At 38.1% G+C, this 57,464-nt stretch overlaps 3 protein-coding genes and 1 long non-coding RNA gene across 4 annotated transcripts; 2 read left to right on the forward strand and 2 right to left on the reverse strand.

Moving 5' to 3' along the window:
• The first annotated feature begins 863 nt into the window (after positions 1–863).
• On the forward strand, positions 864–1,987 carry LOC146750911 (uncharacterized). The gene is made up of 2 exons (XR_014930106.1): positions 864–1,038; positions 1,909–1,987. It is a non-coding gene; the product is annotated as an uncharacterized LOC146750911 (long non-coding RNA).
• Positions 1,988–8,063: 6,076 nt separating this feature from the next.
• Positions 8,064–11,892, forward strand: LOC102806620 (uncharacterized). Its single transcript, XM_006814368.2, has 2 exons — positions 8,064–8,360; positions 10,254–11,892. The coding sequence occupies exon 2, from the start codon at positions 10,267–10,269 to the stop codon at positions 11,080–11,082; it is 816 nt and encodes a 271-aa protein (XP_006814431.1). The 5' UTR covers positions 8,064–8,360; positions 10,254–10,266; the 3' UTR covers positions 11,083–11,892.
• A 14,806-nt stretch (positions 11,893–26,698) lies between these two features.
• On the reverse strand, positions 26,699–32,915 carry LOC100375238 (galactosylceramide sulfotransferase-like). Its single transcript, XM_002739409.4, has 2 exons — positions 32,770–32,915; positions 26,699–28,086 (listed from the first exon to the last, which is right to left on the reverse strand). Exons 1-2 carry the CDS (start codon positions 32,901–32,903, stop codon positions 26,997–26,999), a joined length of 1,224 nt encoding a protein of 407 aa, XP_002739455.2. The 5' UTR covers positions 32,904–32,915; the 3' UTR covers positions 26,699–26,996.
• Positions 32,916–40,510: 7,595 nt separating this feature from the next.
• LOC100375690 (galactosylceramide sulfotransferase-like) lies at positions 40,511–42,661 on the reverse strand. Its single transcript, XM_006822321.3, has 2 exons — positions 42,525–42,661; positions 40,511–41,587 (listed from the first exon to the last, which is right to left on the reverse strand). Exons 1-2 carry the CDS (start codon positions 42,659–42,661, stop codon positions 40,525–40,527), a joined length of 1,200 nt encoding a protein of 399 aa, XP_006822384.2. The 3' UTR covers positions 40,511–40,524.
• Between the last annotated feature and the right edge of the window lie 14,803 nt (positions 42,662–57,464).

Genomic DNA, 57,464 nt, shown 5'->3' on the forward strand with positions numbered 1-57,464 from the left:
TAGCTATATTAGAAAATGATGCAGTGTAGGTTCCGGTGCGGGGGTGGTACTTCTTGGCACGTGACAACTAGTCTAAATAATCTCGGAGTAATTGCATTATAATAACGCGGCTGACGAATTTTGTTGACCTGTTGTTACGGTCGTTTTAATGGTGGATGGGCTATTTGTACAGCTGTATTTGAAAAAAAGGTTCGGATCGCTCTCACAGACCGTGCAGCTGGCAGATGGGCTTTACAGAAGTAGTTTAATAAAGCCTCACAGCCGCCGCAACGCGCCGTGTTCGATGTGGGTCCCATGCGACGACGTAAATACATTGCTTATTTAAAACGAACTTCGAATGCGCGTCTGCGTGACGATTATGGTAACCTGGGCAATAGCAGGACGGCCATAACAATTCACAAAACAGGATGAGGTGATAGATTTGAAGTTTGATTTAGAGGTTCCTCGGTTCTCTGACTTAGTTCTGTTCTTCAGACGATTGGTGATGAAAGAGTTGAAGATCAAGCGGAAATTTCTGAACGGCATTTTTTTTTTTCATTTTTGACAATTGAATAACTACTACTTTATGCCTCATGCCAGATGTGCTTGCACGAATTTATTGTACTGTTGCCTTTGTTAAATTTCTTCGAATCCTAGGACTGGAAATTCGCATGACTGAGTTCAAAAATATTTGAAAAAGGAAGTGATCACCAAGCAAAATGCTTTAGACTTTCGTGTAAACTAAAATTGCGCTGTAACTAGAATAAAATTCACGTATAACGCGTCGACCAGCCCCGCGACCACCGCCCTTTAATTTTAATAATATCAACCATTTTAGAACTACGTGTATTTTACGCAATATTGTGTTCATTGGTCTTTCAGTTAGCCAGCCAAAGCCTCATTAACATAATTTATACAGTATTCTAATTCGAAATTCCAGACCAGTACATTTGTATCACTCTGTTCCCGGCAAATTTCTGCTGTGACTTGTGGTCATATTGAAACCGTGATTTAAGCAAAACCGGCCAACGCAGCTTCCTGATTTTTGCTACACAACAGGTTAGTATCTCATCCTTGCCGAATATGTAATTTTTTAGAGTGGTTTCAATGAAATATTTTCGTAAATTAGAAAATAGGAACCGCTGTGGTAAAATACGCTCACGATTTCGCCCCAACTTTAAAAGTGACACCTACCATAACGCAAGAATTTTGATTTATAACAAATATATGGGGACTAAGCAAAGGGTATAGGCAATTATTCCCTGAAGTTTCAAGTTTTCAAAATTTCTGTAGAATATTTGGCGATTTTCTGAAAACGAGCAATTTCTCCCACTATACCGCGTTGGCGCCATTATATAAATTAGGTCAATTGAGGTCAACTTTAGTCAGGTCAATGTGGGGCCTGAGACGGTGCGGTTAACTTACGTGTTAAGTTTGTTTTTTAGGTGTTATATATATTCATAAGTACACTTTCTATAGCAACTAGTGATTTTATGTAATAAAAATTGACATGCCCCAAAGTAGCAAGCCGTTCTAGTTCAAGTATACATATATGGGGAGGGGCTTCAATATTTATACCTTGGTAACTACAAAATGAATTTCCATAATTTTACAAATAAGTACAAATATTAAAATTCCAGTTGATAAAAAATACAAAGTTTGATATTTAACATCTCATCACCTCACATAAAATTGTTATACTCCCAATATTATATTAAAATGTACATACACATTACATAGAATAGTTAAAAGGGTGGTAATTACCACACAAATTCTACAATATTGGATTTGAAGGAGATTATTGATAAATACCGTAAACTGGTTGCTATGGGCTACAATGATCCTTCCCAATTTCTGTTTTTTTCGTTTCAAATTGTGGAATGTGTTTACAAATTATTTATTCATATTTTTTTTTATTTTATCTTGCAGAATACCAAGTGTGCCACTACTGATGTTGTTTTGTTATATTATAAATTATTGAGGATTACAGAAGTTTATATTACACTCATCTTTTTTGTCTGGAGTTTATTTTTATATAGGGGTGTACTCAATGTATTCACTGGAGAAGTTGCAGAGAAATTAGTCCAGCAAGATTTATTGTCTTGTCGGGAAATAAGCAAACAGGATTTTCTTGCATATGTCAGAGTTCGTATCATGTTTCAGCCAAGTACTGGAGCTCCAGTTCGTAAACGCCATTTGAAAACCTTTTCCGGTAAAGTAAAACAAATAGTCAAGTCAAAAAAAGGAGATAATGACCATAGAATGGTCACTGCCTGCTTAAAAAAACAGATAGCACATTCAAAAAAAAACAGGCGAACCAGTAAAGACACTTGAACAGTTTGTTACTTTTCCCAGGGCAATTTCATTATCTGATGGGTTGCCATATAAAAGTCAAAAGAGCAATACAACAAAAATTCTTAAGACCAGATACAGTGATATTATGAAAGAGAGTTTACCCCCTGAATGGAGAGCAAAGTTTATGATATATGATGGAATGTTTCTAATCAATAAGGCCCCTCTTGCTTCACATCGAACCTTTGCCCATTATGCTGAGTTTTTTGTTCGGAGATGGATTGTTCCCCATTACAATAGGTTTTGTTTTGAAGTCCATTTAATATTTGACGATCCTCAGCATTTGGGTGTCAGTCCTAAGGACATTGAAAGACAAAGACGGGACAAGAATGTTAATACAGACGTGGAAATTGATTTAGTTCAGAGAGAAACCCCAGTGCCCACTAATTGGAGAAAGTTTATTGGTTGCCGTCCCAATAAATGAAAATTAGTGAATTTCCTATCTGAGGAGTGTCTGAAATTGGTGGCCCCATTATTACAAGGCGACCAACGTTTTATAACAGCTGGTGGGTTTGATGGAAATAAAAAGGACAGTTCTATGTGTGTTGATGCTACAGGTATTACAAATGAATGGATTGCTCAAAGTAATCACGAGGAAGCAGATAGTCGGTGTATTTTACATGCATTGAGTTCACAGTATAATCAAGGAGTGATATTTTCACCTGATACAGACACGTATCACGCGTTACTGCCCCTATTGTATAAACACTCACAAAAAGAGATATATGTTCAATTGGATAATGATCCTACCAATCTAAAATATATTAGCATGTCTGAATTAAAATCAGCCCTAAATCTTGATCCTGACTTGCAGCACACACGACTTGACATGATTGGTAAAATCATGCAAACATTATTCATGTGCACAGGATGTGATTTTGTATCATTCTTTGCTGGGTTAGGGAAAGGATCATTTTACAATATATTTTACCAGTATTGTGAATTCATTACAGGTGTGTCCACACATCCAGGTACATTGTCTGATACGTGCCAGGATAAATTAAAAGATGGCCTACTTGCATTTGTTAGACTTGTTGGTAGTGTTTATTTTAAGAAGCATTTAACAGCTTTTGAGGAAAACACACCAGCACAACTGTATCGGAAATTAGAGGATAGCAGCTGTAATGCACTTGCAAATCATCAGAAATGGCTAAACGAAATAAGGGAACGTATGTGGCCGCGAATCCAGTACGAAGATGAGCTCAGTCAGTCGTTTGATGCGCTTGAGCTACACTGGAAAAGATCTTGCTGGGTTTCTCAGCTATGGGCACAAGCTGACCAAACTGTAGTTGATTTTCCAGATTTGCACTTGCATGGATACAAGGTTGGCACTGATGGTAATCTTTGTATTGTGTGGGACAGTGATGAAAACATTAAAAAAATTTCCAATACTGTTGCTCTACTTACAAAGGGATGCCGGTGTAAGAAAGCACCAACCTGTACCAATCGATGTTGTAAGTGCTACAAAATCCATGGATTTTGTGGACCAGCTTGTTTGTGTCTTGGGTGTAACAATCCACATAATACAGGAGCTTGTAATGGTTCCAAGAAACATGGAATTTGTCCAAAAGCAATGGAAACTGATTCTCCACCAGTGATCACGGCTAATGTGCGAAATTCAGACCAAGAACTTGCGGAAACACTTTTAATGGAGGAATTATTGGAAATGGAAAACAACAGAATTGAAGAAATTGATACCTTAGAAGATGACCCCGATTTGACAGAATTAGTAGAGCAACACGTATGGATTGAAGAACAGGATGATCAAGATATCTACCCTGATGATGATGATGATGGTGACATAGCAAAACTAATGAGAATGGTTCATGACTGAATATTTTCTTGCTCATTAACTTTTGCTTTGCTTTGAGATTTCGACCATTTTAACATTAGCATTTTTTATGGAAAACACAATTTTAAGTCAAAGCGCCGCAACTTTGATCTTTTTGGACCAGTTTAACCATTCTCTACTCGCTCTCAATTTGTGTTTAAATTGCTTGCCATTTTGGTATATCATTGCTTATACGTGTATATTTAATGGTACACGTTGCTAAGTTATGTTTGAATACTTAATTCGGTAATTTAGTGAAACCATTACTTCGTTTGTAACAAACATATGCTTAGGCATGCAAGAAGATGAAATTCTTTTTTATAATTTATTCAATTTCATAATGTCCAACATGCAATAAAACATCAATCAAGCACGCCTGTTATATTACGGATCACGTGATCACATTTATGCGCGAATGTGTTATTGTATGCCGGCTTATTTCGTATCATAAAAATGAATTTCAGATATTGGATTTTATTTTAAACTAGCCTTGCTATTGAAAGTATACATGTTTTTTTATATTTCAAGCTGAGAAACATTGAACTTTTTGGCTGTATTTTTCTATATTGTTTTTGCAGAATGTATGATGGAAAGTTCTGTTTTATGGCATCCACACACACACACACACACACACGCACAGTAGGTATCTGCTGTGCGGGGGGGGGGGGGTGTTTACTTCTTTGTTATTCCTGCATTTTTCTTTATATTTATTACCCGATGAACAGTATTTAAATATAAAATTACCATAACACTAATAAATTAGTGTAAACAAAATTATTTCGTTTAAGATCCATAAAATAATCCATGTAATAATGTGTTTGTCTTAGAGATAATGCTTGTACACCCCCACCTTCCAGCATTTTCAATAGCCGTTCTATGTGAGGTCATGACCTAATTCCGCGGAAGTGGTGGCCCTTGCGTTCATCGGCAATGACTTCGTGACGGTTAATTTTGACACGTTGCATAACGCAAGGATTTAAAAATATAGTAAGTACTTATTTCGGTGCATTACGTAGTATGTTACCTTCCCGCAAAGTGTCTTTTTCTCATGTTGATTATTTTTTGAGTAAATCAGCCAGAAGTCTGCCGTGAAATACTATTACTGACGATTGTTCGTTTTGACGTCTCTTATTTCAGAAAATAAACATCAGATTGTCAATAAAATTAGAATTTGGTACATTTCTAAACATACTCCTTGTGTGTGAATGTTTTTTATTTGAGATCACAGTATTTTAAACCTGAATTTTAGCGCTGAAAATACATGTCCCCGTGGAAGTAATATCGCCCATTCAAATGTCAACGGTAGCGTCAATGTTGATTAAAGATATGCAAATGAGGCTATGGCTGGCTAACTGGGACCAGAGGATTACTTGTGGAGGTGAAGATCATGTACTTTTTACAAAAATAATGAAATCAAATGAATTTTAGTCCTGAAAATAAGTGGTAACCGTCTAACTGCCTCTGAACTATAAGATTTTCTCCAGTAAGTTTTCCAGTAGAAGCAGTGGCGGAGGCACGGGGGGGGGGGGGGGGGATTCAGTCGCACACCCGAAAAAAAGAAATGTTGAAACCCTTTGTGTCAGCAAAATTTGCACCTACAAATACAGGATAGGATTTCAGATCTCACCCCCTCATGCCAAATTCCGTGCCGCCGCCTCTGCGCCATATCTCATATCTTGTAGGCTGGTGATAAGATATTGTTAATAATGGGTTACTTTTTGTAATTATTTAAAATATCTGGGTTTTAAAAAATGTCGAAAGTGCTATTTTTGCTTACCAAGATGCTCTACGGAATTGTTCTTAAAAATCGCGTTTTTTTTAAATACTAGTACAAGTTTCTCAAAATACGTCACTGTAATACACAAAAAAATGCTATTTTATGGTGCCATGGGACAATAGATCCATGATTTTACACAATAAACAAATGAACATTGTCATGCGATTTATGACCAACTTTCTCAATAACGATGAGTAGGTTTCTACCTAGTTAAGTTATATTTATAATGCGTTATAATGCACAATAGATTAGATAAGTGAAACGCATTAAACATTTCACATTATAGCAGTTTGATACTCTTATACTATACGTTAAACAATGGGAATATTTAGTCTATGTGTAGCCATCACGTGATATATATACTAACATACGTTAAACAATGGGAATATTTAGTCTATGTGTAGCCATCACGTGATATGTATACTAACATACGTTAAACAATGGAAATATTTAGTCTATGTGTACCCATCACGTGATATATATACTAACATACGTTAAACAATGGGAATATTTAGTCTATGTGTAGCCATCACGTGATATATATACTAACATACGTTAAACAATGGGAATATTTAGTCTATGTGTACCCATCACGTGATATATATACTAACATACGTTAAACAATGGGAATATTTAGTCTATGTGTAGCCATCACGTGATATGTATACTAACATACGTTAAACAATGGGAATATTTAGTCTATGTGTACCCATCACGTGATATATATACTAACATACGTTAAACAATGGGAATATTTAGTCTATGTGTAGCCATCACGTGATATATATACTAACATACGTTAAACAATGGGAATATTTAGTCTATGTGTAGCCATCACGTGATATATATACTAACATACGTTAAACAATGGAAATATTTAGTCTATGTGTAGCCATCATGTGATATGTATACTAACATACGTTAAACAATGGGAATATTTAGTCTATGTGTACCCATCACGTGATATATATACTAACATACGTTAAACAATGGGAATATTTAGTCTATGTGTAGCCATCACGTGATATATATACTAACATACGTTAAACAATGGGAATATTTAGTCTATGTGTACCCATCACGTGATATATATACTAACATACGTTAAACAATGGAAATATTTAGTCTATGTGTAGCCATCACGTGATATATATACTAACATACGTTAAACAATGGGAATATTTAGTCTATGTGTAACCATCACGTGATATATATACTAACATACGTTAAACAATGGGAATATTTAGTCTATGTGTAGCCATCACGTGATATATATATATACTAACATACGTTAAACTATGGGAATATTTAGTCGATGTGTAGCCATCACGTGATATATATACTAACATACGTTAAACAATGGGAATATTTAGTCTATGTGTAGCCATCACGTGATATATATACTAACATACGTTAAACAATGGGAATATTTAGTCTATGTGTAGCCATCACGTGATATATATACTAACATACGTTAAACTATGGGAATATTTAGTCTATGTGTAGCCATCACGTGATATATATACTAACATACGTTAAACAATGGGAATATTTAGTCTATGTGTAGCCATCACGTGATATATATACTAACATACGTTAAACAATGGGAATATTTAGTCTATGTGTAGCCATCACGTGATATATATACTAACATATGTTAAACAATGGGAATATTTAGTCTATGTGTACCCATCACGTGATATGTATACTAACATACGTTAAACTATGGGAATATTTAGTCTATGTGTAGCCATCACGTGATATATATACTAACATACGTTAAACAATGGGAATATTTAGTCTATGTGTAACCATCACGTGATATGTATACTAACATACGTTAAACTATGGGAATATTTAGTCTATGTGTAGCCATCACGTGATATATATACTAACATACGTTAAACAATGGGAATATTTAGTCTATGTGTACCCATCACGTGATATGTATACTAACATACGTTAAACTATGGGAATATTTAGTCTATGTGTAGCCATCACGTGATATGTATACTAACATACGTTAAACTATGGGAATATTTAGTCTATGTGTAGCCATCACGTGATATATATACTAACATACGTTAAACTATGGGAATATTTAGTCTATGTAGATCTTATTACAGGTGGTTGGAAAGGCAGCTACGCGCAAACAAAACGACTACTTGTTAACTATACGTTGTTGTATTTTTATGTCTTTTTCTTTGTGATGATTCTATGTGTTCCACCTGAGGGGCCCTGAATGGGTATTTGCATATGTAAACCAGTGTCAGAAATATCTCCATGGTCCATCGCTTGCATACCAGACTTTACATATGCAGGTTCTTCCGAGGCTGTGACCTCCAGTGTTATCGTATGCAGTCTATATAACCTGGTTATCACCTAATAAGCTGTAGTAGATTTACTTCCAGCAATAATAAGGTATGTAGATACGGTGTGTTGTTTATACCAAACCATGATCTAAGTGGTTACGGTGTTGTTCTCCATACACATGTGCGTAGAATTGTTTATGGTGTATTTATAAATATACATTCGTACAAACAAAATTCACTTAATATATATCCCAATAGATAAAGGACAATGACCTGATTTGGATATCGCCTTACGTTCATAACAACTCATAACAATGTGCTGCACACGAAAACCTGCAGTAGAAGCAGTGACCGCCCATGAGTTAAAACCCCAATGCAACCTATAGATAGGTTAATGCATTCAATCGGGCCATCGGTAGTGCGGAGTGTCACGCCATGTTCGTATTGTAATATTATGCAAGTTAACAATCGTCGTCCACACAGACGTTACCTACGTATAATTATACTATTTAACAAAGTCCACGTTGAAAGCACTGATATTGAATGTCTGTGGTAAGTTCGTGTATCAAAAGTCACTGACCTTATTTGGTGGTGGTGGTGCTTATTTGCATAACTATGTATAGAGTAGAGGCAGGTCATAGTGCAATTAACATTCTTTTCGTTGTCCCAGGTTTCTACAATAGCATTCCATGTTATCGGTGCCTCGGTTTAACATATAATAAACTACTTAAAAATAAACAGAATCAACAGCAACCTAATTCAATCTGCCGTATATGGTAAAACTACAATGACTTATTCTTGTGTTCTGTGAAAGCGTGATGATATCGTAATCTCGGTTAAAGGTGTATTTCTAGTTTGGAAATTTGAAGAATCCCATCCAGAACAAGCTAAACATAGAAAATGTGTGGAAATGACGTTGTTTTATTATTGTTTTAGATATTCTGCCATCAGAACGTCGTTGAAAGTGGCAATGTTACTGGCCTATAAACTGGTTCGTTCGCCCTCGCCAGCAAATTTTCCGTCATGACCCATTCATCGGGGTTGTTACTCGTTTTCCACATGACGTGTGAAACTTGGCAATTTACGCGAACTGTATAATAGACGAATACCGCAATAATTGGAGAAGTAATAAACAGATTTATAATTTTCGAACTGCTTCTCAATTTAGTGAAACAGAGCATTGCTATGACTGAACACCGTCCCTTGAGGGACGGTGGATTGAACCATAGCACCATTCCAAATTGGCGTAAACAACGATTACATGGAATTGGTCGACATCAGTTACGTCGCTCGTAAATGCTGGTGATGTACAAGAGTAAGGGGGTGGTTCACCTAGACACAGTCCGACAAAATGCTCCGTGTTTTACAGCTAAATATAACTAGCTCATTCAGAATGTGAGGTCAAGGGTCACCCAGTGCTTAATAATAAGTATATTGCATTCTTATAATAGTTTCCATTGGTTGAAAGCGATAACATGTATGAAAAGGAAAATATCCATAAACACCATAACTACATTTGCCGAATCTGGGTAACAGGGTGGTTAGGTTTCATGCAGAACGACCGTCTCTGTTAGCCGATGTCATAATTTAACACGCATTGGCTAGCAAAGACTATACACTGAGACAGCTCTCATTGATAGTCTGTACTACCCATCGTGCATTCAGTATATATGTACAGAGATGGAGTAAGGGCAACCACAGACATTACTCAACGCGTACAACACAATTATTCAGTGAAACATTTACGTCACGGTCATAAATCACACAAAGCATCCTGCACCATTACTGTCACTAAGCAATAAATCTGGACGTATAAGCACAGAAGCTTCTCTACAACGAATGACGAATGTTTCTTACAAACAGACAATGTTTTTGTTTTATGACGAATCATATCCTGTTGTTGTATAAAATACAATTATTTAAACTTTTTCAAAGTGTTTAGATACATGTATTCGACCAATTTAAATCTCTTTATTGGTTTTCTTTTATTTTTAATTTACAGACAAACATAAACAATGGAAAAGGGCGTCGAGTCAAGTTCAGGTGCAACACGCGTCATGCTATGGACTTATCCACGGACACGATCATTGTCGGTAGAGTTTGCCATGGCAACGCAGCCAAACATCGCGGTACATCATGAACTATACTATACTGCGTATTTATTCGGTGGTAATGTTGACGACGACGAAAACGACAGTGACATGGGGTTCACATTCAATGAAGTGAAAAAACGCTTAGAAGTTGTGGACGAAGGAAAATCTGTTGTGTTTGCCAAAGACATGGCATACAGCTTAGAAGGTAACTTTCATAATTTGCCCAAGGGATTTCGACACTCTTTTCTAATCAGAAACCCGGAGAAGTCGATTGCTTCTCTCTACAACGTGTTCTGTGAAACAGAATCACGTCGACCAGAGGACCGAGCTGTGCAGATGTCGGGCGTCGGCGAACTCTATGAATTGTATATGCTTGTGAAGACGAAACAAAAGTCAACTCCCCTTATTATTGACTCAGACGACCTGATCCGATTTCCTGGCCAGATTCTGCGCAAGTACTGCGATAAAGTTGGAATAAAGTACAATGATACTATGTTGTCATGGAAACGCGGCAAACAGAAAGTGGCACATTGGCCAGAACCGTTAAAAGATGCAGCATTCATGTACGAAGACGCTGTGAACAGTTCTGGTTTTGATTACAACTTGTCGTCGCTGGGGACGCTAGACACGTCCAAGCTTCCACAGTCGGTGATAACCTGCATGGAGTCGTGCAAACCACTCTATCTTGATATGTGGGAGAACAGAATCAAGCCCGACACGGTGGAAACAGATATTTGATTTTCAAATCGCCGTCTATGTTTGTATGGAGTACAGTTACTAGTTTACGTATGTAACTTGACAAGGTGTGAACACTCTTTTTCGAAGACTTGGGGACTTGGGGTTGAAGATGCTGTATATTGAATATCTGTTTCCTTTACTGAGTTTTGTTTTTTTATTGTTCAAGTAAGACTCCTTCTTACTGCTTAATACATATTCTTATACACAAATGCATATCACATGGACCATAACTCAATTGTATATTACGTAATTATTAGTCGAGATTCGAAATGCGCCTGGCCACTGAAGGAGCAAATGCGCCCCGTAGTATGTCACGATGAAATTTAGTGTGTAGTGGATGTGCACTTACAATGACTAGGTGGACATGCGAAATGTATCCATATACGTATACGTATACAAATGTAATCTAGAATACAGAATGATAGAAAATGGTATGGTATTGCTAGAAAAGAAACATTTTCCTGATAACCAAACTGAATCACGTGGATTAGCGTTAATTATTAATAAATGAAGATTGGTACAGCTGTATTTCATTAACACATTTTTTTTGTTACCTAATAAATATTCTCAGCGTTAAAATTTACTTCACTGGGTACGAACATTGATCGAGGCTTTTGTTTCTAGACATGCGACAGGTTCGTAGTAGCACAGATGCTAGATGCATCTCCCGAATGTTTTATAGAGCGGGAAAGCGTACACTTTGTTACAAAAACCATATGTACGATTGGGACTATAGAGGGCTGTGCGGCCAACCTGCATATTTGTATATAGTGAAATGTGATCTACCAATAAAACATTTGTAGCGCTTCACTCATTAGTTTGTCTGTCTGTCCATCCATTTATTTCTATGATTATAATTTATTAACAAACCATGCATGGGGAAAAATCTGATCCGTTTTTAAGACCCGATCTAACAAAGTATGCACGAACGCTTAGCTCGGGCTAAGCATCCAACACGCCATATTGAATATTCACTATTATATATTCAAAAATATCCATTTTCGTATGCCATTTCCGGCGTGACAATCTCGGCGAGCATCAAGGCACATTGTTCTCGAGAAAAAAATGAGACTTTGTATCTGCACTTTTGAAAATTGCTTTGGTATTGTTCTATAACAAATACAATCTATACCTTCTTGAATATTGTACTGGGTAATCATAGTTAAAAGAACCGAAACATTGTATATACCAAACAGGTTTAAGGGTTAGTTAGCCTGTTTTAACTACACTGGGTGTGGCATTAGGGTCTAAACAAGGCATTGGGGTTGAAAAAGCCATCCATTAGGTGTGATATTGAGTTTTTTTTTTTATTTTTTAAGTGTTTTTGTGCCAGGTTTTGTGTCTCTGTAAGTGCAAATTGCAAGTGCGAGTGCCGACATAGTGTCATGTAACAGATGTCATATTCATGTTTGGGACTACATGACATATCTGTGTGGTCATCCTATCAAATGGCAATTTTAAGCAATTTCAACCAGGCCTGTCAAACACAAGCACCTGCGGACCTTAAAGCGCGGTGGTCGTTGCGCAGCGCGTGTTCGAATTTCATGTAAATAAACAATGTATTTTACACGCGTTGTATACGTCGCTATGAGTCCCATATCGAACAGGACGCGGCACGACCAGGGGCGTCGATCCATTCTGAAAAGTGAGGGGGACACTTTTGTGTCCGCGTAAGCGGCCAATGTCCGCGCTTGCGCGAACAAGGGGTGTCTGAGAAGGGGGGACTGTCCTACGTTCCGACATCTCTATGTTCCGACACCCCTATGTTCCGACACACAGTATACTTGCGTCAAACTTAATCTGACTAGCCGTGCGTGACCTTTTACTACCTTGATATGACCAGGATGTCCTGTGGGTTAATACTGGAAATCCAACTGTAGTGTAGTCCGGCCACGATGTTCGAAAGTCCGTGAAGGCGGGATCTTGCATAATGTTATCGGATAATTATCAGAGAATTATCAAACAATGTTGCCCATTGTATCATTCTAATAGTTCGACAATTATTTGACAATATCCGTGTCAGTTGGATGTGGTTCCAACCTTAAATCCTCCGATTGCTTAACTATCGAAGTTTTAGATCGATAATTATCGGAGAATTATTTTACCTTTTTTATGAATGTTGTACTTCGATATTCATCAGTCGCGGAATTGCAATGTTGCCGTTTACATCCGGTAGCACCTTTCCAAGTTTATCTACATATTAATTAAAATCATTTATATATTTATTTATTATGCGAGAGATGAATAGGCACTGCATTTAGCATTCCGTAGTGTTTGCATAAGTGTTTGAGATTGCCAAAAAATACAAAGGTTTCACACTATCTCTTTCCATTCCATTATTGTGTGTTTTCGGCCAACATTCCTTGTTTACCTCCACACGTTATACGTTTTCCTATCAATCTAGGACATTGATAGGTCTCAGAGAATTCCATGTTTAAAAAAATTAAACCACCACCCAGCTAGACCTGTCTAATATCAATCTAAAACATAATTCAAATGTACAATAGGCCGACTTCCTCTAATGCGAGGATATTGCACAAGTTTATACTACCTGCAAATTTGATGCATAATTCATCGTTTAAGGTTAACTGGCTCGATGGCAGAGACGAAACCGCGCTCGACGACTAACACCGTTACCAGTATGGCACCGATGAACGACGCTGAAGACATGAAGATTTCAGAACCCCTTCGGAAGGACAAATATCGTATAGGACTGTATAATTAAGAATTGAGCGACATTAAAGACAAGAAGATGAAAGAACGACCCAGAATAACGCGACAAGAGAAGAAGACGCTTATAGACTTTGACTTTAGCTATCTGTGTATTGCTTAGAGAACCGCTGGTTGGACACTGTAACTGACACTGTGTAACTCAAGGACGTTGAACTCTTTTCCACAATCCCAACACTATTGCTCAGTAATGTAACGTATTTCTTGCTTGCTTTTCCTATCGTTTTTTCTTACCGTTTTTTTTTTTGTGATGTTGAATTGTATGTATGTGAGCGCCCAGATTTTTGTTTTGAAATGATATTTAGTGACGTGCGAGGTCCTTTATAACGATTTAAGCGCGCCTCAGTGGACAAGTATTTGCAACACAGTGTTTTGAGTTTTGTGAAGTTTTATGGAGTTTTAAGGAGTTTATGAGTACGGATTATGATGGGAGGAATGATGCCCCCACGTGTTTTTTTAAGAGTTTTGAGATTTGTCGAGTACAGAGATACCGACGTTTTAAGAGTTGTTTTTGTTTATGTGTTGTTTCCGGAATACTTCTGACGCTTTTTTGATTTGATAGCACCTTTGTAACTTTTTTTAATGTCTTTTTGGGATGAGAGTTTGGTGCGCTTATATGCGTATTGTTTGATAACGCAAGCTTTTGTTCATGATTGACAGGTTTATATGTAACTCAGTAGTGTATATCGTTTTAGTCTTTTTCCCGTCTTTATTGCCAGAGAAGTAATGTGTTATGATAGCTTTGTCTTTGCATTCTGTTTCCACGCCGAATGACCTTTGTTTAGATTAACGACTTTTGAGTTCAGTTGAAGTTTGTAAGCGTATATGACAGGAGTTTGATTAATAGCTTTTTTTTCATTGTTTATTAGTGACCGCTTTGCAATGCTTTAACCGAGAGACGCATCCCTGGTAATCACGTGATCGTGCTGTCGACGGCCGCGATTGGCCGATCGCTTGGTTACACCGCCACGACTTAGTTTCTTGACCTTTTGATATAGAGTTTGTAACTTTAGTAACGGAGACAGTGCAGCGAAGGGTTACCTCAGCGAACTGTTTGAGAAAAGTGAGTTGATTGGTAGCCTTTCCCTTGTTTTTTTGATTTATAACCGTTGATATTTGTGACTTTATAACCATTGTATTTAGACTTATAATCAGTTTATTAATCAGTGTGTTTTACTCTCTTTTTGATTTATACCTCTTTTTATTAGTATTGTATTTAACCTGTATGACGATGAGTGGCTGACGGTATCTTTGATTTATGAACGTGTTATGCCGAGAAGCATATCTCAGTTTGGGTGAAGGGATGTGTCATGAATTTGTTTTTGTGTATCTGTTGACCGACTTAATTAGCTGATTATTAGCTGAATTGCTGTGTTATGTCTGTCATCGCTCAGCCCTATTTGAAGTTTTGGACGGAACTTGGCTCAGTGATTTGGAACTAATTACCAGATAACCGTCGCGATTCTGACAGTTGGTATCCATAGTTATTAATGTAGTGAACGATTAATCAAAAGATATGACGTATTCAGTACTTAGTGTGATTGGCTTTATGATTGAAGGTTACGCCCTAGAGTCTTTTTACTGTTTTGTAATTGGTTAGAGTTTTGAAAATGAATAAAGAGAGTTTGAGTTGGTCTTGGGGAGCACAGCACGATAGACGCAGTAGAGAGAGTGCAGTCCTAGGCAGTCGAGAGTGCAGTCCAGGGGCGAGCCTTGAGGCAGTCCAGTCTTGGGCGAGTCTTGGTTCAGCCTTGTGAGAGTCTTGGGGACTTTTTCCCCAGGGCGCTGTGTCTTATAGAGTGCTCGATTGACCGACTAAGACGAGAGCTGAAACGTATTTCGTTGTGTGTGTCTTATTTGACTGTAAAGTATAAGTGACTTTCCCGATCCCGTACCTCAAGGGGACGAGATATAGAGACGAGACGAGATTCCCCACTGACAAGTGTGGAGAACCCGAGAGTAGAAAGAATTTACCCCTGATATTACACTCATAAATTACAGTTGGTATAATACACAATTTAAATACTTATCCTTATATCTGCCAAAACATGTATATCCCGTATTTATACTTTACGTTATTTCTTCAATATCCTTTGTGTTCTGCAGATGTATTTGAAACTGCCTTTTCGCTCAATTGTGCAGTCGTCGATTTTGTATTTTACGTTTGTGTAAATTACCCAAACTTCTTTGCTACATATGTTTAATTTACTTATGTAAATCTTAGGTCAGGCAACGTCTCGCCATCTATTTGAATTCCATTTTTATCTATATGTAATTTCTTGGCAGTGTAATAGCGTTCTCTTAAATAAATAAATATATAAATAAGTAAATAAAATATTGAGAAAGCATAAAAAGACTTATTTTCAAATACATGAATATGTCATGACTAATTCATTTTATCATAGACAGGATTTGCCCAGAAAATGCCATTTGATGATTTTGAATAACATATAATAAAGTTAATGAATTTATAATGTCAATAAGTAATGGATTATACGATGTAATATCCAACGTAATACTTGTACGCTACATCAATATAGCTTTAGTTTGATATATAACATGATGGTGTTTGTCTGAGGTATTCCTATTTAATATGTGACAGGCTATTACGTAATTATATCTTTGTATAAGGTTGACTCCATAAAATTCCCTTTTTATTTGACGCTGTGTATAATTTTTTAAAGCTAACATATTTACCCTGATTTTCGGGGGCAAAACGGCTCAGATTCTACAGCCAAAATTGACCAAATTAATTCCCATGTTTCTGTCTATTTTATGGCATGTAAATCTGACAGCCTTGTCTTAATTTTAATTGTACAGTCAGTATTCTGTAACTAGACTGATCACGCTGAACAGAGAAAAAACATGTTGCTTTGTTCTACCATGGGAAGGGGTATTTATCCAATTTTGGCTTCCGAAAATATGGCACCTTCTGGCCGGCTCAGAATTTATTGGATGATCGTCGAACATAAAAGTACTAAACAATGTAATTTAGGTTTCCCCGAGTACAAGTTGTCAGGGGCCCACATGAAGACTGTCAGGTACATAGTTTATTGTTGATCTGAACGTTTGGCAATAATTAAAAAAATAAATATTTTGCGTATGAAGCTTGATAGGATACATCGCGTCTGAGAATATTGCCGACGATGATCACAAAAACACCTCCATGAAAGCCCATGGCCAGAAGAGTGGCAAGTATTATAATCCGGCATAGTTATTTTTTAATGTAAAGAAATGTAACATTGTGTTACAAAAGGTGAGCGTAGAATAATATTTGAAGAAGGATAATGATATTTTTTCTTATAGTAAAGAAATAAAAACGCAGTGAAATGTCAAAAACGTTTCTAAAATTTCGTAGGTGTCAGAACCTATTAGCATCTCAACATAGGGTTGTCGGAATATAGGGTTGTCGGAATATAGGAATGTCGGAACATAGGAGTGTCGGAATATAGGTGTGTAACCCCGAGGAGGGATGTGCCCCCCTCAGAAGGTAGAAATCTTTTAAAAATGCAACCAAAATGAAGTCATTTGGTGCATGCATACTTGGGGATTTTCATTCTTGTTCATTAAGAATACAGTACATGTACACAGAACCAAAGGCCTTACACAAACGCAGGCTTTGACATAAGCCTATTATTGATATTTGGGTAAGTCTGGAAAGTGGAGGGAACAGTTGATATTGTGTCCCCCACCCTTCAGAAAGTGGAGGGGACGCGTCCCCCTGTCCCCCCATGATCGACGCCCCTGGGCACGACGGCTGCCGCCCTTTAACCAAAGTTCCCCCAAAGTCGCATTCGTTAGTGAATGAATCTCGGCCACAGTGGAATTGGCCTTCCCATTGAGTCTGTGGCACACTCACCCAGAGTAGGGGTAGACCCTTTCGATGTTCAGTCTAAGGTAGGATTTGAACTTGGGTTTACCGATCATGAGTCTGATGTAACAACCACCATGTTACTTTAATAAGCCATGTATTAAGTGTGGTATTGGGGTTTAATAAGCCATGTATTGGTTGTAGCAATGGTGTTAATTAAGCCATGCATTGGGTGTGATATTAGATATTTGGTGCGGTGTTTAGGTAAAACAAGCCAATTTGTATTGGGTGTGGTGTTGGGGGTTTTACAAGCCATGTAAGGGGTCTACTATTGGGGTTTAAGAAGTCATGCATTGAGTGTAGTATTGGGGTTTAACAAACCATGTATTGGCTGTGGCATTGGGATTAAACAAGAAATGCATTGGGTGTGGTATTATGGTTGAAACAGCTATGCATTGGATGTGGTATTGGTGTTAAAAAACCCATGTATTGGGTGTGGCATTAGGGTTGAAACAGCCATGCATTGGATGTGGTATTAGGATTGAAACAGCCATGCATGGGGTGTGGTATTAGGGTTGAAACAGCCATGCATGGGGTGTGGTATTAGGGTTGAAACAGCTATGCATGGGGTGTGGTATTAGGATTGAAACAGCTATGCATTGGGTGTGGTATTAGGGTTGAAACAGCTATGCATTGGATGTGGTATTAGGGTTGAAACAGCTATGTATTGGGTGTGGTATTAGGGTTTAAACAGCCATGCATGGGGTGTGGTATTAGGGTTGAAACAGCCATGCATGGGGTGTGGTATTAGGGTTTAAACAGCCATGCATTGGGTGTGGTATTAGGGTTGAAACAGCCATACATTTGGTGTGGTATTAGGGTTGAAACAGCCATGCATTGGGTGTGGTATTAGGGTTGAAACAGCTATGCATTGGATGTGGTATTAGGGTTGAAACAGCTATGCATGGGGTGTGGTATTAGGGTTGAAACAGCTATGCATTGGGTGTGGTATTAGGGTTGAAACAGCTATGCATTGGGTGTGGTATTAGGGTTGAAACAGCTATGCATGGGGTGTGGTATTAGGGTTGAAACAGCTATGCATTGGGTGTGGTATTAGGGTTGAAACAGCTATGCATGGGGTGTGGTATTAGGGTTTAAACAGCCATGTATTGGGTGTGGTATTAGGATTGAAACAGCCATGCATGGGGTGTGGTATTAGGGTTGAAACAGCCATGCATGGGGTGTGGTATTAGGGTTGAAACAGCTATGCATTGGGTGTGGTATTAGGATTGAAACAGCCATGCATTGGATGTGGTATTAGGGTTGAAACAGCTATGTATTGGGTGTGGTATTAGGGTTGAAACAGCTATGCATTGGGTGTGGTATTAGGGTTGAAACAGCCATGCATTGGGTACGGTATTAGGGTTTAAACAGCTATGCATTGGGTGTGGTATTAGGGTTGAAACAGCCATGCATGGGTGTGGTATTAGGGTTGAAACAGCCATGCATTGGGTGTGGTATTAGGGTTGAAACAGCTATGCATTGGGTGTGGTATTAGGGTTGAAACAGCTATGCTTTGGGTGTGGTATTTGGATTGAAACAGCCATGCATTGGGTGTGGTATTAGGGTTGAAACAGCCATGCATTGGGTGCGGTATTAGGGTTGAAACAGCTATACATTGGGTGTGGTATTAGGGTTGAAACAGCCATGCATGGGGTGTGGTATTAGGGTTGAAACAGCCATGCATGGGGTGTGGTATTAGGGTTGAAACAGCCATGCATGGGGTGTGGTATTAGGGTTGAAACAGCTATGCATGGGGTGTGGTATTAGGGTTGAAACAGCTATGCATTGGGTGTGGTATTAGGGTTGAAACAGCCATGCATGGGGTGTGGTATTAGGGTTGAAACAGCTATGCATGGGGTGTGGTATTAGGGATGAAACAGCTATGCATTGGGTTTGGTATTAGGGTTGAAACAGCTATGCATTGGGTGTGGTATTAGGGTTGAAACAGCCATGCATGGGGTGTGGTATTAGGGTTGAAACAGCCATGCATGGGGTGTGGTATTAGGGTTGAAACAGCTATGCATGGGGTGTGGTATTAGGGTTGAAACGGCTATGCATTGGGTGTGGTATTAGGGTTGAAACAGCTATGCATTGGATGTGGTATTAGGGTTGAAACAGCTATGTATTGGGTGTGGTATTAGGATTGAAACAGCCATGCATTGGATGTGGTATTAGGGTTGAAACAGCTATGCATTTGGTGTGGTATTAGGGTTTAAACAGCCATGCATGGGGTGTGGTATTAGGGTTGAAACAGCCATGCATGGGGTGTGGTATTATGGTTTAAACAGCCATGCATTGGGTGTGGTATTAGGGTTGAAACAGCCATGCATGGGGTGTGGTATTAGGGTTTAAACAGCTATGTATTGGGTGTGGTATTAGGGTTGAAACAGCCATGCATGGGGTGTGGTATTAGGGTTTAAACAGCCATGCATTGGGTGTGGTATTAGGGTTGAAACAGCTATGCATTGGATGTGGTATTAGGGTTGAAACAGCTATGCATGGGGTGTGGTATTAGGGTTGAAACAGCTATGCATTGGGTGTGGTATTAGGGTTGAAACAGCTATGCATTTGGTGTGGTATTAGGGTTGAAACAGCTATGCATGGGGTGTGGTATTAGGGTTGAAACAGCTATGCATTGGGTGTGGTATTAGGGTTGAAACAGCTATGCATGGGGTGTGGTATTAGGGTTTAAACAGCCATGCATTGGGTGTGGTATTAGGATTGAAACAGCCATGCATTGGGTGTGGTATTAGGGTTGAAACAGCTATGTATTGGGTGTGGTATTAGGGTTGAAACAGCTATGCATCGGGTGTGGTATTAGGGTTGAAACAGCTATGCATTGGGTGTGGTATTAGGGTTAACAGCCATGCATGGGGTGTGGTATTACGTTGAAACAGCCATGCATTGGGTGTGGTATTAGGGTTGAAACAGCTATGCATTGGGTGTGGTATTAGGGTTGAAACAGCTATGCATTGGGTGTAGTATTAGGATTGAAACAGCCATGCATTGGGTGTGGTATTAGGGTTGAAACAGCTATGCATGGGGTGTGGTATTAGGGTTGAAACAGCCATGCATTGGGTGCGGTATTAGGGTTGAAACAGCTATACATTGGGTGTGGTATTAGGGTTGAAACAGCCATGCATGGGGTGTGGTATTAGGGTTGAAACAGCCATGCATGGGGTGTGGTATTAGGGTTGAAACAGCCATGCATGGGGTGTGGTATTAGGGTTGAAACAGCTATGCATGGGGTGTGGTATTAGGGTTGAAACAGCTATGTATTGGGTGTGGTATTAGGGTTGAAACAGCCATGCATTGGGTGTGGTATTAGGGTTGAAACAGCCATGCATGGGGTGTGGTATTAGGGTTTAAACAGCCATGCATTGGGTGTGGTATTAGGGTTGAAACAGCTATGCATTGGATGTGGTATTAGGGTTGAAACAGCTATGCATGGGGTGTGGTATTAGGGTTGAAACAGCTATGCATTGAGTGTGGTATTAGGGTTGAAACAGCTATGCATTTGGTGTGGTATTAGGGTTGAAACAGCTATGCATGGGGTGTGGTATTAGGGTTGAAACAGCTATGCATTGGGTGTGGTATTAGGGTTGAAACAGCTATGCATGGGGTGTGGTATTAGGGTTTAAACAGCCATGCATTGGGTGTGGTATTAGGATTGAAACAGCCATGCATTGGGTGTGGTATTAGGGTTGAAACAGCTATGTATTGGGTGTGGTATTAGGGTTGAAACAGCTATGCATCGGGTGTGGTATTAGGGTTGAAACAGCCATGCATTGGGTGCGGTATTAGGGTTTAAACAGCTATGCATTGGGTGTGGTATTAGGGTTGAAACAGCCATGCATGGGGTGTGGTATTAGGGTTGAAACAGCCATGCATTGGGTGTGGTATTAGGGTTGAAACAGCTATGCATTGGGTGTGGTATTAGGGTTGAAACAGCTATGCATTGGGTGTAGTATTAGGATTGAAACAGCCATGCATTGGGTGTGGTATTAGGGTTGAAACAGCTATGCATGGGGTGTGGTATTAGGGTTGAAACAGCTATGTATTGGGTGTGGTATTAGGGTTGAAACAGCCATGCATTGGGTGCGGTATTAGGGTTGAAACAGCTATGCATTGGATGTGGTATTAGGGTTGAAACAACCATGCATGGGGTGTGGTATCAGGGTTGAAACAGCCATGCATTGGGTGTGGTATTAGGGTTGAAACAGCTATGCATCGGGTGTGGTATTATGGTTGAAACAGCTATACATGGGGTGTGGTATTAGGGATGAAACAGCTATGCATTGGGTTTGGTATTAGGGTTGAAACAGCTATGTATTGGGTGTGGTATTAGGATTGAAACAGCCATATATTGGGTGTGGTATTAGGGTTGAAACAGCTATGCATTGGATGTGGTATTAGGGTTGAAACAACCATGCATGGGGTGTGGTATCAGGGTTGAAACAGCCATGCATTGGGTGTGGTATTAGGGTTGAAACAGCTATGCATGGGGTGTAATATTAGGGTTGAAACAGCTATGCATTGGGTGTGGTATTAGGGTTGAAACAGCTATGCATGGGGTGTGGTATTAGGGTTGAAACAGCTATGCATTGGGTGTGGTATTAGGGTTGAAACAGCTATGCATTGGGTGTGGTATTAGGGTTGAAACAGCTATGCATTGGTTGTGGTATTACGGTTGAAACAGCTATGTATTGGGTATGGTATTAGAGTTGAAACAGCTATGCATTGGGTGTGGTATTAGGGTTGAAACAGCTATGTATTGGGTGTGGTATTAGGGTTGAAACAGCTATGCATTGGGTGTGGTATTAGGGTTGAAACAGCTATGCATTGGGTGTGGTATTAGGGTTGAAACAGCTATGTATTGGGTGTGGTATTAGGATTGAAACAGCCATGCATTGGGTGTAGTATTAGGGTTGAAACAGCTATGTATTGCGTGTGGTATTAGGATTGAAACAGCCATGCATTGGGTGTAATATTAGGGTTGAAACAGCTATGCATGGGGTGTGGTATTAGGGTTGAAACAGCTATGTATTGGGTGTGGTATTAGGATTGAAACAGCCATGCATTGGGTGTAATATTAGGGTTGAAACAGCTATGCATTGGGTGTGGTATTAGGGTTGAAAAAGCTATGCATGGGGTGTGGTATTAGGGTTGAAACAGCTATGCATGGGGTGTGGTATTAGGGTTGAAACAGCTATGCATTGGGTGTGGTATTAGGGTTGAAACAGCTATGTATTGGGTGTGGTATTAGGATTGAAACAGCCATGCATTCGGTGTGGTATTAGGGTTGAAACAGCTATGCATGGGGTGTGGTATTAGGGTTGAAACAGCCATGCATTGGGTGTAGTATTAGAGTTGAAACAGCTATGCATTGGGTGTGGTATTAGGGTTGAAAAAGCTATGCATGGGGTGTGGTATTAGGGTTGAAACAGCTATGCATGGGGTGTGGTATTAGGGTTGAAACAGCTATGCATTGGGTGTGGTATTAGGGTTGAAACAGCTATGTATTGGGTGTGGTATTAGGATTGAAACAGCCATGCATTCGGTGTGGTATTAGGGTTGAAACAGCTATGCATGGGGTGTGGTATTAGGGTTGAAACAGCCATGCATTGGGTGTAGTATTAGAGTTGAAACAGCTATGCATTGGGTGTGGTATTAGGGTTGAAACAGCCATACATTTGGTGTGGTATTAGGGTTGAAACAGCCATGCATGGGGTGTGGTATTAGGGTTGAAACAGCTATGCATTGGGTGTGGTATTAGAGTTGAAACAGCCATGCATGGGGTGTGGTATTAGGGTTGAAACAGCTATGCATTGGGTGTGGTATTAGGATTGAAACAGCTATGCATTGGGTGTGGTATTAGGGTTGAAACAGCTGTGCATTGGGTGTGGTATTAGGGTTGAAACAGCCATGCATGGGGTGTGGTATTAGGGTTGAAACAGCTATGTATGGGGTGTGGTATTAGGGTTGAAACAGCTATGCATTGGGTGTGGTATTAGGGTTGAAACAGCTATGTATTGGGTGTGGTATTAGGATTGAAACAGCTATGCATTGGGTGTGGTATTAGGGTTGAAACAGCTATGCATTGGGTGTGGTATTAGGGTTGAAACAGCCATGCATTGGGTGTGGTATTAGGATTGAAACAGCTATGCATTGGGTGTAATATTAGGGTTGAAACAGCTATGCATGGGGTGTCGTATTAGGGTTGAAACAGCTATGCATGGGGTGTGGTATTAGGGTTGAAACAGCTATGCATTGGGTGTGGTATTAGGGTTGAAACAGCTATGTATTGGCTGTGGTATTAGGATTGAAACAGCTATGCATTGGGTGTGGTATTAGGGTTGAAACAGCTATGCATGGGGTGTGGTATTAGGGTTGAAAAAGCTATGCATTGGGTGTGGTATTAGGGTTGAAACAGCTATGTATTGGGTGTGGTATTAGGGTTGAAACAGCTATGCATTGGATGTGGTATTAGGGTTGAAACAGCTATGCATGGGGTGTGGTATTAGGGTTGAAACAGCTATGCATGGGGTGGTATTAGGGTTGAAACAGCTATGCATTGGGTGTGGTATTAGGGTTGAAACAGCTATGCATTGGGTGTGGTATTAGGGTTGAAACAGCTATGCATTGGGTGTGGTATTAGGGTTGAAACAGCTATGCATTGGGTGTGGTATTAGGGTTGAAACAGCCATGCATGGGGTGTGGTATGAGGGTTGAAACAGCTATGCATTGGGTGTGGTATTAGGGTTGAAACAGCTATGTATTGGGTGTGGTATTAGGGTTGAAACAGCTATGCATTGGGTGTGGTATTAGGATTGAAACAGCTATGCATTGGGTGTAATATTAGGGTTGAAACAGCTATGCATGGGGTGTTGTATTAGGGTTGAAACAGCTATGCATGGGGTGTGGTATTAGGGTTGAAACAGCTATGCATTGCGTGTGGTATTAGGGTTGAAACAGCTATGTATTGGCTGTGGTATTAGGATTGAAACAGCTATGCATTGGGTGTGGTATTAGGGTTGAAACAGCTATGCATTGGGTGTGGTATTAGGGTTGAAACAGCTATGCATTGGGTGTGGTATTAGGGTTGAAACAGCTATGTATTGGGTGTGGTATTAGGGTTGAAACAGCTATGCATTGGATGTGGTATTAGGGTTGAAACAGCTATGCATGGGGTGTGGTATTAGGGTTGAAACAGCTATGCATTGGGTGTGGTATTAGGGTTGAAACAGCTATGCATTGGGTGTGGTATTAGGGTTGAAACAGCTATGCATTGGGTGTGGTATTAGGGTTGAAACAGCCATGCATGGGGTGTGGTATTAGGGTTGAAACAGCTATGCATTGGGTGTGGTATTAGGGTTGAAACAGCTATGTATTGGGTGTGGTATTAGGGTTGAAACAGCTATGCATTGGGTGTGGTATTAGGGTTGAAACAGCTATGCATTGGGTGTGGTATTAGGGTTAAAAAAGCTATGCATGGGGTGTGGTATTAGGGTTGCAACAGCTATGCATGGGGTGTGGTATTAGGGTTGAAACAGCTATGCATTGGGTGTGGTATTAGGGTTGAAACAGCTATGCATGGGGTGTGGTATTAGGGTTGAAACAGCTATGTATTGGGTGTGGTATTAGGATTGAAACAGCCATGCATTGGGTGTGGTATTAGGGTTGAAACAGCTATGTATTGGGTGTGGTAATAGGATTGAAACAGCCATGCATTGGGTGTGGTATTAGGATTGAAACTGCTATGCATGGGGTGTGGTATTAGGGTTGAAACAGCTATGTATTGGGTGTGGTATTAGGGTTGAAACAGCTATGCATTGGGTGTGGTATTAGGGTTGAAACAGCTATGCATTGGGTGTGGTATTAGGGTTGAAACAGCTATGCATTGGGTGTGGTATTAGGGTTGAAACAGCCATACATTGGGTGTGGTATTAGGGGTTGAAACAACCATGCATGGGGTGTGGTATTAGGGTTGAAACAGCTATGCATTGGGTGTGGTATTAGGGTTGAAACAGCTATGCATGGGGTGTGGTATTAGGGTTAAAACAGCCATGCATTGGGTGTGGTAGTAGAGTTGAAACAGCTATGTATTGGGTGTGGTATTAGGGTTGAAAGAGCTATGCATTGGGTGTGGTATTAGGGTTGAAACAGCTATGTATTGGGAGTGGTATTAGGGTTGAAACAGCTATGCATTGGGTGTGGTATTAGGGTTGAAACAGCTATGCATTGGGTGTGGTATTAGGGTTGAAACAGCTATGCATGGGGTGTGGTATTAGGGTTGAAAAAGCTATGTATTGGGTGTGGTATTGGGTGTGGTATTGGGGTTAAAAAAAACCATGTATTGGGTGTGGCATTGGGAATTTTACAAGCCATGCATTGGGTTGAAGAAGCAACACACTGGGTGTGGTATTCAGTTTAATAAGACATGCACTGAATGTGGCATGGAGTTAAAGAAGCCATGTATTGGGTGTGGTTTTGAGGGGTAAACAAGCCATGCATTGGGTGTGGTATTAGGTTTAAACAAGCTATTTATCGGGCGTGGCATTAGAGTAGAAAAAGCCATGCATTCGGTGTGGCATTGGTGTTCAACAAGCCATGTATGTGGTAACCAGTTTAGTATAGTAAACAGTGTTTACAGTCTTTAAATAACCACAATGGACAGGGTGGATGTCAAAGCCAAAAATATGTGCTTACAACACAAAATTCCCTATGAGAAATGTCATGTTAATAAACAACATTCTAGAAAATTACCTGCTGACTGCTTTGATACTGGATGTGCAAGTACCTTGAATTGGGTTCTATTGTATGACAATATTAGTAATTCTCTATTTTTGGTGAACATTTTTGGTAAAAAAGGATATTTTATTTATTTTGTTGGTGGGCGTGTTCCTGGCAACCACTGACATATGCATAGGAATGTGGGTTCAATAGCAGATTGGCACAAGCCGATAATTGCTGCTTGCACCTACATTTTATACTTAGTTTTTAAATAAACCATTTATTATTTCATGAATAAATGAATTTATTAGCAACATTATGTAAACACTTGTTAGCAGTACATCAATTTGACTTTTATAAAATCAACATTGCTAGTTTCTTTGGAATTTACACGCATGATGGAACTGTGATGAATAAAACTACCAAGTCAATGTACTTAATTTTCAATCACTTGATATAATAAATTTGTTGTTACATTAAATAAACAACTCAAGTTCATAATGGTGAGTACTCTTTATCCATCAGAGCATGTCATATAGAAAAGTGAAGAGGGATCATGATAATGTTTATTTGTAACCTACAGTTTTTGTACACTTAGAGGTGGTGTTGTGTCTCTACACGAGTAACCATAACGACCTCTGGGCGCAGGTGGGGTGTCTTGTTTGACCCTGGCATGGTTCACAAAATAATCAACACGTTTATATAGAATGCGACACAATTCACTAGCATTTTTTCGCAGTGATAGAAAGCTTTCTCTTGGATCTAAATATCCTCGTGGCCTGCGATCTGCATCTATGCAGGTTTCATACACTTGTTTCTCCGCTTCTTGCAAGTTCTGGAGATCTTCCTGAAAATTGTCACCATATTCTTTCACTTTTCTCCAAAATGATTTGTTAAAATGGTTATATAGCATGACGTCTGCTGCATTCCAGGCCCTGATTTTTGCCTTCATCTCATCAGTGAGGTTAAATCGTCGAGATTCTTTACGCAATCCTTTGGGGAGATACATCATACTATCGGTATCCCAACAAAGTATCTTTTTCATCAACACAAGAGATTCATCAAAGTATTCAGTCATCATAAAAAGATCAAATTCTCTATCAAGCTGTTCAATCTTCTCCAACACACGAGTTGTATTGTCATGGAAACGATGATCAAGTCCAAGTGAATACATCATTCCATTCTTTAGTTGAAAATACATGGATGGGCGTCTGTTAAAATAGTAATCAGGTTTTTCGAAAAATGCCTCAATCGGATTGGAATATTTATCCAACTTTAATTCTTCATCAATTCTGTAATATCCAAAAACTGATTCAAACCTTGCAATTGGGTTCCGGAGGATAGTTAAATATGTAGCTTGTGGTACAACTACATCCATTTCAGTTCTAGAAAACCTGGCATGATTGGCAAGTATATTGAACACACTAGCTGCACTCTCTGGGTCAAATTCAAATTTTGGATTACTGACCATTCTACGATTGAAAAGTTGGTAGAAACAAAATTTTCCACCGATGTAAGGGAGAGCAAATGTGAGATTATTGAAATATGCATATCTTTGAATTATTGTATTGCTTGTAGTGCTGGCCGTTTTATGAGTCTTCAAAAATACTATTTGCTGGACTGGTTTACATGTGTCATCATGAGAAAACAAAGGCGTTGTTTCATTCCTGCAACAAGAATAGATTAAAATTAGACAATGACATTTCTTCTGATCAACAGCAATTGTATCCAGGTGTGTTGGCTTAATGAAGACAATGTTTACTGAGGTAACTTATTCATTAACAGCAGGTTTCAATAAATTGGCCAAATTGGGAGGAGGGAATTTGTACTGTAAAATAATAAGAAGATTAAAAAACAAAAAATCTACTAGCATACTTTCTAAATGGTTCAGTGTAATTATGAATTGGCTGCAGACTTGAAACGTTCCCTTTTTTTATGGTGAGCATAGACACATCAGGAGCCAATATTTTTGGTGACAGGTGTTTCCAAGCTATGACTTACAAATTAACCAAATTGCCTCTATGAAATGTTCAAACATCATGATATAATTGATAGATAGGATATTGTCATTGACTCATGACTTTAATTGATCAGGATATTGTCATTGACTCATGACATTATTTGATATGGAAATTGCCATTGACTCATGACTTTAATTGATCAGGATATTGTCATTGACTCATGACATTAATTGATACAGACATTTTCATTGGTTCATCACATTAATTAATGCAGTGCACAGGCTAAAATACAATACAAGTCATTTATCTATACAAACAGCAGCATGCATGTACAAATTAATATGCGCAGATCGATTCATTCATGACAGTACACAAGGAGTACAAATGTACACAGTTTCAGTGCAATTAAGCAATTGTTATATTTATATAAAACATAAAAAAATGTTTTGTTTATTCAGTAGATAAATTAATTATTTAACATCACAGATTAACTAGGGCTAGACATTCAACTAAACAAGTCATTGTCAATGACACGTCCCCGTTCCGTTCATATTTGAGTGACATATACATTCAAAGCAGATCATGACCGAAATGCACCTGCATATGTACAACACATTGTACTAAATCTGAACAAAATCCATCCATGCATGACTGAGATCTGGTTCCGGAATTGTGAAAATACGTGATTTTAATGCATTTTCGGTCTTAAAATGGCCATCATTCAGCTATTGTTAAGTGGATCATGAAACAAATGCACATATCTATTTGTGACATGATGCACCATGTGTGTGTGAAGTTTGAACTTGATCAATCCAGACATGTCTTGGATACGGATCCAGAACTGAATTCTTTAAGAAAATGGCCGCCAGTCGGCCATTTCGAACTTGATCCGAAAAAAAAATGACGTGCATCAAGGTCCTATTATGTTTAATGTAAGTACCGAATTTGAACAAAATCCGTCCATGCATAACTGAGATCCGGGTTCGGAATGGTGAAAATGTGCGATTTCAATGCATTTTCGGCCTTGAAGCGGCCGCCATTTGGCTATCGTTAATGGGATCATGAAACAAATGCACATACATATTTGTGACATGATGTACCTTGTGTGTGTGAAGTTTGAACTTGATCAATCCAGACATGTCTCGGATACGGATCCAGAACTGAATTCTTTAAAACAAAATGGCCGCCAGTCGGCCATTTCGAACTTGATCTGAAAAAAAAAATGACGTGCATCAAGGTCCTATTATGTTTAATGTATGTACCAAATTTGAATGAAATCCGTCCATGCATAACTGAGATCTGGGTCCGGAATGGTGAAAATGTGCGATTTCAATGCATTTTCGGCCTTAAAGCGGCCCCCATTTGGCTATCGTTAATGGGATCATGAAACAAATGCACATACATATTTGTGACATGATGTACCTTGTGTGTGTGAAGTTTGAACTTGATCAATCCAGATATGTCTCGGATACGGATCCAGAACTGAATTCTTTAAAACAAAATGGCCGCCAGTCGGCCATTTCGAACTTGATCCGGAAAAAAAATGACGTGCATCAAGGTCCTATTATGTTTAATGTATGTACCAAATTTGAACGAAATCCGTCCATGCATAACTGAGATCCGGGTCCGGAATGGTGAAAATGTGCCATTTTGATGCATTTTCGGCCTTAAAATGGCCGCTATTCGGCTATCGATAATCGGATCATGAAAAAAATGCATGTACATATGTCCCATATAATGTGTGATGTATGAGTGAAGTTTGAACATAATCGGTCCATGCATGTTCGAGATACAGGTGATCATGTACGCACGGACGGACGGACGGACGCACACAGGGCAAAACATAAGTCCCCGTTTTCGGACTCCGTTCGAACGGGGACTAACAAAGAAAGTTTAAAAAGAACTCCCCTGAGAGTATTGGAGATAAAATTAATTAGTTATTAATTAATTAGTTATCCAAATAAGTCGCTTGGCAACTAATATTTGTCTGCTGTTGAGATGAACAACTTGAAAACATTGTGATCCACGTTATTAAAAGTTTATAATACATTTGATTTTACATCTTTGGTTTTCAGTCTAATTTATTCCAGAGCACTTCTACCACAAGTTCAATTTAAATCTGATTTTTTGAGGTACACAAAATTGACTAATATTAATTAGATAATTAATATTCATGTTTTATTATTAAACTAATCATGTCTGGGGACTATCTATGAAACAAATTTCAATGGAATGTTGGAATGTGATGGTTATGCACATTGTACAAATTAGGCAATTAGTATGCTCAAATTTCAATCCAAAACTAATGCATTGTTCCCAGGCACTTATATACCAAGTCTTAATGAAATGCAATAATTGGTTTTTGAAAAATGGGTAATTATTATGCAAAATAAGCAATTATTATGCATAGATTTCAACCCCAAACTATTTAGATCTGTGTATTGTTCCAGGGCATATATTATGTACCAATACCAAGTTTAATTTTAATGTGATGATTAATTCTGAAAGAATCAATGTAAAGCCGAAAAGTAAATTATTATGCAAATTAGGTAATTATTATGGATGTATGTAAACCCAAACTAATTAGTTAGATTGTACCAAGACTCATTGAAAAAAGATAAGCTGAAAACTGACTATTATGCAAATCACATAATTAATATGTACAGATTTTAATGTAAAACTAATGTACCAAGTTCCCTTGAAATGTGATTTGAACTTGAAATATAAATGAAAAAATTATAAAACATAATACAAATTAGGTTATTAATATGCATGTATATTAACTTATCAGGTCTATGCATTGTCCTAGAATATCTATGTACCAAGTTTCAATGTAATTTGATGATTAGTACTTGAGATAGCAGTGGAAAAGCCACAAATGTACTAATGATTATGCAAATTAGGTGATTAATTACATGTTTTAAATTACAAATTTACTTGAGCAAAATACTACAATACCAACAAAACATGATGAAAACAGTTACTAAAGCCAAAAAAGAATTAACACAAGTATGAATTAGGACATTGTCATTCCTAAGTAGGTGCTGACTGAAGTTATACAACTACTTATGCTTAAAATAAGAATTAAAATATTTCTGTTCATACTATTAGCACTGCTAGCCTGTTAAAGATTAAAGATCAATATTATTATAAGCCACTTGCACTATATTTACAATTTGTGCATGATAGTCACACCAAACAACAGATACTGTATAAATAAGATCTAAATAATATACACTTAACATAATCTGAACTTCTAGTAAATTTTCATAAAAATACTGTTTGCCCCAGCATAAATAAACTGTAACTGTTACTTTATGTCAGCTTTATCATTGCCATTTGATGACATCATGTAACTCTGGTACTTTTTCACTGGAACAAAAACATTACAATAATCATACAGATGCCTGTGTACAAAGAATGTAGTAAAACTCAAGGCGAGTAAAACACATAGTAGTTGATCAGCAAATATACATTCCGACCAGTCTTTTCCAATATATTTTCTTTTTCCAATTTATTAACAGGTACAGATTTCATTACAAAGGATAACCATATCTTTATGGTATTTCATGTCATTCATAGAATATATCACCTGATTCTTGTTTTGACATTCTGTTACAGACTGAAGTACTAGTAGAGATTTATAGTGCTCTTATATACATCAGAGGTTTGGGGTTTAACAACAAGAGCCAAGACATGAGATAAGTCAGCAACAGAGAAATTTTTCTTGAAATGTTGTCGTCATACCCTTAACAATAAAACTATAAGTAATTGGTTGTAGACTTGAAACTGGTACACTACCAATAATTGCAAAACATCAATACTAGGCAATAAAATGTTACCATCAGATACAAAACAACAGATCAACTAGTTTTACTTACCCTGCTATAAAAAATATGTGGAACAACATTGCTATAAAAATGACGATAACAGAAAGATTCTAAACTGAGAACATACATTCTTGTAATAATGACATCAGTGATTCATCTTTAATAATTACTTTTACTTGATGAAATCATATTAAGATTAGATATCAATAAATATGATTATTATATCAATTTCACGAGACATCAATTGAACACAACAATTTCCACAGAATTGTATTTAAAATGATAAAAATCAACGGTCATATATGACGGGAGCTTTAAAAGATGAGCGTGAAACGAAAAAAACAGAAAACAAAAACTGAAAATTCTCTCTGCTTCTTGTTCAGGGTTTACCTAAGTAAAACGTAAATACTCCCATGCAATGTGTGCACGCAGCTTTCAGTGGAAAAGGGATAGCATGACGTCACACAAACGAGTTAAAATGGCAACCCAAACGGCCGATTTGTAAATAATCCAAAAAGCAAGGGATTTAGAAAACCTGGACTAGGTGCTACACACTTACTTTTGAACCAGAGATACTAGTGCACGTGGCCGCAATTCAATAAAATGACTAGAGAAAACTGCAAATAAAAGTAGACAACAGGCACAATACATGAGAATTAGATGTAAATGTCTTTTCGTCTGTGCACCTGCCATCTTGCAGACCACATTCGCAGAGGAGCAAACAAACGATTAACAAACGTACATTAGTTTGGAACACAAAACAGGTATATAGGAAAACAATCCAAACAAATCAGCACTGGAGGGACATGGATAGTATTAGAGTTATGAGTGAGGGGGTCTAAGGAACTCTTACCAGAAAAAGTCAGCTGGCGTGAAGATCTCGGCAACATGGCTTCAGGTATTTTAAATGTCAACGTGTCTTGTTGAACGGAAAGTAGGGAGACTGCCCTATGTTCCGACATCTTCATGTTCCGACACCCCTATTTTGTTCCGACACACAGTATTACTCCAACTGAAGTAACCGGAGTTTGGCCATCACGTTCGAATATCCATGAAAGCGGGATCTTGCATATTTTTATCGGATAATGTTGCTCATTGTATCAGTCTAATACTTCGACAATCATTTAACAATATTCGTGTGTTTTGTCAATGTTTTAAACCTTAAATCATCCCATAGCCTAACTATCGAAGTTTTAGATCGATATTAGATCTGTAATTATCGGAGAATTATTTTATCCTTTTTATACTATTATCCTGTTCCCGAATTGGACAATTCCAATTCTATGCCAGGTCCTTAGTAATTAATGATTCCACGTATTTATTTGGCCGTTTTTTGACAGACGTAAAATGCCATAATGTTAATTCACGGAAATTTAAACACACTAATACTGAATTTACTGATAATGAATTAAACGTTTGCCATAAAATACTAAATTTGCTATCCCATGGAAATATTTGAAATCAAAATATTTGGCAATATATTAAGTTCCGCGTCGCATGCACACGATTGAAATATATAAAATGGACCTAATATACTAATGTTGTATTTATTCAATTGTGAGAAGGAGTTTAGAGGGGGGGGGGCAAGGGTTATTTTCGTTCAGCGTAATTGCAATATTTTTTTGTTCGTACAACGTAAATAGAAAAAATAAATTCCGTAATTCTGTAATCACAGGTTGGACGTACAACGTAATCAATCAAATATTTTTTTCGTACACTGTAAAAATGTGTCATTTTTCTCGTACGTACAAAAATTCACATCCAAATAAAAAAATCGTAAAGAATAATCCAGGGAAATTACATTTTAGAAACTGTAAAACGACTAGATGACACAATTCACTACAAAATTGAATGTCAAGACGTAAAAGGCCCTCTAACCGAATGAGGAGCATTACGAGGGTAATATGCGCATGCGTCTCTTCACACGGCGCAGGAATGGCGGAGAATTTGAGTCGGAGAGCTCTTCGGACCATTCAATGTTCCATTTGTTAACACTGTAAACTGTAAAAACGTCTTTTTTTTCTTCGTAAATTGTGAAAAGCCCTTTTTATTTCCCGTAAAACTGTACCAGCTACCCCCCTTGCCTCCCCTCAGTTTACATCCTGGAATGGCCACGATGTACCACCGATCTTGCAAGATTGCTGTAGCATCGGGTAGCACCTTTCCAAATTTATCCACATATTAATTAAAATTATTTATTTATTTATTTATTATGCGAGAGATAAATAAACACTGCATTTAGCATTCCGTAGTGTTTGCATAAGTTTTTGAGATTGCCAAAAAAGGTCTCATATTTTCTATAAATCTAAGACATTGATAGTTCTCAGAGAATTCTATGTTTAAACAAATTAAACCACCGCTGTAGACCCTGTCTAATGTCGATCTAAAACACAGATAATTATCAGATAATTATCCGATAATTAAAATTTACAATAGGCCGGATATTGCGCAAGTTTATACTACCTGTAAATTTGATTCATAATTTACCGTTCAATGTTAAAGTCCATATTAGACAACATCCACATCAGAACTCCACATTTGATTTTTTTTTAATCTTAAAATTTCTCATAATTATCTCATTGTTAGATCGATATCAGAGAGGGATCTACATGACAATAGGTCGGAGTACGGTATTTTAATATTTATCAAATTTGAAGATAGCCTTGAGTAGCAGTCTTTAAAATCAATGGGCACTCGTGATTTGCTTGAAACCGAAATTAAGTTCATAGTTGAATAAAGTCAAATTCATTCACTTAGATAATGGCTACTCGAATTAAATTATTACCGTCCAAAAAAAAATGGCTAGTTGTGACGGAGAAGAAATTCGGGCTCAATAAATGCACAGTCTTAAATTGTCCTGTTCCTATGCAACTTCCAAATCCAGATTTTTTCGTATATGATTGATCCCATAAAATTCAAATTATACCCTTTATATCTCAAAAACGGCTCAGATTCTACAACCCAAATTGACCAAAATAATTCCCATGTTTCTGTTTATTTTATAGCACGAACAAACAATTTATACAATTATGTTTATCAAGAAAATTAAGTAAACTAGAATTCGTAGCAATGCACAGCATACCCGAAGTACACACATTTTCGAATTAAAGCGGTCAACACCAAATCACCACTGGTGATGGCCGCTGACGTAAAAACGTGTTCCAACTCAGAAAATGGTTAATATCTGCGTAACTTTATTGTGGTTGTCGTTTAATTGTGTCGACAATATACTTTATTTATTGCAGCCTAAAATTCAGATAATCATTAGCTGTTACATCGTGCTCGCACTTAGTCTAGGGGATTCCGAGTCGCCGTGAGATGTGTTTGAAATGATGCGGAGAAGAGTTCTTCCATCGTTTTATCCGGACCTTGAAGTGTATATCATTAGAAAATGAACAATATGTATACTATCAAAGCAATAAGATTTGCTGTTTTTAACAAGAATTTGAAAATATTCATTAAAATTAGATAATTGAAGATATCATCACAATATGAACAAATCTGAGAGAGGTCTACCTGAGGTACCTATTATTATTATTGCTTTAATTCAAATCATAAGATCCATAGCAGAACAGAAGAGAACAAACAAATAAATGTAAAAGTTAATACAGCTGATTTTTCCAGTGTTGGAAAAGTGCTGACTTCCACTGTATATCAGAGTTATACAGACTCAAAAGCAGACGATTTGACGACCTCTGCCCTCGTTCATTAAATTTAAAAATGAGATTACGATAAATACACGGAAACGAATTAATGCGGTTTGTAACGAATATAGTACTAGCGCTACAGTCATTTGGATAACCAAACAGTCTGCGGAATGCATTATTATAACATACTTTAAGAGCGTTCATGTTCGATTTACAGTAAGTGCACCACAATTGGCTGCAATAAAAATTGTCGGAGATTCATAATATATATTTGTATTCGTTTTCATATTGCTAATATTATTATTACATGTCATTTCGCTATAGTTAATTAGTCCCCGTTCGGACGCAGTCCGAAAACGGGGACTTATGTTTTGCCCTGTGTGCGACCGTCCGTCCGTCCGTTCGTGCGTCCGTGCGTCCGTCCGTGATCACCTGTATCTCGAACATGCATGGACCGATTAAGTTCAAACTTCACTCATACATCACACATTATATGGGACATATGCACATGCATTTTTTTCATGATCTGATTAAGGATAGCCGAATAGCGGCCATTTTAAGGCCGAAAATGCATCAAAATCGCACATTTTCACCATTCCGGACCCGGATCTCAGTTATGCATGGACGGATTTTGTTCAAATTTGGTACATACATTAAACATAATAGGACCTTGATGCACGTCATTTTTTTTTGGATCGGGTTCGAAATGGCCGACTGGCGGCCATTTTGTTTTAAAGAATTCAGTTCTGGATCCGTATCTGAGACATGCTTGGATTGATCGAGTTCAAACTTCACACACACAAGGTACATCATGTCACAAATATGTATGTGCATTTGTTTCATGATCTCATTAACGATAGCCAAATGGCGGCCGCTTTAAGGCCGAAAATGCATTGAAATCGCACATTTTCACCATTCCGGACCCGGATCTCAGTTATGCATGGACGGATTTCATTCTAATTTGGTACATACATTAAACATAATAGGACCTTGATGCACGTCATTTTTTTTTCGGATCAAGTTCGAAATGGCCGACTGGCGGCCATTTTGTTTTAAAGAATTCAGTTCTGGATCCGTATCCGAGACATGTCTGGATTGATCAAGTTCAAACTTCACACACACATGGTACATCATGTCACAAATATGTATGTGCATTTGTTTCATGATCTCATTAACGATAGCCAAATGGGGGCCGCTTTAAGGCCGAAAATGCATTGAAATCGCACATTTTCACCATTCCGGACCCGTATCTCAGTTATGCATGGATGGATTTTGTTTAACTTTGGTACATACATTAAACATAATAGGACCTTGATGCACGTCTTCTTTTTTTTCGGATCAAGTTCGAAATGGCCGACTGGCGACCATTTTGTTAAAGAATTCAGTTCTGGATCCGTATCCAAGACATGTCTGGATTGATCAAGTTCAAACTTCACACACACATGGTACATCATGTCACAAATAGATATGTGCATTTGTTTCATGATCTGCTTAACAATAGTGGAATGATGGCTATTTTAAGGCCGAAAATGCATCAAAATCACGTATTTTCACAATTCCAGAACCGGATCTCAGTCATGCATGGATGGATTTTGTTCAGATTTAGCACAATGTGTTGTACATATGCAGGTGCATTTCGGTCATGATCTGCTTTGAATGTATATGTCACTCAAATATGAACGGAACGGGGACGTGTCATTGACAATGACTTGTTCGTTTACCTTTCGCATGAAGGATTCCTCTGAGTAATTCTCGACCAATTAGAATCATTTAATTTCAGCCAATCATTTTACTCTGTATTGTATCTTTTTCTCCCGCGTACTTCATTTTGTATTTCCCGCTTACGTGTTTTCTCTCACGTTCGATACGCACCTATATAAAGGGCTAGTTTCGGAGTTTCGGGGCTCCTTATTCATGTGTTACATGTTTCTATGCCAGTTTATCCAGCAATAAACCATACCGTGTTTTGCATCCACATTGACTGTTTTATTCTGCCATCAAGTTCAACTGAAGCGTATTATTATACCCCACAAAAATTGATACAAAACGTTTTAAATAAAATACATTTCACACGATAACTGCATTTGGCGAATTTACGTAACATACTGTTAGCTCTCAAGCAGAACGACCGTCTCTGGTTGTCAATATCCATATTGTCATTTAAATCCGTAGTCAATACGTGACCGAGGTAAGTAAAGTTCCCAACAAAGTTAATGTCAATACCATATATAGTAATTGCAGGTAAAGTGTCAGGTTTAAGACGTCCTGAAAAGTGCATACATTTTGTTTTGGTAAGATTATATTCAATATCATGACGGAACGCATAGATTTCACAAACATGTACAAGTTTTCTCAAACCTTTGATAGAGGGCGCGATCACGCACATATCATCAGCATAACTAAGGTTATTAAAGTTTTACCAACTAGGCACCCGCTCATGGTATTATTGAGCTGGATGTTCAAGTTATCCACATACACATTGAATAAGACTGGCGACATAACACCCCCTTGTCGCACCCCATTAGATACAGAGAATAGTCGCGAGACAGAATTACTCCATCTAATAGAATAGTATTGCGAGGAATACCAGTTCACAAGAAATCGTACGATGTAAGGTGAAACCTTACGGTCTACTAGTTTGCTAAACAGTGTCCAGTGGTTGACTTTGTCAAAAGCTTTTGACGCATCAAGAAAACAAACAAAGACATTGCTACCGAGAGAGTTATAGTGACGAATAATCTCTTTTAAAACGAAAACACAGAAATCCGTAGAATGATTCTTTTTAAAACCAAATTGATTGCTGGTAGTCATGAGGTAGAGTTCACACCTCAAATAATTTAGACACTTATAACACACATGTTAATAAGGATATCACTTGTAAAGATGAATACTATTTCGTGTATATATTACATGTATATTGCATATATTATTACTTTGATGGCTTTTTTCAACTTGCTGTTTTGTTATCATTGTTGTTGTATTATTTTACCTGCTGTTTATTTTTTGTACCATGGGCCCAGGGCCCAGGGTCCATGCCTTGTTGTGAAATGAATTACACCGATAACCTTGAAATAAATAAACAACTGTTCCAAAAATATAAGTGAGATTATTGATCACTGACTCACACCAAACAAAAATTCTTCTCGATTTTTGAGAGAATGTCAAGAGTTTTCATAACAACAGGTGCTGCCATAGACACACACAAATTTCTACAGAGAACAAAAGGACAATGTTAACGTAATTCACGCCTTTTACTGGCATACAACGAGTAACGCCAGGAAGTTGTATGGTCGGCCTTGTTGAAACGTTTGTTTGACCACTATTGAATTGCTCAAAGTGTAGTAAGTGTTCTAAAACTGTCATAGTAAATGTGCTGCTAAAATATGGGATGTTTACTATTTAATTGTTTATTTATTTATTTATTTATTTATTTACTTATCTATACCATACACACTTTCTTACTTTTTATTAAATAATAGATTCTCAAAGACAATCATTCTGTCTCAAATACAAGTTACAGGTATTGGTCAGCCCAACAATAATCTCCAATTTTCAGCTTTTTGACAATCATTCCCATACTTTGTATTATTTATACATTTGTACTATATTTATTAAAGAATGGCATTTTCATGTTGGCATCTAGTAATATAAAACAATCCTGTTGCTGTCACAGTCAATGATAGGATAGTTAGGTTATCATATTTTCAATGGTATTGAATATTGAAAGGTAGCTAGGATACTATTGTCAGTTGTAAGGTAGCTAAGATACTACTATCAATAGTAAGGTAACTTAGATGCTATTGCCAGTTGTAAGGTAGCTGGGACACTTTTGTCAGTTGTAAGGTAACTAGGATACTATTGTCAATTGAAAAATAGCTAGTAAGGTATCTAGGATACTATTGTCAATTGAAAGGTAGCTGGGACACTTTTGTCAGTTGTAAGGTAACTAGGATACTATTGTCAATAGTAAGGTATCTAGGATACTATTGTCAATTGAAAGGTAGCTGGGACACTTTCGTCAACGTAAAGAAAACTAGGATACTATTGTCAGTTGTAAGGTAACTAGAATACTATTGTCAATTGAAAGGTAACTAGGATACTATTGTCAATTGAAAGGTAGCTGAAGTGAACCATCCAAATACTTCATTTCATGGTCACAAACTAACTCAGTTATATGTCAGTAATGAGAGTTTCAAGTCAGGTTGAGTGGCTGTGGTTTCAGTTCAGACTATAAATGTACAGATAAAAGTACCGTATGGTACATCCCTGTCAAATATACACTTGGCAATATGGTTATCAACTTCTTTCATAATACACTATAAACTTAAGTCATGGTCAGAGATAGTGGATTGTAGCAGAGGTCATGATCGTTACTAACATTAATGAAGGGCGTTGTAAATGTCACCTCTGATAGCAATTGACCTGTCAGAGAGAAAACTGCCAATCCATGTCACTCTGACCTCTGATCTGTCGAGAGAAAAATAACAATCCAATAATGAATTGGATGGAAACCATACTTGATTAAAGCTCTTTGAAATGTCGAGGGAAATCGCTCTGCTTTCTCTAAAGTAGTACCAAACAATAGAATCTCCTTCACATTTAACATTCATGGATATACAAACTTCATACCATTATGTTCATATTATAGGAATTTGTTTATATTTTGTTTAGTTTTTTTGTACCTTGAGTAGAGGTGTTGTATCTTTACAGAAGGGTCTACCCTTGTGTGTAGATGGAGTGTCTTGTCTGACCCTGGCAATGTTTACGAAATAATCAAGTCGTTCATTTAGAAGGTGACAATATTTACTGGCGTTCTTATGCAAAGCCAGAAATCTTTCTCTTGGATCGCGCCGTCCACGTGAACTGCCATCTGCATCAATGCATGTTTCATACACTTGCTTCACCGATTTCTGCATGGTATGTAGATCTTCCTGAAAATTGTTCCCATATTCTTGTACCTTTCTCCAAAATGTTTGGTTAAAATGGTTATAAAGCATGACGTCTGCTGCATTCCAAGCCCTGATTTTGGCCTTCATCTCATCAGTGAGGTTAAATCGTCGAGATTCTTTACGCAATCCTTTGGGGAGATACATCATACTATCGGTATCCCAACAAAGTATCTGTTTCATCAACACAAGAGATTCGTCAAAGTATTCAGTCATCATAAAAAGATCAAATTCTCTATCAAGCTGTTCAATCTTCTCCAACACACGAGTTGTATTGTCATGGAAATGGTGATCAAGTCCAAGTGAATACATCATTCCATTTTTTAGTTGAATGTACATGAATGGGCGCTTGTTAAAATAGTAATCAGGGTTTTCTAAAAATGCCTCAATCGGATTGGGATGTTTATCCAACTTTAATTGTTTGTCCATTTTATAATATCCAAACACTGATTCAAACCTTGCAATTGGGTCTCGGAGGATAGTTAAATATGTAGCTTGTGGTACAACTGCATCCATTTCGGTTCTAGCAAACCTAGCATGATTGGCAAGTATATTGAACACACTAGCTGCACTCGGATTACTGACCATTCTACGATTGAAAGGTTGAAAGAAACAAAATTTTCCAGTGGTGTGGGGTAGGGCAAATGTTAGATTATTGACATATGCATATCTTTGAATAATTGTATTGCTAGTAGTGCTGGCCGTTTTATGCGTCTTCAAAAACACTATTTGCTGGACTGGTTTGCATGTGTCATCATGTAAAAACAAGGATGTGACTTCATTCCTGCAACAATAAAACCATACATATTAGATAATAGCAATGACATTCCTTGTTGATTTTAGTGATTATGTAGATGTATTTATTGTAAAACAAATAGTAAGCTCATGGCTACCATATAATATACACTAAAATGTAACTGTGGACAAACAGGCAGGTTATCTGTCGACTGAAGGTAGATATTTGCTATAAAGGTAGATTATCTATTGGCTGAAGGTACACAGTGGTAGGTAGGTTATGTCTTGGAAGATAGTAGAGAATGGTCGCAAAGGTAGGTTATGTCTTGGGAGATGGTAGAGAATGGTCACAAAGGTAGGTTATGTCTTGGGAGATGGTAGAGAATGGTCACGAAGGCAGGTTATGTCTTGGGAGATGGTAGAGAATGATCACAAAGGCAGGTTATGTCCTGGGAGATAGTAGAGAATGGTCACAAAGGCAGTTTATATCTTGGGAGATGGTAGAGAATGGTCACAAAGGCAGGTTATGTCTTGGGAGATGGTAGAGAATGGTCACAATGGCAGGTTATGTCTTGAGAGATGGTAGACTATGGTCACAAAGGCAGGTTATGTCTTGGGAGATGGTAGAGAATGGTCACAAAGGTAGGTTATGTCTTGGGAGATGGTAGAGAATGGTCACAAAGGTAGGTTATGTCTTGCGAGATGGTAGAGAATGGTAACAAAGGTGAGTTATGTTTTGGAGATGGTGGAAAGGGATCACATAAATAGGTTATATCTTGGGAGATGGTGGAGAACTGTCACATAGGTAGAATATGTCTTGCAAGGTGGTAGAGAATGGTCACAAAGGTAAGTTATGTTTTGGAGATGGTGGAGAAGGGTCACATAAATAGGTTATGTCTTGGGAGAGGGTGAAGAATTTTCACATAGGTAAATTATGTCCTGGGAGAATGTTGTAAAAACGACAAAAACAGTGTGTATGAACTTACACATTGGATGCTGGTAATGCTGGTAAACGTGGACGCGATATAAATAGATCTCTGTAATATACAATAATCAGGAGTAAACCACATATGCTATAAATGATAATTAGAGGAAAATGTCTTCTTGTCAGTTTACTTGCCATGTTTCATACCACGGACACTGGAAACTATGAGAGAAAAATGTTATAATATATAAACTATGACAATCATAGTAGCAATGAAGTACGCCCTCTATGTTGCTTTAACCCCTATATAAACACAGCTTGTTTCTCAAAGACTATAGTTATGTCATATTACGTTACTGTTAGTAATATTTTCTTATTTTCCTACTACACTTTGATGTAAGAGGTTTCTTGACTTTAGATTGGTCACAGTATGTGTATACGTGTGTTGTACTATACAATATAATTATATGGGAAAAGTAGCAAGCGCCTTCAAAATTGGTACACTTGCAATTCATAAACGTTTGCTATATTTTGGGGTCAAAGGTCAATATTACAGTACAGCTTTATGAATGTTCTTTTAAGTACTACAGGGAACTCGTTGAGGCCTTAAACTTGGCACATATTTTCCCCATGGGATTCGCAAAACAAGGGTATTTCTTCAACCAAAGATCAATTGTCAAGGTCATAGTATGAATTACAAGAGAGAATGACTAGGAACTTCAACCTTGGCACTGACGTCAAAGGTCAAAATCATAATATAAGTTTATATATTGTCGCAATTTATCTACAAGGAGCGAATAGCCATTGCCTGCAAACTTGACACAAATATTCCTCATGTTATCCCACTACATAGTTATTTTAAGGTCACATTGTATGTATGTGTATGTACCAATATAGTTCAAAGTACATGTAAATAGCAAACACATTGTTACTTTTTTATTTGTTGCGACCCTTTTGAATCAGGAGCGAACTATTTGAATAAATAAATAAATAAATAAATAAATAAATAAATAAATAAATAAATAAATAAATAAATAAATAAATAAATAAATAAATAAATAAATAAATAAATAAATAAATAAATAAATAAATAAATAAATAGAAACTGCATAAATGTCAAATCAAATTTGGCATTACATAACAAAAACCGAATCAAATATTTGAATTAGAAAAAAATACAAAAGAAGTAGCTGAAATGTTTGTAAAAAAATTGATTTCTTAATCGTACAATTGCCAATTTGCTATTCCTGTTGTGTGTCAGTTATCTTGTTTACCATTACAATATTTGATTTGTCTTCATTAATTGAAATTTTCCATACTTTACAAAATTTGTTGGTTATGTAACTGTTTCTCGTTTTGTGCAATGACGACTACGTCATCAGCAGAGAACTATTAATAAACACTTCTTTCACAACCTTGTCCGAGGCCTTCATTCACCAAATGATACCATGCTTTCAATATGTTTTATGATACGCCATAATTTTCCCCTTATTCCATTTTTCCATAGCCCTTCCCACCAAATACTGACATATAAAGCAAGGTATGTGTGTTTTAGAGTGAAAATTTGGTCAATTGTCAATCTTTTCTTAACTTCCTTTGGATTTCACCAATTATATTTCTTGATTCAACAATTTATATTTTACCTGTAACTAAACAAAATGCGATACCTCTATAGTTATCTAAAATTCTAATATCGCCTCTTTTATGCAGCGGTGTGATTATGTTTTCCCCAAATCTTTAGGGAGTGATACCATTTGGGGTTGGAAATTTAATAATATTTTTAATGATTTTGTTACAACTTCACTCATCCTTTTATAATATTTCATGTGTAATTTCGTCGGGTCCAGCAGCTTTATTGTTTTCTAAGATTTGAATTTAACTCATTAATTTAATCATAGTAAACCTTGCTCGTGAACATTGAATACAACGGCGTTTTAGGCGCTTATCCCAAGCTAGGCGTTCACACACACTTCGTTAGCTCGTGCTAAGAACAGGACAGGGTCTTGAAACGTACGTGCCTGATTCAATCCGTACCTAGCGTTTCACGCACGTTTTCTTGGCACGGGTTTAGGTAATAGCCCATGCTGAAGAGCTGTGTGTGAGCGCTACTTAATTAATTAACCAGCGACAAAAACATTAATGGTCTTGAAATTCGTCTTGCCTCCGTCTCTTTTGAACTTCATACAAAGACTAGCCTCAGACTAGTAATACAATTGCGTATTTCTTCGTAAAACGGATCCGGATATTTTTTAAAGAACGGGAGAAGCGTTCCGGACATTTTGACCTTTGCAGCTGTGTAAGAATTTTAAGAATCGACCAAGAATCAGGGGAGTTACAAGTAACTGAATGTGTTAGTGTTTACCTCAAATAGTTTTTGAATATATAATTTTGAACTTTGAAACGATATTTCTCGCTGTTGCGGATTTTGCGGAAGGTTTCCAATATTTTTTCGGAGAGAGCATATCGCTGCGTTTTGAACGATCATACTTCTTTGTGTGTTACCCGTTTTGTTTTCGTGTTCCGGGATGCCGAAACATCAGATAGCTAGTGTCATGTACATACTAATTCTCTCAGCGTATCAGCGTGATCCGGTAACGGTAAAAACTGGAGGTGTGTTATTTTTGTCGCGTTCGACTTCATAGTACGCGATCTACGCGTTGTTCAGTGACTGTTTCAATTTTCTATTGTGTGTCAGTATTGTTGCTATTTCGAGTTTCACTGATTTTGTTTGACTTCCGTCATAGTTTTGTATAAAAATAGCCCAGTATAATTCTTCTTATTCTTAATTTCAGGAAATGAAAAACACGAGATCGATCAGGGGTTGCAAAGTTCTACAGAAAAATTGTCATTATCTTCGTCAAAATGTTCTCCTAAAATAGCTTCCCACTCGTAATTATCGTCCTCAGATTCGCCAAATTTTTCCGTAAATGCCATTTTCGAAGTTCACTGTCAACTACTGTAGTCTATGCCACTTCCTGTCTTTATGTCTCGCGATGCATCGCGATAGTTGATTGTAATATGAATAGATCTCGCGTTATTTTGTGAAATATAATGAAAATGTTGTTGCTCAGCAACGTTTACTCGGTAGGATAAGAACTGATAACCTAAACAAACGTGGCACGCATTACTTCAAAAGAAAACGCCGCGTTGCGAGTCTGTTGTATTACTAGTCTGAGGACTAACACACAACTTCTTTGTAATTGTTTAGATATGTTTGAGTCAGGCGACACATTTTATGTTACTATTGCCTTTCCAGACCGTACAGGTATTGCATTTCGCCACATACTACTATTCCGGTTTGAATGTCCCGTTTACCGCAAGTGAGCAGTTAGTGGTAAACGATGCCCGACTACCAGTGTGTTTTGTTTATATCATTAAAAGTATCAATATTGTGAAAGGCGCGCCCCGGCGAGTCAAAACAAAAAACACTTCTACTCACTGTAAACGTGACAAGACATCGAAATACACTAGACGGGAATTGGGAACACAACACACTATTATTTCAATTTTTATTTTTCCTGGTAATTGCATGCTCAGTGAATACTAATGATATCTCAATGATGGCGGAGGCATATAGTGAACAGGGGCGCATACATGATTTGTTTTTATCGGGGGGGGGGGCAAACTTTAAAATCGCCAGACTAAGTTAATGATTGTTTTATATTATACAAAAACAAATTGAATACATTTTTCAACGGGAGAGGGGTTCGGATCCTGTCGGGAACCGTGTGCAAATGTAAGCTCCACCCATCAACACCTCCTACTTATTATGTTAATCATATGTCACTCATTTTAGTTTACTAATTAATATTCATAGTGTTATTGTTATATAAGCATTGTACATTGTACTTGAATTTGAGTGCTTCGTTAGAATAAAGCGTTGTGATAACCAACTCCACTTCACGCCTTTGTTGGCCATTCTCTTCTCTCAACGGACCCTATCTCAAGTGCGTAAGCACATTGTTGGTGCCGAGACCAGGATGTCTATTGAGAGAAACAAGCGATGTAGAGGGGGCCACCGCAGTCAAATGACTAAACTTATTCAAAGGGCTGAAGATATCGTCGCATCCGACACTCCAGTACAACAAAGCACGATTGACAAGTTGAAAGCGACAATTGGGAGTATGACTTCAAAACTAGAAAATCTCAAACTATTGGACGAAGAAATACTAAACGAAACCGAAGACGATGATTTCGACAAGGAACTTGAGGAATCAGATGACTATGCTATTAAGATGAACGAATACGTGGTAAAATTCGAAGGATTTCTACAACGGATGACGACTCGTTCAACAAGTTCCAGAGATAATACTTCTACAACTGAGAACGGTCCTTCGCCAGACTCTACACAGCAAACAACAAGGAAAGTCAACCTCCCAAAGCTTACGTTAACCCCGTTCAGTGGTGACATTCTGACCTGGATGAGTTTTAAAGACGGATTTGACGCTGCCGTTCACAACGATTCAAGTCTGGATGATGTCCAGAAATTTCAGTATTTAAGGGCACATCTGTGTGGCGAAGCAGCGCGAACTATCGACGGACTACCACTCACCAACACCAATTACATACATGCGCTCGACTTACTCACCAAGAGATATGGTCAGCCACAGAAAATAATTAGCGCGTATATGAAGGCTTTATGGAAACTTGAGATACCCTCCGGAACATTGAATAATCTTGTAACTTTCCACGACAAAATAGAAAGTTACATTCGTGGATTAAATGCCCTCGGGAAGTCAGATGACACCTTCGGTGTCCTACTAGTCCCAATAATACTAGAGAAACTACCAGCTAACACCCGAAGCCAAATTTCTAGGGACAACAGAAACGTGGACTGGACATTGAAAAGCCTAAGGGAAGCGATTCAACACGAAATCAATGCTACCAGAGCGGGAGAAACTACTTTTGAACTTGACGGCGATCACTACACAGAACCGCCAGCCACTGCCGCATTCGTGACAACAACCCGAGAAAAACCTCCGAGGCCAGCTCACTGTGCATTTTGTAAAAAGAGCGGACACAAGGCAATAGACTGCAGGGTAGTTTCGACAAGGCAAAACGTTTCGAAATCATCAAAAAAAAAAACAAATTATGCTACAATTGCCTCGGCACACATCGAGTTTCAGATTGTAAATCGAAATTCAGATGCCAAACTTGCAAACGCAAACACGATATGCCAAGGGGAAATTCGCAGACAACCAGCCACATCGGAAGATAATGTACATACCTGTGTTTCATCTGCTACTAGCCAAAATTCTCACGTGATGTTAAAGACGGCTATTGCAGACATTACTGCCAAATGATACTCAACACCGTTACCTGCCACACTGCTATTTGACGACGGATCACAAAGAACTTTCATAACAGAACGTACAGCCAGATCAATCGGAATAGACTTTGAAAAATGTTATTCGGAAATAATAAATGTTTCCACACTTGGCGCAAAGTCTACAGGGTTACGATCAATGAAAATTGCAGAAATTACGGTGATTACCTCTAGTGGTTCAACTGTTGATATTCATGCATTGATTGTACCCCAAATCACTACACCTCTTAAAAATTATCTGAAATCTAGCGCCAGTCTTGCCAATTTACCCTATCTACAAGGCTTAAAATTGGCACACGCCATTTCTGGTGACCGGGAATTTGAAGTTTCAGTTCTGGTAGGTGCAGATTTTTATTATTCATTTGTTGGTGATCATGTTGTTCGTGGCCATGAACCCACAGCAGTGTCTTCCAAATTGGGTTACTTATTATCTGGGCCATTACCACCGCAACATTCGAACCCCCTCCCCACCTCTACTGTAATGCATGTTGCTACGCACGTGTCCGGGGAAGATTCTCTACTTCAAAATTTCTGGAATGTTGAGAGCATAGGTGTTAGGGACGATCCCACCCCACAAGAAATTACTTACGATGGTTATACCAAGTCACATTTACGCTTAGAAAAGAATCGTTATGTAGCTAAACTTCCCTGGAGCCAAGATCACGCTCCCCTACCTACAAATAAACATATTTGTGAGAAAAGAACGCGTGCTATGGTACAACGACTAACACCGGAACTACCGGGGGTAAGACACGTGTACGATAAGCTTATAAAGGACCAATTAAATCGTGGCTTTATTGAAATTATTCCTAATGATGACAAGAATTCGGGTCATTATCTCCCTCATCATCCCGTGAAAAAAAACTCCGAAACAACATCAATTAGAATAGTTTACGATTGTAGTTGTAAGATCTCAAACAATCCTAGTTTAAATGATTGTTTAGAAACGGGACCTCCGCTATTAAACGATCTTGCTTCAATTATTCTCCGTTTCCGTACACATAAATTTGGAACCACTGCAGATATCGAGAAAGCATTTTTACATGTAGGTCTTGATGAGAATGATCGAAAATTCACTAAATTCATGTGGATATCTGACCCGGACGATCCAAACAGTACATTTCAAATTTATCGATTTAAAGTAGTTCTTTTTGGCGCAGCGTGCTCGCCATTTATTCTAAATGCAGCGATTAAGTCCCATTTAGAAAATGACGGATCGGAAATTGCCACAGACCTCAGTAAAAACATTTACGTGGATAACATTCTCAGTGGACGCGATACTGAACAAGATCTCATTGCTTACCATACTGAAGCTACGAATCTCATGAAATCAAGTGGTTTCAATCTGCGCGAATGGGCTACAAACTCTCCTGAACTTAGAAAAATTGCCATAAAATCCAACAGTTCTTGTTTAGATTCCAAAGTAAATGTTCTTGGTTTGCGTTGGGATACTAATACTGATTCACTTTGTTACCCAAAAAGAGAATTTGCACAGCCGTCTAAGACTGACCTACTTATCACGAAACGGGAAGTTGTCAGGGCAACCGCCATTTTGTATGATCCACTCGGTTTTATTGCCCCTGTACATATCAGTGCAAAAATATTTATTCAAAAACTATGGAAAGCTAAACTTGAATGGGACGAACCCTTGACTAGCGAACTCCATGGCGAATGGGTTAAACTATGTCAAGAGTTACAAATCGTTACCCACACTCAGATTCCACGTCGCTATTTTAATTCCACAATGAGTGGCGGGACATTTGAGTTACACGTATTTACTGATGCCAGTGTGAAAGCCTACGGTGCTGTAGTTTATTTACGCAATACAATTTCGCGTGAATCTGCGCTAACAATTTCTAAGAGCAGAGTGACTCCTGTCAAACCATTGACTATCCCACGTACCGAGCTTATGGGTACATTGTTAGGAGCACGTCTCATAAAGTTCGTTTATTCAAGCCTAAATGAACAGATTAATATTGACAAGTGTGTTTTGTGGTGCGATAGTCAGATCGTCCTACATTGGCTACAAAATAACAAAAAATTACCTTGTTTTGTGCAGAATCGCATTACTGAAATCAAAACAAATGCGATAATCAATGAGTATAGATATTGTCCTACAAATGACATTCCAGCAGATATATTATCTCGCGGAATTACCCCATGCCAACTTTCAAACAATACACTTTGGTGGTATGGGCCTCAGTGGCTTAAATTCGGTGATTGGCCTGTTTGTGAAATCTTTGACTATTTCATCAATTATTTTGAGGGCGATTGTCCGAAATTGGTCGATTTCACGACGAAAACCGCGGAAAACTACAGCGAAATCCCCGCGTTTGCCGCCATCTTGAATAAGTTATCGTGACGTCACAAGGCGTCACAGTTTTCCCATTTCACGCAGTTTTCGCCGTGAAAACGACCAATTTCGGACAATCGCCCTCAAAATAATTGATGAAATAGTTTCGGGACCCATCGACAGTAGAAAAGTAGAAACTTGAGGCGAAAATAATGAAAAAAAAACGGCTGTTACGGCCCGACCTGATTTCAGGTCGGTAAAATATGGTAACTCGCATAGGATGGAACTGTAGCTCCCTGGTTTCGCGTTAACACCACGACGAACAAAATAACCGACAGCGAAACCAAGCGAGCTACAGAACTGCAGCTAACTTTACCTGAGCCGTGTTTGTCTCGGTAGAGAAGTCAGAGCGGAAAGCCTATATCTGTTTATTCACATGCGCTGTGACTCGGGCTATTCATTTAGAATTGGTTATGGATCTCTCTACCGATACATTTTTACGTGCCTTCAGACGGTTTGCTGCGAGGCGTTCATTACCTAGTAAAATTATTTCGGACAATGGATCAACGTATCTTTCCGCAGCTAAAGAAATACAGAAATTATTCGAGTCAGCGTCAATTCAAAACTACTTTGCAAACCACCGCACGGAGTGGTCCTTCATACCAAAACGTGGCCCTTGGTTTGGAGGATTTTGGGAGAGACTTATTGGTATGACAAAAACATCCCTCAAAAAAGTCCTCGGTCGCGCCTTTGTGTCTGTTGACGAACTGCAAACAGTTCTTACAGAAATCGAAGCCACATTAAATGACCGCCCACTAACTTATCTCTCCTCTGATTCCAATGATTTACTACCATTAACACCTTCACATTTTTTACATGGCCGCCTTATTACGACTATGCCGTATTACAGTGTAGATGAGGAGGAACTAAATGACCCAACATATGGCAATTTTGAAAACCTCCAAAGGAGATCTGAACATTTAGCCAAAATTCAAAATCATTTTTGGAAAAGATGGGCTCAAGAGTATCTCAATTCGTTACACGAACAAGATAGATTATCAGGTAAAGGGGCCCTACAAAATCAAATTCGGGTGGGAGATATAGTTTTGGTGGAAGACACTTCTGTACCACGGATAAAGTGGAAACTGGCCATGATCGAACAATTGAACACCGGAAATGATGGTTTAGTGAGGTCTGCATGTATCAGGACAGCCACTGGCAAGACTAGCAGGCCCATTACAAAACTTTATCCATTGGAGGTCAATTATCAATTAGAAAATGGTAAAAATTACACTCCTACTGAAGGCAGTGTACAATCTAAGGTTAATGATACCAATATTGTGAGACCAACTCGCAAGGCGGCTACGAAAGCTCGCCAACGCTTTAAAGTCTGGTCATCGATTCTCTCTACATAACATTGGTTTATGTAATGTATCAAACAGTGGTTAACATTTTCGTTTCCATGCAAACTTTATTAACCTTGCGAAATACTTGGTCATTGAGAACTTTATTTCAAGTTAGTATTCATAACATTCGTTTCATGTGTTATCGTAATTTAGGTTGATAACTTCAGTCTTATATTTATTCACGCCATCGTTTAGACGATCCTTTTAGACAGATGGTAAGCATTAATAAATACTTAATGAGTTACTGTAGATTGCCACACCTGGAAGAAATTATAACAAAAGGGAAAGGCATTAAAAGCCGGATTGTCAACATTCGATTATGTGTCTAACAATATGTTAGAACCCAGCGTTTATTTACCAAGTATAATTACATTCCAGACGGTGTTGACTTTTAGTATTAGTAGTAGTATTTTATGGATTATTTCTTGTAAACGTCTTATTTGTCATGCTCCATCTGTTAATCCTGCTGTTAATACGATTTACAGGATGTGTTTATAAACAGTCATGTAATCTTTATTCGGTGTTTTTCATCTTTGCTAGGGGGAGGATGTCGGGAACCGTGTGCAAATGTAAGCTCCACCCATCAACACCTCCTACTTATTATGTTAATCATATGCCACTCATTTAAGTTTACTAATTAATAGTCATAGTGTTATTGTTATATAAGCATTGTACATTGTACTTGAATTTGAGTGCTTCGTTAGAATAAAGCGTTGTGATAACCAACTCCACTTCACGCCTTTGTTGGCCATTCTCTTCTCTCAACGGACCCTATCTCAAGTGCGTAAGCACAGATCCCCCCCCCTAGATCCGCCACTGAGTGAAGTATAATCACATATCTGTATTATAGATTTACCTAAATTTATAATTCATAAACATAATTTCAGTTCACCAGCCTACGTAGCACAGACTTCCAATGCGATGTAAAATGTGGTACAATCATTGCTTTGAGTGACATAACTTTGTGTTATCGTGTTATCCAACGTGATTCATAAAAACCGTGGCATTCGGCTGTGCCAATGGTCATCAGTGCATGGATTACAGCAACTTCTAAATTGCGTCGGATCATGTCTCTGTAATGTGGGGCCTTTAGTCGAGTATTCGAAACATTGAACAGGCACTATTTTAGAAATATGGCGTTGTCAAAACCAGCTTGTGATGACGAACTTGAACTCATCATTTATTATTCTTACTATGGTGAGGCCATTGATACGGATGGGTTGCTGTGGCCTCAAGTTGCGGCTACGACAGGTAATAAGGTACATTGGTCGCATGGAATGTATTCGACACTTATCGCAATGCCGATGGACTGTGGATTGATGTTACCGAATTGTCGTTTCCACGATTAATGAGGGTTGCTCGCCGTACATCTACGTCTGATGTGACAACGATTCATATCCGTGTAGTAGATGGAACGTCGCCGTTTACAAAGAAAATGGAGCAGTCCCATACTAGTAAGAGTGATCAAACGTCTAGTACGCGACGTGGCTTAATGTTTTCTGGAAGTGAAAGTCAATTACTATCAACGAAATATTCATCTATTGTCAGTCCTTGCAAAACGAAATCTAGATCAGTACCAGGACTATGCAAATCTACCAAAAGACGTAGGACAAAAGTACGTCTACCGATTGCCAATGAAAATATACATGGTTATGAACAAGAAAGAGTAATGATGACTATGATGAGTACAAGGAAATATATGATAGTCTACAGGAATGTTATGTACAAATTAAATCATACGAAAAAGTGAACAACAATTTCAGAAAGAGTCACATCTTATTCGTTCTAATCTCACTAAGTACATGGTCGATGCAACCGGCAGATGACTTTATAATTTACAATTCAGTTGCAGACTGACATTGGAATTCTGAATAAATACTACAAAGGGAAACTACCAGCTAACTTAGAAATTGCGTACAAGTCGTTCAAGACCATAATTGGCAATGGAACTCGCCATTTAACTGAAGTAGCCGATGCAATAGCGTTGACTAAACATAGAAAAAGTACACCCGTTGAAATGTTAATAGCAAAAAATCCAACCAAATACAGACTGCAGTGTCTCCCGATGTTTCCTTATCGTCGCCACCAGCCATGCAATTATATCCACAATCGATCCTGTACCCATACTACCCCTATAAATATGGATGGACTCGCCTATACTATTATATCAACCGAGAATGCAAGCTCCTACTAGTACAGCCGTACTACCAATTTCTACCATTGCCACTAAAACCACCCACAGAGAAACCACCACCAGGGCCACTATAAATAACACCCTATACTTGTGTCCAGTTCTCTGTTACCTTTTCTCGTGTAGTTATTCTATAATGTAACATAACATTTTAAATTATTTATTCAGAGTATTATATTGTGTTCATAGTTATAATTAGTATCATGTGTTACTAGTAACATTCTTTGAAATGATTTGAAATAATGAACAGATATAGTGCAACGTTGTGTTTCCGTGGAGAAGACAGAAGTTCTCGTTTAAAATTCTGTGCTGTACAAATATTTCAAGTTCATTTTTTCAAAATATAAAAAAATGAGTATGGCGAAATATACATGTTTCACATTGTATCAGTGTTACAATGTAGTAGTCGCGTACCCAACGAGTTGATGTGTCTTTGTTTTGACTCGCTGGCGCGAGGCTTTCTTTGTTGCCCTGATTATTGATACTTTAGGCGTCTTGTTTATACACAGCTGGGTTCTGCGCGTTGTTTATCACCAAGTGGGCACTTGTAGCATGTAGTAAACGGGACACTCAAACCGGAATATTAGTAAAGTACATGTAAGTTCTATGTTTGGAATCACGTGACAGGGTGGTTTCTAACTACAATGTCAATAAGGCAAATAAATGCGTTGTCATGGCGTCAAAAACACCGAGGTCGAGCACAAAGACCAAATACATTGTATTTGCGAACAATCCACGACCAGTTGCTCAGCCATTGGTCGGTCGCCCTAATGTGTCTGAGGCGCACCCACCCTATGAACGGATCAAATCAGTTTTGGTGATTAACCCCAGGTAGGGTTTGTATTTGGGTGAACGCTATTGTGTTCTTTCTTGTCCATGTCTATGATATATAATTATAAATGAGATAAGGTACGAACTCGTAATCGTTTCGACTAACGATCTATACTCACCACCGCAAGATATGTCCAAACCTTATAATATATAATCCAAATCGGACGAGTCGACTTAAGGAGTTTTAAATGAGCGTAGTCCAATCTACAATAGACAATTACTGCATAGACAATATAGTAACACTATACTATTCATGGTGACTTTTGCATTTGCATAACCATTTCTATGTTTGAACGTGTGCAGGCGCACTGTGAGTAGGTTTGATCGTCGAGTCGTAACATCATGAATAATCTTAGTTTCAAGAAGATTCCATAACTTCGCATATTTCTCCAGGAGCGTGGTATAACATGCAGTAATATACACAAGTCAAAGCCTAATGAACTTGTAAAACTGTCTGATGAACTAAATGCCCAGGGGGTCACTCTATATGCCGTTATTACCCCATGTAAGTTCCAAATTTAGCGGGAAAAGGGGTGTTTTTCAACTTCTAAAGCGGGCCCATGCGAGAGGAAACTAGGCCGCTTTTAAAATGATAATGTATGTAACAGGCCCCCAGGAATAAACTCACTGGGTTATTGCGCCGGATGTAGGCACCCTTTTATAACAACCACTCCCATACACCGCCCTAGGCCCCGAATTGGCGGACCCATAGGACCAGGCCCCAAACGCCCACCCGAACTTTCCCACCGGGACTTTCTCGCTACTTCCAACACGAGCATATGGAAAGTCATCTTCCGGAGTCATCCACATTTCCGAAAATCCTTTCGTGCCTCGGCCTCATTCGCACAGAATAATAATACGGCTCCCAATTCGAGAGGTATCAATCGCGGCTCTTGCCAAATTTGTCCGCATTGCGGACGATTTCGTTTTAGAAGCAGGCAGTATTAAATGGGCCTACTGAGGATGTGTGCCAGGGAAGCATAAAGAACACCGCCCCAATTTTCCAAATTAACCATGATGTTATATATTCGCATCACATCTGATCTTTGGTGGTTAGTTCTACTATTAACTTTATTGTGTCTATGATTTGAGACATACTGTAGGCCTAATCCTGAGACTGTGACAGCCATAAAATACCAGGCCGAAATCTCAGGATGATATTCACTCTTTAAAGCCCGTTATGGACCAATTCTGTCATAAAGGATGACATTTTGATCCTGCACCAGATCTGTATTTTCGTTGTAATCAAATAACCCCGCAAATAACAAAGAATAAAATGATAGTCTCGCCTTTCTGTGCCTAAAAGATGGGTAATTGGATATTTTAAACTCGTTTTAAGTGGATGTCAGTCTGTTTTTAGTGTTAATGAATATCTTTTTTTCACTTCACTGTGTCGCCAATAAGGGCCAGGGTTATAAATGTAATGGCCTTCCCACATTTAAGGGCTAATTTGAAATCCTGATACAAACATAGGTACCCCTAAAGTTCCTGAGCTCCTGCTTTTTAAGTTTAGTTTACTGGATTTTCTGCCCTGTATTTATATCAAAGTCACTCGGAATTGAACATGAAATTGCGTACTGGTATCTGATGGAATAAGAATCCTGGCAAAGTTGTGTGTGTGTATTAAACTATCAAATAAATATTCATATTCACTATATATATGATGTCAATAGTTCTCATCTTTCTGTATCAAACAATGAATGACACCAACAGGAGTTGCATACACAGCAACCACAAGTAACTTGTTTGAGTTGATCACACTCCACTTGAGTGAAAAAAACGGCAGAGAATGCTCGCAATAGGGGTAGGATGTTTTAAATATATGTCTGAAATAGGGGGTGTGTTTTTTCTTCAATATGTCTTCTCCCGGTAGTTTCAGAAACACGTGGGGAAGAAAAAAGACAACAATGCAAGTCGTAAACGCATTAGCGTAAACATACACTACTGGTAACGCTTTAGTTTATGTTTGGACCAGTTTGCTTGTATTTCCCCTATCTGTCTGATACATTTTATCGCGAGTACTTTTTTCAAATATTTTAAATTTGTTTCTCTGGTGTCTAAAATCTCGAAGAAACCATCTATCATTTCACGATTCGGAAACCCTGCATAGTTATGGTACATACGGAAGAGTCCGATTCAGAAACCTTTTCAAGAATCAGTTCACGCCGCACTACATCCTTGTCTTCGTTAGGTTTCATGGTTATTACACGTTCACTTTAGTCAGGACCTTCTCGGCTCGTGCCGAAAGCACGCCCTCTTTCGTCGATCTGTTATTTAACGTGGAAAACGATACGCATATGATGATAATAATAATTGCAATATTGAATTTATATCTATTTGCTATTATGTATTATTACGAGTCATCGGGATTTTTTCACGTCGATGTAACATTGCAAGAAAAAACGCTTGCAGCAGTACATAAATATGCGTCGCTGACGACAGTTTGAATTGATTTCATTCATTACTATACCATTCGACTATTTGTAGCTGAACTTACGACGTCATGTCATACTATGAATCAGTATATTCTCTCTTAAATTCACCCAAGTCTCGGCACGTGTCGAGATCTCTAACGTGAACGCCACTTATGCTATTTCCATAGTGATAGAGGTCATTCGCGATGTGTTATCAAGAATAAAACCTGAAAGTCCGTCTGAACGTGTCTAATGTTCTCCATGATTTATTATGTGTGCGGCGAACGTTTGATAACAAAATTGTTTACAGGCCATATGGCACGCTGCTCTTTATTACCCGTAGTGCTTTATATTTGTTAAATGTTATTTTAGTTAGTGGTGGTGAACAATGTACAGTGATTATGTGGGCGGAAATATTGTAATTCGTATTGGGAAATGTGGTCATAATGTAAGATAATACATCACATCGGCAGTTTTCAAAATCTCAAGACAAGGACAGTCTTGAAAATGTGACGTTTTATGGCAAATCACGAGGAATTT

The sequence above is a fragment of the Saccoglossus kowalevskii genome, chromosome 1 (genome assembly GCF_978046115.1).
Source record: "Saccoglossus kowalevskii chromosome 1, keSacKowa6.1, whole genome shotgun sequence".
NCBI classification, from domain to species: domain Eukaryota; kingdom Metazoa; phylum Hemichordata; class Enteropneusta; family Harrimaniidae; genus Saccoglossus; species Saccoglossus kowalevskii.

What these genes read in the sequence shown, in the direction of transcription:
- LOC102806620 (XM_006814368.2), top strand. Translation starts at nt 10,267, where the DNA reads ATGGAAAAGGGCGTCGAGTCAAGTTCAGGTGCAACACGCGTCATGCTA.
- LOC100375238 (XM_002739409.4), bottom strand. Translation starts at nt 32,903, where the DNA reads ATGGCAGGTGCACAGACGAAAAGACATTTACATCTAATTCTCATGTAT. An exon ending in CTAGTATCTCTGGTTCAAAA is followed by an intron (nt 28,087 to 32,769) that starts GTAAGTGTGTAG and finishes TTCTTGTTGCAG; the next exon opens with GAATGAAACAACGCCTTTGT.
- LOC100375690 (XM_006822321.3), bottom strand. Translation starts at nt 42,661, where the DNA reads ATGGCAAGTAAACTGACAAGAAGACATTTTCCTCTAATTATCATTTAT. An exon ending in GCATTACCAGCATCCAATGT is followed by an intron (nt 41,588 to 42,524) that starts GTAAGTTCATAC and finishes TTATTGTTGCAG; the next exon opens with GAATGAAGTCACATCCTTGT.